The sequence below is a fragment of the Oryza brachyantha genome, chromosome 12 (assembly GCF_000231095.2).
Source record: "Oryza brachyantha chromosome 12, ObraRS2, whole genome shotgun sequence".
Lineage (NCBI taxonomy): Eukaryota > Viridiplantae > Streptophyta > Magnoliopsida > Poales > Poaceae > Oryza > Oryza brachyantha.
In genome coordinates, this window is record NC_023174.2 from 8,867,838 (window position 1) to 8,939,926 (window position 72,089).

The 72,089-nt window shown below is 42.2% G+C and overlaps 2 protein-coding genes across 3 annotated transcripts in view; both read right to left on the minus strand.

Annotated features, from left to right (window-relative positions):
* Window positions 1-16,156: 16,156 nt before the first annotated feature.
* Window positions 16,157-30,638, minus strand: LOC102706339 (ABC transporter G family member 1-like). 2 transcript variants are annotated; one of them, XM_006663914.3, is made up of 8 exons: window positions 30,105-30,638; window positions 20,852-20,931; window positions 19,585-20,049; window positions 18,928-19,014; window positions 18,687-18,815; window positions 17,678-17,869; window positions 17,470-17,556; window positions 16,157-16,848 (listed from the first exon to the last, which is right to left on the minus strand). In XM_006663914.3, the coding sequence occupies exons 1-8, from the start codon at window positions 30,580-30,582 to the stop codon at window positions 16,216-16,218; spliced, it is 2,151 nt and encodes a 716-aa protein (XP_006663977.2). In that variant the 5' UTR covers window positions 30,583-30,638; the 3' UTR covers window positions 16,157-16,215. The 2 variants fall into 2 exon arrangements, with proteins under 2 accessions (XP_006663977.2, XP_040385389.1); XM_040529455.1 differs by having other exon boundaries at window positions 16,157-16,854; window positions 30,105-30,236.
* A 41,009-nt stretch (window positions 30,639-71,647) lies between these two features.
* The window catches only part of LOC102702342 (asparagine--tRNA ligase, cytoplasmic 2-like), a 2,719-nt gene continuing 2,277 nt past the window's right edge, over window positions 71,648-72,089 (minus strand). Inside the window, exon 8 of the mRNA XM_040529678.1 lies at window positions 71,648-71,996. Within this exon, the coding sequence (XP_040385612.1) occupies window positions 71,813-71,996 (184 nt within the window). The 3' untranslated portion in view covers window positions 71,648-71,812. The remainder of the gene's footprint in view (window positions 71,997-72,089) is intronic.

The following is a 72,089-nucleotide window of genomic DNA, read 5'->3' on the forward strand; positions in this document are numbered from 1 at the left end:
CCGGCTACAGCTGCTGTTCCTGCACGTAATTAAACCAAATTATCAGAAAACAACACGCTTAAAGTCTTAAATCACAGAACTACAAAACTAACATCAATTTTATAATAATACTACGAATTTAACGTGAAGTATCGCAAAACTACATATTTAAAAGTTAAGTTAAAACAAAACTAGATATTTTATTCCCCACCACCATTGTTTTTTTAGTTCTAAGTATTGTAGTCTTGTGATTAAATTGGAGTTAAACCATACAGTGCCTAGCTGAGCTCCATGATGGGGAGCACGAGCCCGTACAGCGCCGCGGCGCCGAGCGTCATGGCGAACCCGGCGCAGTACTGCGCGCGCGACACCCCCGCCGGCGGTCCCCCCGGCGTTCATCCCCAGCATGGCGGCGCCGATGCTGAGCAGCACGACGGCGTTCACCGAGAACGTCGTGAACCTCTGGCACACGAGCAGAAGCGCGAACGTGGCCGTGAAGGCCAGCTGCGTGGAGATGAGGATGGAGGAGGTGGACACCGGGAGGTAGGCCAGGCCGTAGGCGTAGAGGAGGTCGTCGAGGCCGGTCATGAGCCCGATGGCGGCGGACGCAGCCAGGAGGCGGGGCGTCATGAGAAACAGTGGCGTCGTGGCTGCGCCGCCGTCCTCCTCCTCGTGCCAGCGGCGGGGGCAGCAGGAGAAGTAGAGAGCCTCCTCTCCTCAGCCCGACGACGCCGCCGCCTCCTCCTCCCCCCAGCTCGCACGCGGTGGAGGCCGGCGACAGTGGATGGGCCGGCGGCGGCGGAGGCTGGAGGTCGAAGGTCGGCGCGCGCGGAGAATGGCGGCGGAGGACGATGGTCAGAGGGCGATGGCGCAGGCGGGCAGCGGCGGAGGACGGCATGCGACGAAAAAATTGGCAGCCTGACAGCGCCAAAGTTTTTAGGGTTCCCGCCTGGACTTAGAAATTTTGGCGTTGCGGGCGGGGCCTTATATAGGGAAACTATGTTTGCACGCGGGCGGTCCGCCTGACAAGATCTATATCTAGAACTAGGAGGTGGATGTGATAGCAAAATAAAAAAGATGAGAATTTATGTTACCATATTAAACCACTGCAACAAGAGGCATCAAGTATTACACATACATCTAACATCAACATATCAAAAGAAAGTAAATTAAAAAACATGGAGCTTTTCCTTCGTATCTTTGCATGCATAAATCCATTACAAATTTTGGTCTATAAGCTTGAAATTTACATACCTAGTGTGAAAATGAGTAGATCTAGGCACCGTAGAAACATTCCCCGAAGATTTAAAGTTCAAAACCCCCCTATATTTAATTCACATTAGGAGAGAAACTTCGGGGAGAATAAACATGACTCAGGGAGGAAGAAGACTATGTAGGGGCATCTTTGCAGGCGGACCATATAAGCGGCGCCTGCGAAGATCGATCTTCGCAGACAAACGACGCCTGCCGCCTGCAAAGATCAATCTTCGCAGGCGACCCTTATATGGTCATGTCCCCTCCACCCCGGATACATTTTTTGCCGGCGGGGTTTTAGCTCTGAAGGTCATGTCCGCCTTGGAAAATCGAACCCCTACGATGCGGAAAATGAGTTTTCTAGTAGTGGTCATGAGGAACACAAAAAACATTTGTTGGTTTGCTGTCCTTGGTTGCTGTGCTGGGCGATCACAAAGAAAGGATCTGTGTCCCTAGGATAAATTTTGTTGGCAACAACTCCATCTCACCAAAAAGGACGCATGACTGGTATTAAAACCGAATCTTCTTTCTAGCTTGGTTTGACTACGAAAACTTATACTAGCCAGACATTTAGGGGATCCAATAAAATATATGAATAAACTATAACACATAAGACGACAGAGAAAAGAAGAGATACCTTGATGAGGACATCAGTCCTCTAGATGTACAAACTATATATCTAGATTAGCCAATAAAAAAGGCTTAATAACATACACACGTGCATGTCAACTTAATTAACCATCAAGTTGTTCGTTCTAAAGCTTGCCTACAAATATATCTCAGAACAGTATACTATTTGATTTTTTATTTGCCTTTGATTGTTCTTAGGAACAAATGAGAATGACATGATGTTGAGCATAGGAAGTCATGTGAAGAAGTCGAGCCAACAAGTACAAGTCATGTTTTTCTGCGAATTCAGGGCACAAACAACATCAACTTCAAATGAGATTAGTTGTTTATTCAGGAGGTCGATTAGGATAGATGAATACTTATTAGATGGCTTACGGAGTCTACTTTATGATAATTTTGATTCCATGTCCGCTGTTTTGGTTTGTGGAACCTGGACTTGTGAGAATCATCTTATATTTGCAAGATGTTCCTAATGCTTCATGTACTCTTTCGATTGTGTTCTCAGTTCGCTTGCAGGAGATAGCCTTCTTGATGAGGTCAACCATATTTTGGCATGATTGATAACCAACGGAGCTATTGTGTAGTCATTGCGAGAGGTTTGATCATTCTCGTTTGAGCATTTGGATCATCAACATGATGTTCTCCATAGTCAATTTATCAATGCCTTCTAGAAGATTGGGACCATAATCCGTCATCATATCTAGGTTAAAAGGATCAGAGGGATAGAATGTAGTATTCAGACATTGGCATGTTTAATACTTAGCAAATCTACACTTCTATAAAAGTTATTATTTACTTTGGGCATATAAAGGCACAAGGCCCTACCATCAAAAAACTTGTCACCTCTGATATGTAAGGACAATGCACTAAGCCCATGTAGATGACTACAAACAATGCATGGGATTATCACTACCAGTAAACTATATGTTTGTTTCTCTATCACACTTAATTGGTAATATAAGACTTACTTACCAGAACTACTAGTTATATCAAAACCTTTCTCACGATTAAATAGAATTACTTGCGATCATAGCTAGGTGAAATGTTCTAGGAATGATGTCGACAATCAAACTTACATAGCTCTAAGGTAAGCATGTTGATAGGTCGAACGATTGATTGGAGCAAGATTGTTGAGGACATCAACACAAGGGATGCAACCACCCCCACACAAGTCAAGATTAACAGTTCGATTACTCACACTCGTGCACATCTGCTAAACCCATAAGTTAATTGATGGGTTCATGTTCACCTTATTTAGACCATAGAAACGTATGCAATAAGAGGATCAACAAGGAAGGGGATTTGCGTGGGCCTAGATTCAAACTTCAGAATAACACCAATTTATGATGGTCACCCCGACTTCATATGGACTCTGAGATGTTTCTTGGACTTTATGGAAAGAATGAGAAATCTACTTTTAAATAGATATGTCATCGCCTTGATGTATTTCTACAGTCAGGCGCACCACCATCGTTCTAGTTAGAGTCATTTTCTAAACATGGTGTAGCATCACCATATTTCAGCCCAATTGGCCATGTATGAAAAGTTGAGTGCACTAAGGATGCGTCGTAGGCTTGGAGCACGACCCAATCCCTGTGGTCATCCAACCACCTATTTATACCTTCTCATCCCACCAAGAACACTTGGATTTTGGTGATTAGGATTAGACTTTGCTACTTGTCCCACAACACGTGTTGGAAAAAAAATGTCCGTATGTTTGTCTTTGAAATCCCATCATATTGAAAACTTCATATTCACTTAGCAATTAAATGCTTGTTACACTTGTTCTTGGTTGTTATTCAATTGCTTGTAGGACGAGTGCACACATGGTTGTGTAATTGTGCACCATATCATGCCATTCCTTGGAGTCGTTCTATCAATTGCTAAGGTGAAGAAATACAATACGGTTGCAGTGGATCTATCAATTTCATCTTCACTCTCAAATTGAAGTTACTCCCTTCTCTCATCAAAAGATTGAGATACCTGGGTTTTCCTAAGTTTTCCCTAAGCCAATAAATAATTTTTCTACCATGAAATACAAAAATTGTTTTAGTTTAGTCGAAAATAAATTAAATAGAGAAATTGTTTAATTAATTTGATGCAAAAGGTCATGTCAAATACGCCTAACTGGACATACAGTTGAAATTTAACAATAAACGGATTAAAAATTTACCATATAAAAGACGTTCAATGTATAACACAAATTCGGCAACCCATTCATCCTTTTTTTTCCTGTTTTAGCCATAGGTTGTCATTTGTAAGCCAAAACGCCGAGGTGGCCAAGCCGCCTCCCACTCCATGGCCATGCACTCCGCCGTAGGCCAGCCGATCAGCCCTCCACCTCTCCAATCTCCATACGAATACTAGATTCGCATGGACTCTACCCCTAATTTATTTCATTGATCTCTATCTTTTCCGTTTTTATAGGGGAAGGATTTCAATATTAATTCTATCCCCGTATAAATGGAAGTTGCCAACCCCTTCAAAAGACACCCAAACCGCCGGCCCTCCTGCCCTTGCCACACGCCCCAACGAACCTCCTGTTTCGTGCACGATTCTCCTGCCTCTGTCGCATGAAACTCCGTTCCACATGGGGTTTGCTGCATGCTGTCGTACCGCCCAGCCACCGACCACCCGCTGCTGCTTGCTCCATCGCTGCCGCTCAAAGCCGTGATTCGTGCACTGCTCGGTGTTGCTTTGCTCCTATTCACGCGTAGACACTATTTCACGTAGATCGCAGCCCCGTAAAATCAATCTGATCTATAGATCATGTTGCCGCTTAGGTTTCGTACAAATCATTTAACAAATCATCAATCTACCGTGCGAATTCTCCATTTCTTACACGTAAGTTGATTTTTCGTTAAAGTCGTTGAGTGAGTCATTAATTTTCTGTTTTTAGCGTGTTGTTAAATTATGTATTACGGGTTGTTAAATCATACCGTTAATGAGTCGTTAGTCATGTTTTTGCCGTGCGTTTCCTGACCAATGTTTCAGTACAGTTTTGTCATGTATATCCCTATTTAGTGTAAGTTTTTGTCCTATGGTGCGAACTCGTGTATCATCCGGTGTTTTCCAGTTCAGTCGTTAACGAGTTTGTCGTGCAAATTAGCAATTCGTACGTGCGTCATTGGCAAGTTTCATTTTTTCTGACCGTTTTCCTCTTTCATTCAATTTACCATTAATAAGTCGTTACTCATTTTTCAGGTTTAGCAATAAAACAATAGAACTTCTGAAAATCATAATTAAATAACCAGAAATCGGTTTAAGCCCATTCAATTTGCAGGGGATCAAAAAAATTGTCAACAATCTATTAAAAATAGTTTCTTTTACTGTTTCGGTGGCCCTTTTTACTGTTTTAACTGCTTTTAATTCTTTGTTCTAGATTTTGGCGAAACCCAAGGTCCAGTCTACTACAAGGTGGTAGTCCAAGCCGTTCCAGATCGAGTCAGAAGGCAATTCACTTTCTTAACAATTTGTTGTTAAATCCTTGAGCATGTTGATCCCAGTTTTTAAAATTTTTTTCGCATTGCTAATCTATAGGTAGAACTAGAGATGTGCAATGTTAACGGTGCAAGGGCTTTGTACATATGCAGCGTGATGTCTGAATAAGTGTGTTTTGGTTGGTAAAGATGACGGTGAGTATTCTATTGCTAGTAAAATCGATGAAGAAACACTTGATTTGCTTGTAGTTAACAAATCAGGTATTGAGGAACACCTAGAAGAGCATGTTGGTGCAGGTGATGTAGAGCACTGAGAGTCTCATGGTGCAGCGCACTACTAGAAAATCATTATCGCAAGCGGCCCAAAAAGTTCTTCGTAGGCGGGGAGGCTGTCCGCCTGTAGGCAAAGGACCGCGAAGATATCCGATCTTCACAGGAAGGGAGGCCACTCGCCTGCGAAGATACTTTTCATAGGCGGACATTGGCTAGTCTTTTCCGCTTGCGAAAATAGGAAACCGCCGCATGCAAAAATAGGAAATCCGCCTGCGAAGATAGGTAATGTAATAATAATTTCTATCGTTAATAGAAATTCTTGCAGGTAGATTTTTATGTACATATATTGGAAGATTATCAAGCATTTGTAACGGATAAATTTACATATAGGGCATAGCTGAAAAGTGTTGCCAACATATATATATTACAATACTTTTGTACATTGTTACTTTAAATACGCCATCTAGTAACATTATGGCATAGCATTGTTCTACTCCCAAAGATTCTTGAATTCATCACTTGTCACTAGGGAACCCTCTAGGTCAAGGAAATGTCCTTTCACATGACAGCACTCTCGGTGGATAATGTGGCATAGATCCCGCTGGACATTTGTGATGTCTCTATTGTCAATGCTTATTCGATGTTCTAATCTTGGCAACTGCATGCATTGAAGATAAACATTACATTAGTACCATAAATATGTCTAGTAGTACGTAGTATAGAGACTTACATCCTCTGCATTAGTCATGAACCTCCCACTAACCCTAAGAAATTCATATGTGTAATACCCGACAGACCCTCTAGGTTGCTTGTGACACTTCAAGACATATCATAGGAAAAAATAGTAAAAATTTTCAATTAGTGAAACAATTGAAATACATTAAGTGAGTGGAGTATTACCGAACAATAGATACGTACTAGCATCTTCTCCTTTGTTCAGGTCTATTCTCCACCCTTAAACTTGTAGTATTGGAACGCACTATATGGATGTCGTACTGTTTCATATTATGGAGGATCTTTATTTATAATACATTAATATAAAACTGCAAGAGTCATAATCACTTACTATTGTAAGATTGTTAAAAATTCTTTGTATTGCTAGTGTTTGTAAACGAGAGGATCCAAGACTACCATAGTTCCGTCTTTAGGGTAGATGAGTAGACAGATATAATGATCGCTACATATTAACAACAGTATAGTTAGTTAGTACCAGATAAATAAGACAGTGTAGAAGAAAAATGTACCGAACTTACTTAAAATTATAAGCAGCCATGACGACTCTCTTATCTTGAAAGTCCAAGAAGGCTCGTCCAATGTACTGTGCAACAGTAATCAATTTCTGCTTGTGCAAGCCCTTCTTGTATTCAGCTATCTGTTTTGGAGTCTTGCTCTTCAACTGGTCTGACCCTGGTGCTAGCCTCACGGTATGTTGTGCTTGACAAATCCGAGTTGGATCCAAGAAGCCGATAGGTTCTTTTTTCTTCTTAGCATCCATGTATTGCATCCTACAAAAGAAATTGGTTAGTAACAAGCACATGGATTTATATTGTACATATTTGTAAGGTAATTAATTACAACTCATACTCACATGCACCAAACAACAACATAGTTGACGTCTATCTTGTCCCGATGATATATGGCATGGGGATCTGCGAAATTGAGCCATTCATAACCTTCGTCGCCGAAACAATCTACCGGTGATCGAGCTCTTATACTGCCCAAGCCTTTCTTGCTAGCTTCCATGTAGAAGGTATGTAATCTTCTCATCTCCCATGATCCTTCGTTTAGTGCCTAATCCGGCAAGACTGCTTTCTCGTGTTCGTACTTTTCTAGGCAATCATCAGTTGGCTAGTATGTTGGACCGGCTAGTTCTGCAGCGTTCTGAGGGTCATCATATCTAACTTTGGCACGTTCCTTACCCCCTCTGAAGGCGGTTACCATGAACTTCTCCTTGTTCTCATCTTTGGACTTGGAGTCATGGCTCCTAAGCACTCTAGGCACCTCTGAGTCTTTCGCACGAGAAGGGTCTTCAGAAATTTTTGGCTCTTTACCGTCACATTCCAATCTTGGTACTTCTTCTATACATGGCCCAACTGATGCCATAATTTGCACCTCTGGTTCTGCTACTTCAATCTCCATTTGGACTTCTGGCCCTTCAATCTCCGGTGGCACTTCCGACACTGGATTTTCCTTATGCATCTCGGCTTCGTCCGCCTTATCATTCACCTTCCTCGGGAGAGGTGTCGGAGGTTTTCACGTGGCGTTGGTGCCCAATCCAAAGGATATGTCATTCTTGTGCCAGAGAATTACAACATTGACCGTATCCCCAAGTACGGATACACCATTTGCAGCAAGGAAGTCTATGTCATACGACTCAAACACTTCATGCACCACTTGTGGCTGCACTTTGTCATACGCATCAGGTATGGACTCTTCACCATATGTCCCCCCAGGGATATAGCAATTGCTGTAGCGGCCTCAAGAGTTTTCCTAGAGCGTCCAATAGGAACGTGCAATCTGCAGGGTATATTATCCTCGAGGTCATCGAAGGGGTAATCTGGCTGGGGTTTTTTGGCTGCGGGAGGGAGGCAAAATCATGTGCTTGATGCAAAAATGCATCATTTGCCTTTCAAAATCCGCAGCCCCTTCGTCTCTAAGTTTATCCCTGTTCGCTTCATGCTTCTTGTGAGGGTCATGTTTCAACCCTTCCTTCCAACTCATCTTCGATGACACACCTCGAACCCTTCCCCCATGCTCGGGATTACCCAACGCCGTACTTAGCACATCTTTCTCCCTCGTAGGCTTGAAAGATACTTCTTTCTGTGAACTGCATAACTTATTTATTTTATCGGCAACACCCTGCAGCTCTGGATCTTCGAACGATACTTTACCTTCATCCATGATCCTTCGAACGATACTTCTTTCTCTAAGTTCTAGCTCTTACCCAGTTCCTTGCTCTCTCTGTCCATTCCTCTATTGGTACCGGCCGCCCCGCCTTCCTCATTTCATCCTCCTCTTTTATCCACTTCTCCACCTTTGGTGCGTATCCTGTGGAGCCTAAGCGATGAGGAAATTTATTCTTCTTGGCCAACGCTGAAAACTTTAGGCTCCTTTCCATTTCTTCCGGGGATTTCTTCAACTTCAGAAACGTGTTCTACTGATTTGTGGTTATGTTGCCATACGTCAAAAATGGTTATGTTGCCATACGTCTTCACAAATTTATTTTTCAAGGTGGTTTTCCAACCACGCCAAGACTTGGCCATTGTATGCAATACACAATTCCTCACTGCTGCCTCTGATCCATCCAGGAACTGGAAAATTTTCTTCAACTCTTTCCATAGGACTTCCTTCTCCCCGTTCGATACATGCTCCAAGTCCTTGACTGTGACGGGAATCTTTTCCCTTGCTATTACACCACATTGTGAACTGAATTTTGCACGTGCCGTCCTGGGGGCGAGCGGCTCTCCTTTCGGCAAAACATTTGTAACAACATGGAACCCTTCATCCTTTTTATTCACACTTCTCTCACCCCTCCTTTTCTTCGCCTTTGATGACTGCTCACTTTTCTTTGAGCTGGTTGTGTCAGCTAGGACCTTGTCATCTTTGCACGAATCCTTTTTCTTCGGCTACCGTTTTAATCAGCATGGCGCCATTTCCTACGAGAATGTATATATCAAAGTTTTGAATTAGCTCTATCTAATATTTATCACGGTGATCAATTCATATATGAAGTTCACTTACCCCTTCTTTAGGGGGAACGTAATTCTTGTCGCCTTCTTTACCGTCGCCCTTTCTGCTTCTCTTCGGGCTTGGACAAGGATCGCTTGGCGACGAGTACTCATTGTCAGCTACGACACTGTCGGAACTATCTTCCGGTGGGGCCGTTGGTTCCGGAGCAACCATAATAAAAAGGGACGGCTCTTCCACCCCTAAACTCTTCTCTTCGGTCCCTTTAGTATTATCGGCCATCTTTTCAAACTTCTAACATAAAACAAATTGTATATTAAATTATAATAAATCGCCCGTATATTAAACTATAATAAACAAGTATAAACTAAGATGCTAAATTAGTACAAACTTGTTTGCTAAAAAAATAATAAGGTGACCATATACTCCACATGTTATAAAAAACATTGACAAATTCAGATATCCTGCAAAAATTGAACATAGCTTCCTAATTTCATTCTCGTATCACCCACATTCCCAAATTCACATTCACAATTAACATATAAATTAGTACAAACAAATTAGATAAATTAGGAATCCCTTTGTTTCATAATGTACAATGTTTGACTTTTTTGCCTCTGATGTTTGACAATTTATCTTATTCAACAAAATACTATAGAAATATATTAAATTTTGAATAAGACAAATGATCGAACGTTGCAACCAGCAAAGTCAAACATCATATATTATGAAACGGAGATAGTACAAACTAAAATTAGTATAAACTAATTTGCTAAATTAGTACAATCTAATTTGCTCAAAAATAAATAAGGTGACCATATCCTGCAAAAATTCACATATCCTCCCAATTGGATAATTTTGATGAAATTCACATACCCTGCAAAAATTGAACATACCCTCCCAACTTCATTCACATATCACCGACATTCTCAAATTCACATTCACAAATTACCCACCACTCATTCCCATTCACACCCACATGCACACACCTATAAAAAGCAAACACCCACATGCACACACGTTCGTGGACGACGACTGACCGATTACGTCTTCGTTCATGAAAGTGCACGCGCGTTGTAGAGGCCGATAGAGGCGGTGGTTGAGGGGCCGGTGGCTGTGGAGGGTGGGCGATGTGGTAGAGGGCCGGTGGAGGCCGGGCAGAGGCGGCTGGGGGTGGGAGGGTAGCGATCGATGGGCCGGCGGTGGAGGCCGGCGGCTGGGTTTGCAAGGGTGGTGGTGGAGACCGCCGAATGGAGGTGCGACGTCGGCGGTGTAGGCCGGCGGCGCGGTGGATGGGCCGGCGGCGGCGGACGGACGACGAAGCGCGGCAGCGGAGGTTGGAGGACGACGGCGTAGGCGTGCGGCGGCGGAGGACGGCTTGCGGCGACGAAAAAATTTGGCGGCCTCACGGTGCCAAAAATGTAGGGTTTGCACTTGGACTTGAAAATTTTGGGGCAGCGAGCGGGCGCTTATATAGGGAAAAGGTTTTTGTAGGGGGGCGGTCCGCCTGCAAAATTCATCTTCGCAGGTGGACCGCCCGCCTACGAAAACTATTTTCATGATGTTCGCAGTCGGGCGGACCCTAACTATTTCCATACAATGGTAGGTTCACATAAAAATTTGCTACTAAATTTTGAAACCTCTTTTTAAAAACCTTTAACATATAAAAAGCTATACATTATACCCTACAAATGGTGATTGCGCATAAAAAAAGTAAAAACTAATATGCAAATGTTATCTAAAATTTTTTTAGTTTATTTTTGTAATTTGTAAATGTATATAGTAGTTGTAATAAAAAATTAATTTTACGTACAAATATAGAAACCTTAATATTATTACTTTTATTTTTTATTAAATTTCCATACAATGGTAGGTTCACATAAAAATTTGGTACTAAATTTTGAAACCTCTTTTTAAAAAACTTTTAACATATAAAAAATTGTAAAACCTAATATGCAAAATGTTGAGTAAATTTTTTTTGTCAATTTGCAATATGATAAAAAATACTAAGACCAACACAAATAGGGGCATCTTTGCAGGCGGCCCATACAAGAGGTGCCTGTGAAAATGGATTTTATTAGCCACACGACGCCTGCCGCCTGCGAAGATCGTTCTTCGCAGGCGACATTATATGGCCCGCATGTAAAGATCCATCTTCTCAGGCGAACCGCCCCCTCTAGGCTAGGTACCATTTTTGCCGGCGGTGTTTCAGCTCCGAAGGACATGCCCGCCTGTGCAAATCAAACCCCTACGACGCCGAAAATGAGTTTTCTAGTAGTGGCGTGGACTTGGTGTGAAAATGGGCAGAACCGAGCAAAATCAACAACACACATTGTTTGACACAAGGTGTGTTATCAAAGAGGGTTGTTGCCACAAAATCATTGATGGAGATAGCTACAACAACTTGGTTAGCAACATCATGGTGGAGAAGCTTTCAGTTAGCACCAAACTATGACCACATCTGTATCACATCGAGTGGCTTGATAGTAGTGGAAAGGAGAAGACAAAAAAACGGGTGGAAATTAAGTTTGCTATTGGATTGTATCATGGTGTTGTTGAATGTGATGTTCTGCCCATGCAAAGATATATACTACCTCCGATTTATAATGTAAGATACTTGACTTTTTGTTTGCAATATTTGACCATTCATCTTATTCAGAAATTTAGTATAAAATAAAAAATGACAAGTCGTGCTTAAATTTCTTTTGATAATAAAGTATGTCACAAGAAAGATAATGATATTTCTATAATTTTTTAAATAAGACAAATTGTCAAATATTGCGAGCAAAAAAGTCAAACATCTTACATTATGACACGAAGGGGGTACAATTCTTCTTTGTAGACCTTGGTAATTTTATAGGTGTTTTATACACTATGGTAGATCAACTCAATATTCTTTTTGATACCGTGGTAAGATAATTGTGCTACATCCAATGTCTCACGATGATTTTGTGCATGATGGTGTTTTTAGAGCTAGGAAAATTAAACCCTAGGACCATGCTAAAGATAAGAAGAAAAAAAGGGTGTCGATGTTCTACATCGGTAGTAAAATATGGGGGTGCAAGTGAGACTCAAACATCGATGGAATGTTAGGCGCAATAATTACCTAGGTTATGAATCTCAAGGATGAGATATTACCGTAGTCTTGCTTGATTATGGATCGATTGTCTAGAATCCTAGAAAAGGTATACAATGAGTAAGATGCATGATTCAGTAAATCGTGCTCCTCAAGGAACGCCCCTAACTCTAGTATAGCAGGGGATTCAATTAAATCAGATCGATACCTAACCCAATATGATTCGTTATCTAGCATATCTAAGCTAACAATGTCTAACTAGTTATGGAAATCCAAACATAAAATACTAAACCTTGTCATATCCTTGTTGGTACCCCATATCCTTGTTGATGCTAAAAATAACAACAACGTGTCACACACGAAGGCCTGGGAGTTACTCTAGGACCACTCAAGTGCAGGACCTATATTCTTAGATTGCTGGACGTGCCAGTTAGTTTGATCCTGTAACTGATAAGATATAACATAGAAAATCAGTTAAACCCAAAACCGGTATCGGCGGAATAGCCAATACCATTCCATGACCCTAGCAGATGAGCCTAACGATCGGCTTTACAAGAATTTTGTGATGGTGAATAGAAATATGACCAGTCAGCTGAATCATGAGTGGGATAATTAACAAATAGCTCAATCAACCAATTAATCTTAAAAGATCGGACCTAACCGAGACAATCTTAAGATTAATCAGACGATCGGGCCGGTCTTATGCTTATCGCACATAAAATCAGCAGCCAATAGGAGACTAACATAGCGATTACTAGCATAAAACAATAATAACCAAACGCATACATCCTCGTGCGCGACCTAGAAGATCGGACCTATAACCAGGACAATTCAGGTCTAAATGTGATCATGCATAAAATTAGTAAAGCATTGCAATGTACGAGTAATCAAATATCAGTCCAACGTAATCCGCTAATCTATTTACTAATCTTAGCCGATCGGACAAGTTCCTTTAGCCAGATTGAACTAAACATACATAGATCGGACCTAACCGAGACAATATGCAGTCAAGCACGATATAACTATAGAAAACATGAAGATCAACAAGCTTAATAAATAAACCGATGAATTACTTGAGATAGTGCTGGCTAGAACTCTAGCGATAAGCCCTCACGAGTACTTGATCCAATTTGACAATACAAACACGGTCAACTAGATTGATCAGACTAAATCGAGACAGAATCAAGTTAAACAGATTCATATTGATAAGTCGAATAAAGCAGCTCGCAAGGACTTGACCTTGAACCTATCACTACTTCGAACTACGAATAGACCAAAGCAATAACAAGATCTTAGATAAACTGTCGACCAGCTAGGCAGGAGATCAAACTTAATCGAGACAGTGTTGTTCTAGCTGATGAACGGGTTTGACAAACATAAACTTACATTGCGAAGCTAACAAACCTTGTGCCGAGAGCTTGCGCTGTCGAGAAGGTAGGCGATGCACCGAATTTGAGTTCATGATCTGATTGATGATTTTACAAAGCTGCGGGATCACCTATTTATATCCCGGAATCTAACTAACCAAACCGAATATGGATCTGTGTTAATAACTAACATATTACACTCGGACTCTATTTTAGATATAAAATCCTAGACAAACTCTAACATAAACATAAAACTAATTTACACGGACTCTGATTAGTACCGAATCTATCTCTAAACTCCTGGGCCCAATCGGACTCTAACTCCTGTCTGATTCAGACTCTATCGGTTGAACCCTTATTGCCTCCAGTTTATTATTCCAACCGATTCCCCTTTTCCTGTCCGATTTAGTCTCTAATCGTGCATTAATCCATAATGGCCATTTGCCAAAATCCGGTGTTAACAATCCTATACTAAACATACAACACAGTTGTATACCGCTAATCCGTATATCCCACAACAACCTCGGAGTCCAACATAGTGCGTACATCTCCCTTGCAATCGTGAACTCGTGTTCCTCGCAAGAATTGTTAAGGGGTCGTTTTGTCATTTGGGTAATGTCTCGTTTTTCCTTCATTGTTCCAGTTTCATTCCCGTCACCCTTTAATAAGTCGTTTCATCATTTGGGTACCTACTGTTTGACTAAGTTGAATTCCTCTAATGCTTGGTTTCTTTTCTTGGCTAGAAGAAATTAATCTAATACTAATGTAACACTCAGCTGATCTACATTCGCATAGTATCTCACGTACACTTTTGTCCTCTCTTCGTGTAAAAGGGGTCTACCTGGGGATACCATTGTCGGAGCAAAAGACTTATAGCAGTATCAATAGATACTCTATCTCATTCCCCATTATGAAAATGAAGTTTGTGGTGAAAAATAGTTGCTCCAGTAGATACTCCATCTCATTCTTAATACTAGAAAGAGAAGTTTCATATTTAGAGTTTCTCTCTTCCCACTCCATATCTCAACATCCAATCTTAAGAGGAGAGAGCAACAATAACATGAGAATAGGTGGTTGCAAAATATTAACAAAATACGCACTGGGGATGTAATATGGGTGTTATGTTGGAGCAATAACTACTAATATGAAGAGAGAATTTACTTTACATGGTCATACAAATGGCAATATAGATAATCAAATATCGATGATCTATTGGGAGTACTTTTATAAACAGGTCCTCACCCACCTAAACCTCAAAAGTTGTATTAAACCACTACTCACAACCACTTGTGGGCAGAGACAGAGCTAGAGTGAAATAGATGGGGTACCACTCATTTTGTTTCTAGTGCTTTGAACTAGATTTAAACTGTTACGGGTGCTTGAATTTGGATTGAGAGGATATATACATAGTAAAAATTGATAAAATCTAGCTAATTTTTTTTCCGGAGGGCAACATATGCTGCTCCGCCCCTCTTGTGGGCCACATCGGTCTAAACTGCACTACTACTGGGCTTCAAACGGAATGGGGGCTATAAGTAATCTATGGATAATTTATGGTAGATTATCGATGAGGTACCCTAGAGATATTCTGACAATGGCATCTCCCAGGGGAGGTGCGAAAGGGAGCTGTGGTGACCAAGGATCGAACGACATTGGTCCATGGCTTTGATACCATGTTGAAAATATTTGATGAAAATCTTATTCCGTTGTATATTTATAACCCTCATGGGGTGTAAATATAGCGTGTGCATACATATCATATACATACTTAGAGTACAAGGTAAATATTATATCTTATATATCTAGAATTCTATGTTTATGTATAGAGTTTCTACTCTACATTGTTATGTCTAACTGTATATGTCTAACTCTAACATGGAGGAGATAGCAAGATCTAATTGAGGCGGCATGGCAATGCTGTGCCTGTAATCATTTAGAAGAACTGTATTTTGTTTCTTGTTTGCTAAAGTTGTACATTCCAAACAGCTTCCGATTTTCATTTCTAGACTCCCTTATATGTATTGGTCCAAACATTTTTGCTCTCACTGAAGAATATTTTTGCTCCAGGCCGCTCATGAATATATCCCTCTATAAAATATTCCTTATTTATTTACATTCACTCTTATCTTAGATGGCATAAGTTTGTTTTGCTGTTCAATCATTTTTCGCAAAGATATTAAAAACATGTTGGTGCAATTTTCCAAGGAAAATCTCAGGACATTGCAATAAGGCAGCATTGCTCCATTCCATTAAACACTTTTAAGAGATTTTAAGCATCAACAAATGACATCTTACCACGAATGACAAAAGGGCAAGTTAGCCCTTCAACCAGTGAGCAATGGACGGTTCATGATATGTTGGTTTACCTTACAATTTTGTTCCGTTGGCAATATACCTCAAATGACACAAGATACATACGACTTGTTACCTTACAATTATGCTATATATCGTACAAGTTGTACTTCAAATTTTATTGGTGTCTACTGATCCTTTCCTCCTGGGTCAACTACTACTTTGGCCATCTACATCTCATTCCTCTCAGTTTTGGCCTGAGATCCTCTGCAACCTTGACAATGAGAAAGAATATCATCCGGTATGCCACCATCATCCCGAACAGGATAGCGAGGTTTACCCACTTGGAGTAGCCCATCTCCACCTGCAGCTTCTCCCTGAGAACCTGAACGCCACTGAGGGTGACGTTGGCCTCGACGAGCTGATCGCTGGGGAATGAGAGCCCCATGAACTCGTTCTTGTAGAACCCTTGCACCGCGTACTTGTGGAAGGAGATGTAGTAGCACGGGTACTTCCACACCGGCTTGGGGAGCTCGTTGGGGAGGCGGAAGAAGCCGCCGTTGAGCATCATCACGCCCTGGACGCCGGCGCCGACGATGATGCCCATGAGGAAGTCCGGGACGACGACGGCGATGATCATCATCATGCTCTCCACCAGCAGCGTGCACATGCAGAGCGTGGCGGTGAAGTAGGCGAAGTGCTCCGCTCCTCGGGTCAGCCCCGTGAGGTAGTAGAGCATCGCGCCTGGGGCCACGGCGATGAAGGCGAGGTACGGGGTGGCTGAGAGCGTGTTTGAGATCACGAACTCCGCGACGCCATAGTGGCCGCTCAGCCTCTCCCTTCTGAATACCTGATTCTTCGAACAAAATGTGGTCAGAAATTATTGACTTATTGGTTAGATGAAATACAACATTTTTTTAGTAAATTTCACAAAAATAAATTTTTATCAAACTATTGCAAAATTGTAAGTTTTAGAATGTATATCATAAACCTACAAATTTACCAATATATTTTCATGAAATACATATTTAGCATAATATATATCATAAAACTACCGACTTAATATCAATTTTATTACAAAACTACAATTTTAACTAAGCATAGTAGCGCTATGGATGTAAACTCAGAGATATGTATATGTTTGATAACTTCTGTACTAAACCTATGGTTTTGTGAGAAATACTTTAAATCTATAGTTTTGTGATAAATTTAGTTCTAATACACACTCTTAACACCATATTTTTGCGATAATTTGGTCAAAATAGCTACAGTTGTGTGTGAAATTTACTAAACAAAATTTTTAGTCAAAGTGTAACCGTACACCAAGATAAAAATAAATAATTGAGATGTTGAAGGTGTAAAATTTTGTTAGTTGTTTCTTTTCATGATATTTTTTCACAACAGAATTAGTTTCTAGGTGAAAGAATGTCGTAAATCTCACTTAATTTACATGGATGGAAGCGAAAACAACCTTTATGTCCTCTATGAAAGAAGGGAATCCTCCAATCGCCATGAAAGTTAGAAGCGCAGTCGTATACATTATTACTTCACATCTTGTCTGAAACCGTCAAGGAAGAAGTATGTCAGTGCCATCTAGTCTGCACATATATAGACCTGTTTATGTTGCCCAAGGTGAATCATATTTCTAAAACTGAATACTTGTTAGTTACTCCACTAACCTGGATAGAACTATAACTGTATCCAACTTGGTAGAAGATGGTGCCAATGCAAACGCCAATGCCCAAATAAATGGCCAAACGCATCCAGTAGTATCCTATGTCCCTGTGCATATTTATGAAGGATCTTTTGGTTAGCACAAGGAGCTTAGTACCGAAGCTGGCTTGCTCTTTCCTTCTAAATGGAGCTCCATCCTGTAACACACAACAACACAATATATAGCAAATGTCCATGAGACCAGGAAGCACCACTGCAAACATACCAAGAGCTAGCAGAATTAAGTTAACAAGTCCTATGTGACACGCTTCTATATTGTACTTCTAGTAGCTTTTGATCAATCCCCAATACCCGTGTCACTGGCACTGTGACACAAGTCAGTGTTAGACCTTGCTGCCATTGTATTTAAAAATATATATAATTATCGTTATTATTTGGTTGTTTCATAGAAAAAGCCCGGCATATTTTCAAACAAAAATAATTTGCGAATAAAAGTTTTATATATTTATTCTTAGCGCTCTAAAATACAAACTGGAAAATAAACTTCCGTGAGAAAATCCTATAATCAATTCTAAATTTAAGACTGAAAATTTAAAGTTTCACTTATAAATATAAAAATAAGCGAAATGATAGCGCACATTCGGTGGATTTACTATTTTGGAACAATGTGTTGACTTTACTTCGGATTAAAATATTCTTAAGCATTAACAGTACGTAAGTTAGTATAAAACTGTTGTCAACATGAAAATAAAGCAAGACATGTGTTTAGTGATATGAGTTAAGAGTGACTTCTTTGATAGAACAAATTTTCATATAATATGTTGACCAAAACGTAAGGCTAGCGAAGGAAGGGGGCATTCATGATTCATCATATATAAATATTAACTGTTTCTATTTATGAGTTATCCATTACAGTTTTATTGTCTGCGCGATTACAGATCGATTCTCGTTGACTGAAAGTCCAAAACTGAGACCATGTTATATCCTAAAGAAAACTAAACTTATATAACTTACCATCCCTTTCATCTCAGCTATCTCATTAGCAGTTTTCTCTGAATAACTGGAGGACAGGTATGCATTTGTTAGAATTTCAGTTGCTTCAGCAGCTGTTTTTCTGTTAGCCTTGGAGCTCTCCATATTTTCCTACATACATTGAATGCCACGTAAATAGATATAAGTACAACATTCCTGGCAAAAAAAATATTATCAATAACATTTCAGTTAAAATGACAACCAAACATGTATATACATATACCTCATCAAAGTCTTTGTTGACTATTCTGAGGAAGTGGTCGGATGGGTTCCTCATGTGTGGGCATGGAAAACCACTTTGCGTGAAAAACTGAAATGGATGTATATACGTGTGTTATTTCAAACTCTTGTCGATTGTTTTCATTGTTTAAAAAAAACATCAATTGTAAAAGAGAGAGAGAAGAGTGTTAATTTTAGGAAAAACATTACGGTCTGAGAAAATACCTAGAGGTAAAATCAATTTGCAACCTTCTAGATAGCTATCAAATAATCGGATATTTTTTTATCTTTCGTATCATAACATAGACGAAAGATAAAAAATTACCCGATTATTTGATAGCTACTGAATGATATAAATAATAAAATTAACTATTATAAAGTTAAAAAACTATTTTATAAAAGCAGATGATAAATTTTTTAGATAATGAATTATATTAAACCCGACCTATACATCTTGTCAGGGTGTATGCGGCCAAAACCATAGTTGGGAGTACATAAGACTCATCTGGTTACATGCGAATAAATAAGAAAGATTTACAAACTTTTTTACAAAACACGAATCATTTAGTAGGAAAGAAGGAAAAATCTATTAAAAACAACACGACCTGGTATTTGAAGGTTCCAATTGTTTATATACGGAAAAACCTCTAATTTTAGTTACCTCATTAGCATTGGAAGGCGTCCCAAAGAAGACGGTCCTCCCGTAGGCGAGCAAGCAGAGGCCGTGGAAGAGCTCGAAGACGTCGCCGCTGGGCTGGTGCACGGCGGCGACGACGGCCATGCCCTCCCTGGCGGCGACCCTGGCGATGTGGCTCATGACGTGGTAGGAGGCGGCGCTGTCGAGGCCGCTGGTGGGCTCGTCGAGGAACAGCAGCCGGGGCCGCGTCAGCATCTCCACGCAGATGCTCACCCGCTTCCGCTGCCCGCCGCTGATCCCCCTGGCCACCCGCCCGCCGACGAGCGTGTCCGCGGCGTCGCCGAGCCCCATCTCCCGGATCACGCGCTCCGCGTGGCCGCGCTTCTCCGGCGCCGGCATCGTGTCCGGCAGCTGCAGGTGCGCCGAGTAGTGGACGGCCTCCCGCACCGTCAGCGTCGACATCAGCACGTTGTCCTGGGTTACGTACGCCTTCCACACAAGGAGAGTTGCGGTTTAATTCCTAAGGGCAGGAGCATATTTGTTTGTGGATAGGGCAGAAGCATTATTAACATTTCCATTGCTCCTGCATGTACTTGTCTATACTACACGAGTTTTTTTTACGGTCCTTAAAAAAATACTTTAAGGTACCATATGTTTTAATCTAAAAAAATATGGTACCTCGATATACTTTGTATCTTAAGATAATAAAACTTTATACTAAAATTCTTAGTATCTTAAGATACTTTTAGAGGATGATAAAAAAACCTATTCTACCTAGGCTGCTTGTTCCGACATGGTAATAAATAGTGCTTGCGTTCTTTCTTATATAAATGAAGATAAAAAAGATGAAAAATTATCTGATTTTTCTATAATTAATTAATGGTATAAATGATAAAATTATCTACTATAGAATTCAAAATATACTTTAGAAATGTGAGGTAGTAAACTTTTGTATATAAAACTTTTTACGTTTAGCAATTTAGAAAGCATGCACATAAAGTCGGAAAAAAACTGTGCAAAACAACATAGCCAGACAAACCTCTCCTCTATAGCTTAAAGATGGAATTTGTATTAAGAGTTTTAGTTACTATTTCATGAGTTATATATAATAATTAAGCTCAGCACATTTTTCAGCGAGAAAAGCCTTAGAAAGTGTCATACAGACGTACAGTTACAACAAGTACATAGATAGCAGCAAAACAAAAGCATAGTTTGTTTGTTGCTTTTCACAAGAGAAATGCAAAATAGTAAAATACGTTCGGGAATGAGATAACTGAGAATATTCTCTTACTGAGGTTCCAAACGCAAGCTTTTCCTGTCGGCCATTGATTAAAACCACGCCAGATCGATTCATTTCCGGTCCTAACCTTCCTGCAGTACAATATTATATATACATCAACAATTAAGATATACAACGGATTATTAGAAATTAACTCACGGTTGTAGGAAAAGTATTAACTTTGTCACCTATGTGGAAACAATAATACTAACCACACTGAAATATATTTTAGGGTTTTATGTGTCTGGTTTTAGAAGATAAGAGGTTAAACTAACCTGATTTGTAATTCAAGTTTAAAATAGACTTAAAGCCAAGTTTAAGTATTAAAATAGATTTTACCCACCTTTTTTTTTGCTTAAGAAAACTCGGTTGAATAAAGAATTTGTCATGTTGGTCTGTCATGTACGTAGTTTCAGCCAATGAAATACACAAATGGTTGTTTGGGTTTTCATATCTACTTATTTATTTATGATCGTTGAAATGGGGATTTTGCTCAGTTGCTTTTTAAGGCAGACCGCAGCTCGCCAAGCCAACATATTACGATATACACTTACTTTTTTTTATGAAGATATATAATTTCTCCAACCGTATTTTAATAGATGACATAATTGATTTTTATCACAGATTTGACCATTCATCTTAGTTGAAAATTATGCAAATATGTAAAAAGTCATAATTAAAAAAGATTTTGCCATAACTCCAATCGCATCAAAATAAATAATAATCATATAATTTTTTAATAAAATAATTCTTAAAAGTTTAAAAGAAGTCAAGAACAACATCTATTAAAATTTAATATAGAGTTAACAACTATGTTGAGTAGATTTTTTTTTTCTTTAATAAGGCATGTTTTGGGAGCCAATCCGGCCAGGGATTGTGCGCTTCATACAGTTGGAAGGCGTTCGAAGTGTATGCAGAAAAAAATATTTAGAATGGGCTATAATGGAATCGGGGCCTAGAAAATAAATTGTTTTTAGTTAGACAAAATTCTTTGGTGCCCTCAAAAATCTAAGCCGGTCTCTTGGATGCTCCTTAGTTTTGTTAATCTCTCTTTATATACCCTTGAATTTTAATTTTAATTCCTTCAATACCCTTTTCATCCATTACACTTAAAATGGTGTAAAAAGGTCCCGCCTTTTCATGTTAATTCCTTAAATGTCATGATTTATGCTTGAACAAGTGTGACTATCTTATTCGTAAGTTTACTAGATAATGAATTACTGTAGATCAAATGTTTAATATATATTAACAAACACTGTGCGACATTTCTTCAAAATGGTACATTTTGGATAGCATTTGTTTTATATAATATTACAATAGGTGACAAATATATGTTGTACTACCATCATAAAAGTATGGTATATATACTTTTTCAATAAAATTAGACATTATTTTTCTACCATTAACTTTGCCATACACAGTTCTTTGCAAAAGGAATCATGAATATAAAAGTCTTACACAGGAAACTTATATGCTTCCAACAATATACTCCATAAATTTCTATTGCTGTTTCATGCCTAAGGGTAAAATAGTAATTAAATGATCAACTAAGGGTGAACCGACAGAATGGGAATGCAAGGGATAAAAAAAATATCAGGATCACATAAGCAATTTTCTCTTTTAGTTAACGATGGCATTTTTGGTAAATAGCTTTTGAAACTAATTTACAATATAATAATACTAAAACAGTGATTTTATGACAAATTTGTACATAGAAATTTTATTAAAAAATAAAATAGTTTATAAACATTGACACAATTTTTTTATAAATTAATATATTTGCATGAAACAATTGTATATTTGTTATTGGTATATGCTCCGATTGTCAACATGCCAATAAAACTCTTAAATTGAGAGGATATCATTGGATTGCACCATCATCTTTTCGCTTCTGATTATTATTATAAATTTAAATTCTTAACCTTAATTTTTTAGTTAATTTGTGTTTTTTCATCATATTTTATTTAATTTTTAACCTTAATTTCGAAGTTGATTTTATGTTTTTTATCGTAATTTATTTTTTAGCATTAAATTTTAGATCGCTAAGAATATGTCTATAAAAGATTTATTCACAAATTACTTTTCATTTGGAATATGTCGTTTGGCCTGAAAACCCCAAATTTTCACCTTGTAATTTTACCAGTACCGTTAAATTTTATTAATGGCGTTACTGATTTTAATTTCTAAAATTAATAAAAAGATAAAAATACTTAGTACATATGGAAAATTGACTTACTTATGTTTAAGGGGTGTTTTCTCTACTGTGGTCCAAGCATGTTGACTTGACCGTGTTGGTCAAACTTAATGACAGAATGACATTTGCATCTTTGGGATGGAAGTATTAGGACTTTAGCAATTAAAAGAAACAGAGACAATTCTATAAATATTTATAGCAAAGTCTGGTGGCATGTGTGCTTCTCTTTTGTTTCCTTCCTTTTCTTTTAATCAATTTGTAGTATCGTTCAACTGTTTCTGTCCGGCACTAACGTGTCTGGGCTCTGGACCATGAATCTGTCTGAGGTACACACGTGAACCGATTGCATCAAATTAACGTCTATATATATATATAATGTATATATATATATATATATATATATATATATAATGTGCATCCCACTTAGAATATCCCCTTCCAAAGGCCCAAAGCCCCTCTTTTAGCCTGGTCAAAACTCTTTCCTATCGGTCAAACCTATCATTTGATCTTGTTCCACACTCCACCTTTATCAACTCCCGTCTATCTAAAAAGTGTAGTAACACGAAGGTAAAAATATAGTAATATGTCTTATAAAATGTAGTAACACCGTTAAAATATAGTCATGACGGATCTAGTTTTTCAAAACACATTTTTTTAACCATTATGGTGAAAACGGTTTTAAAAAATAATATAAAACACTTGAGATATTACTCTCTAAAGATTGGGAATACAACATATTCAGCTCTCTCACATGCATTAGTTATACTGTAGCAATATTATGCAGTCATGATGTTACTATACTTTTATCGCGATGTTCCTATATTTTTATCAGGACATTACTGCAACTGTGTAACACACACGTTTCTACACGTATATCATGATGTTACTGCAACTATATCATGATGTTACTGCAATTGTACAGTAATAATATACATATTTTAAAGCAACGTAGCGTTATTACTATATAGAGGCACATCGCTACACACTTATAGATATTTCTTAAGATTTCAAACTTTAAACAACTTTATCTCTCATATCATATATTATTTTTTAAAAGCGTTTGTACCATATTGTTAGAAAAAAATATTTTAAACAAGTAGATCCCTCATGGGTATGTTTTCACGTTGTTACTGTAAATTAGTTGTCGTGTTACTGCATATTTGCCTTTGTGTTACTGCAGAATTTGTGTGAGACGAGATATGAGCTTAAATCGATATGAGGGGAAGCCCATAAAGGGGTTAACCCACGGAGGAACTCTGTGACCAACCTTTAAATAAGATAAAAGTGGTTTTTGGGTCTTGGAAAGAGGGGTGGAAGGTGGGATGGGGCTTAGAAGGGCATGGAAGTGAGGGGTGTAGAACAACTTATACTAAAAGGGTGCATATATTAGTCTTGCTATATATATACATGTGCATATATACACATGTACGTGTATATATATATATATATGTGTGTATATATGTATGTGTGTGTGTGATCACGTGCACCGGAGATAAGGTTATGCAAATCCAATGGTATATATGGAACAACTATATTATTAACACCTGTACAACGTTAGCGTAACAATAAATTAATTCTTTAACCGGCCACGCCCAACCTACGAAAAATCAACATATATTAGAATGCCGTTAATTCCTTTGATAGAGACGTCCTATTTATCCTTGACTATTTTTTTAAAAAAAAATCTTCAAACTGTAAATTCCATTTGTTCCAAAACACCTGTTCAGACACACCTCACTATCTATCAGGTAGTGTGTCACATTTGATAGGGTATTTGTGTGTAACATTCCCTCTCTTTGGAGTATTTTCCTGGCTAAATTACGTCAAATTTAATGCACTAAAGGCAGTACCTAGCTACATCACGTCATTGGTTAATAGGGGCCACCCATAATTAATTATTTTTAAGTAATAAATACACGCGATGGGCAATGGACAACTATCAAAATTGTTATGCCAATCAGTAAGGACGAATCTCCTGTGGCGTAGTGCATATATGTGCGCCATCATATCCAATTAAAACATGTCAACGTCTACAAATTAACGTCCGGTACGTTGACATCCAAGGACACGATCGATTAATTACTGATAAATAGTGTGGCAACAGGGCAGCCAGCACAATATTCGACTGATTAATTGCGTCCTACCCCTCTCACAGTAACAGGGCATGTACGACGTCTGTTTTTAAGCTATCTGTATGTTGCGAAATTTGCAAAAAGACCCCGCCTTATCTAACAGATGGCCACAGTGTCTCTTCGCGAAAAGACAGCAGGGGTACGTGCTTCAATGCTAAACCGACACCACTAGCACTGTTGTACGCCGCATCTTGTCTATTCGCTACTACTATTGATTACCTTGATTTATGTATCAAATGATAAATTAAACGTTTTGCAGACAAACAAATAAACAAGTTATTGTACAAGCCGTCTATTTAGTTATCTATGTGTGTCAAATATACAACAACCGTCTACATGGTTGTACTTGCCCTCATATTATAGACACTCATAACGATATCGGCCGCGAACGATGCGGCTGCTGTGGGCCATCAAATCTGAGCACCCGTACCCAGTTTTTAGGTAACATGATTAATATTTTCTATATAAATATTATTACATATAATTTAATTGTTTACGATCATAATTTATATATATAAAGTAAATATTTTTTTTCTTATTGTTATATAATTCTGAGTATCTATATTCAATTTTGTAAAGAGGTCCTGGAAGGTCAGGACCGGCTCTACGCTCACATGTGAGCCATAAGACAGTGGGTTCACATGTTATGTTAGTAGCTAGATGATCCACACCCTCGCGGCGACTAATAATTAATTCTAGCTTGTCCATGTTTAAAGCATTGATTTGCTTAATATATTATTAGGGTGATTGTTTGTCATTTTCATAAAAGGTCAGACGACATATTTATAAATGAAAAATAATTTGTGAATAAAAAACTTACAGACATATTCTTATCGACATAAAATTAAGTCAACGCTGAAAAAATAAACAGTAAAAATTTCAAAATCAACTCAAATCTAAAATTGAAAATTTAAATTTTAGCTTATAAGCATAAGCGAAAACATGGTGTCCTATATTTCATTGGTTTGGGTCAAATGATCAGCCTGTTGTTTTAGTACGATTGTACAATCAATTTGGCTGGTAACGTCGCCGTCAAACTTTATTTCGTTAGAGCATTGGATTTATGCTGCATGATGTGATTTGTTAAATATGCAGGAATATTCCTATTAATTAATTAGTCCAACGTGGCTAATTAAAATTTTGTTAGATGGCACGGATGAAATTAAGTTGAAGACACTGGCAATAACTATCATAAATTAATAAAAGTAAGCTTACGGATAGCACATGGCTGAATGATTAGACGGTATCTTGGACGAGTATATTGCGTCTGACAAAGTTTCAGTGTTGTACACGTATATTAAAAAAATAGGTGTAATTAAAAAGGTAAGGTTGTGATTGGACGAGTGAGCGTGAAGTCTATGGATAATTAAATTGAATAACATGAAAGATTATTATGTAGTTGGAAAAGTTATTGTATTTTAATAAAATTTCAATATTATATGTCATTATATTTTGAAATAGTTGGTGTGCTATATGAACACTAGCATGTGCAAATTAATGTAATTCTGGCTAAGAAATTCTTGTCAACGTTATACCGTACTTTAGCGGGATATATATGGGCTTCCATAGACATCGCTAGTGTTTACATACGCCAACAGCTACCTCGGCATTTATTTTAGAAACATCTTGAACGTGTATAATATTGTTTATATATATACTCACACATACACATACATGCATATGTGTGTACGTATATGTATATATGTACTTATATACGGAAATGCATAATGCAACATACTTTATTTATATAATATGATACACACATATTAAGAACGGATGAATGTCTAAAATTGTATGTGTACACTTTCTATATATCTATATATGTGTTCTTGTCTCCGAACTGTAGCTAAACACTAGGTTCATGAGTCAAACACACTTATGGACAGAGCCACTGGGCACGGACATTGAACTTGACATTGAACCTGAGTCTGATAAATGTGTGACAGTGGAGATGGAGATCGATCGTCCGAACATGACCGTGACCCATGGGGTGGCCACATCTAGCTCCTGCCGTACCAGGAATGATAACTATTTCCTCCATTTCAGGTCATAAAATTTTCTAGCCTTCTTTAGATTTATCATATGCTAATGAATCTAGACACATATCCAAAATATATACGTAGATATATGGATAAATTTAGACAAACCTAAAAAATCTAATAACCTGAAAGGAAGAAAGTATGAGCAAAGATTAGCTGATATAGTATGCTTTATTACTACATTGACCATACGGTGCAAAAGACCATATAGAACGTGTAGCTGGGGACCACCATAAGAATATGTGAGCAGCAGTGATAGGGAGCAATTAATCATAAACCAGAGCGAATTAATTAGAAAGAGAGATTTTTCATAAATGAGCTTATAAGAGGTCTCAAACTAATTAAGAGTAATGTGTGATGGCCGGATTTTCCCAATTTTCCTTTTTTAGAAAGGAAGGAGCATTAAACTTGGAGACTATCGCACATGGACTTGTGATCATGTTCAAGCAGTGTATTAAAATGAATTGTTCCAAACAAATTAATTATTTCAGCCTCATCGCCTGTACACTGTACAGTGGAATACTTAATTTGTCTTGAAACGCGTACTTAATTAATGAGCTGTGAAACAAAATGTTCAGCCTCTTGGCTGTACTCCTACAGGCATATACAGTAGACGCATGCACGGATTTAATTATTTTTCAAGGATAGTCCCATCTAGCACGCAAACCTCTCACTCGACCAGCTAGCCTGAGTTTTCTAACGGGGATGAGCGACACATGAAGACTATTTGTTTTTTTTTCTGACAGGTATTTATAGTAAACGATAGAGTTCACTGCTATAAAGGAAACGATTATTTTCAGGATATGTGGTGATTAATTTTGACTTAGAAACTTTTTTAAAAATATATATTGCGTAGCAGTTCAGGATTAATCCCCGCTGCCTGTGTCGTTAAATTTCTTTCATTCATTTATTAGAAAAACAACGTACTCCATTTGGTACGAGGATTAAATCAATAACACCTACATAAATTATAGTCATGTTTTTGCGAACAAAACTTACAAGGTTTTGTATGTTGTCTATATTATCAACATATATACTAAGTGTTTAAATTTATATGCTAACTGACTATTAGAAAACATTTTTGATAACACCCCTCTATTTTTACGGACATTTAAAAAAACTGTTAGTGAAAAATGCACTGGGAACCATGTTTTTTATTTGGCAGTTGAGTTCTTGATTGTGGCCTTTTGCAACCTTATATTCATCAGTCCATGCTCTTGGTTTGATTGTTTCTGGTATGTGATGAACTCATCAAGTGAAATGGCAAAATACTCTCTCTGGATAAAATGGATTTGAAGTATATCTCAAATTTCAATTTTGGCTCTGCCAAAATAGGTTTGCATAGGATGTTCTCATTAGCTTACCTCAGGTGGCGGTTGGGAACCCACCGAGGAAATGGTTGGTTTTTCGACATGCAATTGGCAGTTAGGAACCGCCAGCTAAAATGGTTGGTTTTTTTTGACGTGCAATTGGTTAGAGATAGGTGTCTTGTCTGTGTATGCAAATGAGATCTAGCTACCTGTAATTGTGTTCTTAGCAGTGACAAAATAAATCTAATAGTGGTATAATTTAAGTTTTTACAATATGTCTAGTGCATCATGATATATAGCTCTGCGTGGACTCATCCCTAGCCCTTCATAGCTGGGATACATAATATATTTGTTCATGTGCGAAAAATAATCTACCTACGAGGGATGAAAATAACTTGTCTTATGGTTGAGAAACTTTATCTCAGGGTGGCTTTTATTATCGTATAATTAATTAAGTATTAAATAAAGAACATTTAAAAATAGATCGATTAATATAATTTTTGAAAACAATTTTGTTATTTATTTTTTATTTACAAAAATACAATAATTAAACATTCAGAAAACATGTCACATAAAACAAGATAGTAGAAATTGGGTAAGGGAGAAAATAACACTATTATTTTTTTTACACATATCTTGTTGAATCAATACATAAATCCACATATTATTATTTTCAGGTATTCGACTGGCCGGTGGGACAATTTTCTTGCAAATGAATGATTTCCATTGAAGGAAATTAAAGAGGTTTGTGGCATGGATACGAAATGATGCCACGCTATAGTCCAATAAATTGCAGCCAGTAAAGCGGACCTGGCATAATTAAAATGGATCTCCACTGCGTTTATTTTTACAAAAAAAAGAGATCGATATAGAAATATATATATATATATATATATATATATTGTGTGCATAGATTTCTTTATGAATCGACTAATTTTTATGGTTTTTTTTAGAAAAAAAGCAATATTTCCGATTAGAAAGAGATAAAATATAAAATTAAGAAAAATGTAAATAAAATGTCGGTGTATGTGAATGGATTTGTAAAGAGAATTTATAAATACATGGAAGGGCTCAAAACTATGGAGAATAAGGGAAAAAAACATGCTAACTCAAATTAAGGCACAAGAAGAAGATAGCATCAGATGAGCCCTTATGATTTCTGTTCGCCTCCAAATTTCTGATCTAGAACAGCGTATTCTATATGAATTTAAAATAAATTTACAGAGAGATCAACCCTTCGTCTGAAAAGTCTATACAATATATTGTCCTTCTTTTCTTAAGGAGGCCAAAGGTAAGAGATTGTGTCATTAATTTTCTTTTGTTACTTCAATATTTTCACGCCAAAATGAAGATGTGTCAAAACTTAACCTATTTGCAACAACAGTATTAAAAAAAGTTCAGTTTATAAATTTGGAGGTATGTTATTGGTATCTCATAAAATTTGCAATTTTCCAAAGATATTGACTAGTACGAGTACTATAAGAAAAAAAAAACATCAACTACTGGTACTTTTAGTTCACGGTTTCACAGGATGCACGTGTAACAGTGAGAGGGCGATCGAGAAGGCCGGCGGAGAACGAACGAACGAACCTGCGAGAGTGTCAAGAAGCGTCGTCTTCCCGCACCCCGACGGCCCCATGATCGCCAGCACCTCCCCGGCCCGCGCGTGCCCGGTGATCCCATCGAGGATCCTCACCGGCGGCGAGCCGCGCGTCCGGCCGGCGACCGTCACGCGCACGTCCTCCCACGTCAGGAACACCCCGGGATCGGCAACGACGTCCGTCGACGACGACGTCGCCGCCACCGACGGCAGCACCTCTACACCGTCAAACGCCGCCGGACCTGCCCCGCCGCCGCCAGCCGCCGGCCTGTCGTCGACGCGTCTCCTCCTCGTCCACGGGAAGAGCGCAGCGAAGAACGACGACGACGACCAGGCGGCAGCACCGCCGTTTACGCCGCCGCCTCGGCCCGCCGTGGCGTCTGGCGTGGCTCCGCCCCAGCGCCGCCAGAGCGGCAGCGATGGGCTCGGCGTCGGCGCCCACCGCGGCAGCGGCGACGTGGCCGCCATGATCGGCACCGATACCTTGTCGCGCTAGGTAACTCGCTCGCCGTTTGCTTCGCCAACTCGAGGAGGAAGGAGAGTAGTTTTACGTTGCTGTGACTGGGCCGGGCGGGAATTAATAGCGAGCTAGCTAGTAGCCATGTTGCTGTGCTGAGCCAGGTGGCAGACACGTGACACGTCGAAGGCACATGTAATTAAATCAACTGTACGTGGTTGCTACAGCCCCTCGAGGTGGTGAGTTCTCGACACCTGTTACATGGAATAAATAATCAGCGACATGCAACGGCTGTGTACGTTGTTATTGGCCGACAGATATATAAAAGATTATCTAATTTTTAAATAGATATTTAATCGTATACTTGATGAAATTAACTATAATAGTATTGGGGAATGATGAAAAAGAACATGGTATTCAGTGACGGATCTAACCAACGAAACTAGAGGATATAAACAAGTTAGATAGAACTTCAGTCCCGTTTCTACTAACTTTTGGCATACAATTGTAGGAGGGGCTTTCTGAGTGCTCCAATGGATTTAATAGGGGTAGTGAGGGTTCGAGCCTCTGCTACCCGCACCTTAAATCTGCTCTTGATCGTATTTGGTAGTCTTTTTAAGTAAATTCAGTGAAGAAAAAGAGTCATTCTAAAACACAGGCTAAGTACGAAGTGAGGAAGGACAGTAGCTCACAAACAATAGTTGCATTATGTATGGCCATCTTCCAGTGATGATAAGTTTTAGAATATGACCAAAAGTGTTTAACGTTTAGGATTTTGAGATGAAGAAGGGGTAAAGGAGGTCTGGAAGTACTGAAGATGGTCTTAGAGGAATAACTAGCTTGCCAGGAATTGTAGGAGGCAAATATGGACATGTAGCAAAGCGGTGACACATCTCTACTACCACATAAATGGTCTCTTGTGCTGGATATGGACCCTATATTTGTGTCAAGTATGGGCATAAATCATAAATACAAAATCCTTAACATTGATGAGGCACAAATAAGGAGAGATCGATGAGCTAATAGAAAAAAAAAAGCCGACTCAAAGAATTGATATATCGGGCCGATTCATTGAATCGATAGTCCTAGCTACTTGGGAGGATCGAGCCGATACAAATTAGAATTTCTAATAGGTACACATCAAGAACATGCATGCACACCAAGAACAAATAAGAACGTTCATTGCTGCTTTTACAGCTAGTGCTTGTGACAAATTGTCTTGGATATCGAAGAGAGAAAATCCTGTCAGAGACAAACCAAGGTTTAGTTAAACACATATATATACAGAATACATGTCGAAGACCACATGAACTCTCGAATTAGGCTCATAGACCTACGTATAGCCAGCCACCGTTAGATGGTTGTGTGGTCTCAGAAACCAGACAGTGGCGACGGTCGTCCACACGGAGCTAGCTAGCGAGCATGAGCTATTGATGAGGTCACGGATGGCGTTGGTATAGTATGTTGAAAATATGGTCACATTTCGACATATTTTAATCGAAAATAATAAGACAATAGGCATGATAAACATAGAGAATAATCTAATGATTATGAACAGAACATTTGACAGCATGCTTAATATATGATAAGCACAAGCATCCATATGATCATGATATAGCAATGAAACCGTTGCTATCAGGCATTCGAAAACATTAAACAGAATAGAGGAGAGTGCAATATACCCTAAAAATGGTCCTCCGCTGGTGTTTGAGGCAGTACTGCCCCCGTTGGTGTTGTTGTTCACGTTGACGTTGCCGTCACCGTGCCCGCCACCGCCGCCGTGAGCACCACCTCTCCCGCTTCCATTCCCGTCAGTTGACATGGCGCAGTGAGCAGTCGTGCAAATGCACTCCCTAAAAACCTTAGCACCCGCCTACTCGAGTAGGTACTCTGGCGAGAGGGGTTCCGGAGGCCTACTCATTCCGAACTCTCGTGCGCGCAAGAGAAATAGAACCGGGGAGACAAACGGGTGACGCAAGAACTCGAGGAGAACTAGAGAGGAGAAAAGGCTATGGAGAAGGACACTCTCACCTCGGGAAGAAGAAGGAGGAATATAGAAACCTCCGGAAATGCGTCCCCCTGATCCCGCGATTCCGTTACGGAATTACCGCGCAGTCAAATCGTGTAAATACCGCGCAATTATCGCTGCGGACATTATGCGCAATCAGCTACGGACGTTACATAATTACGGGGATTCGAAATTCTTTCTTTCAATTCCCAACTGTAGTAAAAAGGAAGGGACGCAATTACGCAGCGGCCGGACGAGCCGACACCGCATCCCGGACCGGCCGGCGCACGTGCGCGTGTGGCGGCCTTCCTACTGTCTCAACCAATCAACGGAGAGTCTCACTAACCTCTCTATTTAAGTTGAGCTTCTCTACTTTAAGTCTCCAAGGTGGTATTATTGTCTCTACCATTCATTGTGGGCTAGTGGAATTTTAATGAACTTTAATTGGGTCTAGCCCATTTTAATTAACATAGCATACCTGCAGCTAGCTGCGATAGGGCACCCCGGTACCTCCTGTTGGCGAGCAGACTATTCAACCCAACAACGGGTAACGACAACTTGAGAGATAAAAATGAGCTATTTGTGTCAGGTATTGCAAAGAGCAGACGCAGATGATTTTGTGCATCTTTCTAGATACAAGATGATAATTGGTATAAATGAGATAGCTATTTATGTTGGCTATTGCCAATACGGTCACATCCAGAAATTTCTCACACGAATTTCTGAACTTAATTGTGTATTAAAATTCCCTGTCTAGGACCAACCAGGGTACACAAAAAGATAATATTGATTACATAACTATCGTTCTTACAAACAACTGAAAATTGTTAATAACACTTGATCTAACGAAAAATGCAGCGGAAAGATAACGCAGACTAGCTCCAACGCGGCACAGCTCCAGTCCACAGACAACACTTCAACAGTGGACGGCTTACTCCTGAGAGTCACCTCCATCGGATTCGACTTCTAACTCCGAAGGGGGAAATTACGCAAGGCTGAGTACAAACAACCGTACTCAACAAGTAGCATGGAATAGGAGTAATAAATGATGCAAAGGATCCCAAGGGATAGGGTAAGATTAGTTGCAATAAAGCAGCATTTAAATAAATAACAGATATTTAAACAGAAAAGTAGTAAATAAGTAAATAAACAAATAAAATCTGTAAAGTACCAACATCACTGTCCAACGTTACACCATATTGTAATAGACCAAACCACTACTCAACGTTACACCACGTTGTAGTAGTCTCAAGTGAAAGTCAATTTACCCAAGTCATTAAAGGTTTGACTAATCACAGTAAATTTGGCAGCTCGGCCTCAACCATGTGCACAACTATTCGAATAGGTTTACTCTGATCAGAGGTGTACTACTGTACCCATAAGGCATAGTCTCACTACACTTAAATGTGCGCCGACATGCCACCATAGTATACCGGATAGGAAACTATGATAGGACCCGTCGCAAAACCCACCCAATTCAATCGCACCACACTTCAGGTTTCGCTCCCCTTTACACCAAGGCAGAGAAGCCACTCTTGTGTTTTCTCAGTTCACCTGTCTATTCAACAAATAAATGGAAGTTCTATCTATCAATATCTATGGTCTTGGACCGTCAATAATGATTTTTCCTTAGAATTTGGATACTTAATCGACCCGCTTACTTCTATTATGTTAATACTAATTACTACTGCAGGAATCCTGGTTCTTATTTATAGTGACAATTATATGTCTCATGATGAGGGGTATTTGAGATTTTTTGTTTATATAAGTTTTTTCAATACTTCCATGTTGGGATTGGTTACTAGTTCCAATTTGATACAAATTTTTATTTTTTTTGGGAGCTTGTGCGAATGTGCTCCTATTTATTGATAGGCTTTTGGTTTACACGGCCAATTGCTGCGAGGCGAATCCGGAAGCAGCATAGGCAATCGTTACACCAGGACTCTCATCCATACTCCATCATGCTCACCCAAGCCTAGGTACGTCGAATAGTTTGCAATTACACTTCAAATCCCACCGTTGCCCATTCTGGCTTGTGGTTAGCATGGAAATAATTTTCAGGGTTTCCTACGAACCGTTCCTTAATTGTCATGGGTGCGTCTCTCAAAACCATACTCCCACGACCCACCATTATCAATATTTTAGTTGGCATTAAACTGGTATTAAATCATCATCATCAACTATTCAGAACTAGTAAAGATTAATGTGTGATCCCATGCGCTACTTGATCTAAGCACGGCTAAGCATTAACCTAGGTCTAATATCTATTCAATTTGCTCCTGGTACAACGTGAATAAAGATGGATAAACAATAACATAATAATAGGTAACCCGAAAAAGAAATACATTAAATACTTTAATTAAAACAATGCACGCTTCAATAAACAAAGCTAGGATTTTGCAACAATAGGCTCAATATGATCAAATATGAATACCACTTGCCTTGTTCTGGTCCCTGGGGTACTTCGGCAATGATTTGAAAGTAAATGGGCGTGTCGACGGGCTTTGAATCTAAGCGACAAAGCATGAAAATAAATAAAATAGGGACAAACTCTACTGAAATAGCACAAGAAAGTATTTTTAATGGATTCTTCGTAATTTATAATTTAATGAAATTTGAATGGACCTAAATGGAGACCGAATGAATTAGTTATGAATTTTAGAATTTTTCTAGCTTTTTAAGCTAAACAGGAAGTCATAATTAACATTTATTACGGAATAAAGTAGGCTACTAACATCAACGAGGAGAGAGAGAAGCTGGTAGGTGGGGTCCACCTGTCGACGAGAGGGGGAAAGGGACAGGGGCTGACAAGGGGGCCCGAGAGGGAGGAGGGAGGAGAGAGAGGCTGATCGGCTGGCAAGGCGGCCCCATGGCTGGCAAGGGAGATAGGGGACGTGGCCAGCGGCTCCCGGTGACGGCCGACAACGACGGCGGTGAGCAGCACGGCAGTGACAGTGCATGACGAGGATGAGCAACAGAGAGAGCGATGACGGTGGTGGCGACGCGGCGACCGGGCGTGGTGCACGACAGCGACTGCGGCGGCACGCACGCGGAGGAAGGGGCGGCGTGAAGACGACGTGGCCAGCGCGGCGACGCGAGACAACGAGCGATGGTGCACAACGTCTTGGATGACGACGATGGCGCGCGGGAAGGTGGGAGCGGCACCATGACGGCGTGGCGGCGACGACGTCGGGTGGCGGCCCGGCAGCAATGGCCGGCGACCCACGATGTTCGGTGACGGTGCGGGTAGCCCCGCTACGGTGGCGAAAGCAATGGAGAGGAGGAGAGGGAGGTGGGGGAACTCACCGGTGGCGGCGAAGGTGGCGGAGAGTCGGCATGGGTGAGGCGGCGGTGGTGGTGTGGCTTTGCGGCGGTGAAGGTGGCGGAGAATCGGCGAGGGCGAGCTGATGGTGGGGACGTGGCGCCGCGGCGGCGAGGCGCGAGATCGACGGGGCGACGGAGGCGACGGTGCAGGTGTGGGAGGGGAAAACGGGCGGCGGCGAGCGGGGGACGGGGTTTTATGGGGGTGCGGCGCCGGCTAGGGCGGTGTCACGCCCAGAAATTTACACCAAATTTCTGAACAATAGCATGTATTAAATCTCGGTCCAGGCATCAGCCCGAGTACACACTATGACAAATCAATACACAGTTCCACGACTTAAAAACAAATAAAAACAATTATCTATCGAAATGCAGCGGAAAAGAAAAACAAACTAAACCATCTAATCTTCAGCTTCAGCTAGCGAAGACGGCTCCACACCACAGGCACTCTTGACGGCGGACTGAACCTTACTTCAACCTTCGGAACAACCTTCTTCTGACACAGGCTCTAGCACTTGCTCTGGTGGGGGAAAAAGTAAGCAAGGCTGAGTACAAACCACCGTACTCAACAAGTAACACCCAAGAGAGGAAGAATAATGAATGCAACAGGGTATCAATGATAGGCTAAGATTAACTTGCACAAAAGCTACAGTAATTTAGCAAAACAGTAGATAAAATAAACTGAAATAAAAGTAAAGTAAACATTTAAAATAAACATCCACTGTCCAACGTTACACCACGTTGCAACAGGCCCAGACCACTGTCGAACGTTACACCACGTAGCGACAGGGTCAACCCTCTGCCCAACGTTAAACCACGTTGCGACAGACCCAAACCACTGCCAACGTTACACCACGTTGCGCAGGGTCAAACCAGTTCCAAGATTAAGAAAATTATTAAAGGGGTTCAACTAATCCCAGTGAGTCTGTCAGTTCGCCCAATAACCGCGGGCACGGCTATTCGAATAGTTTTACTCTGCAGAGGTGTACAACTTTACCCACAAGACATGGCTTCCAAGCATGTCACCATGCCCCAACGTATCACCACGATACCTCAGTACGGAAACCATGATAAGACCTTTCACCTAACCCTCCCTAGACAATCGTACCACACTTCAGGTTTCACCCCCTCCTTTACACCAAGTCGGGCAGTCCCCTCTTGTGCCTTGGTAGATCCGGAAGCAGGAGAAGCTTTCGTTACACCATGATTGCCCGTCCATACTCCATCACGCCTACCCTTGCCTGGGTACGTCGAATAGGGACAAGCTAGATTACGAGTCTCACCGTTGCCCATTTTGGCTTGTGGTTAGTACGTGTAAGACCTTCAGGGTTTCCTGAGAACCGGTCCTTAATTGCCATGGGCACGACTCTCAAAACCATGCACCCACAGCCCACCATAAGCAATATTTTAGTTGTATTAATCCACGTCGGGAAATGAATAATGATAACAACCATTGAAGGTGTACCAAAGTGCAACAATAATTAAATAATAATTGGTGAGCTAGTTGAACTAAGCATGGCTAAGCATTGACTAACCCTAATTCTAGTCAAATTAACCCTGGGATGACAATAATAAATGGGAATCAACGGATATAAAGGTAATGCCCAATAGATAAATAAAGTAAATAGATTTGCATAAAACAATGCATGTTTGAATGTAAAAGCGGGGGATTTTATAAACATAGGTTCAATATGATCAAAGAAGGGTGCCACTTGCCTTGCTTAGACCCACGAGAAACTTCGGCGACGACTTCGAGAACGAACGGCGCTGCGACGGGGTCAAAACCTACGACAAACAAGGCAAAACAAGAAAAACAGGCTGTAAAACTACTGAAACAGAGAAAGAAACTATTTTTAATGGATTCTTGGTATTTTTCTGGATTTAATGAAACTTGAATGGACCTAAACGGAGACTAGATGAATTACTTATGAATTTTAGAAATTTTCTGGGTTTTTTAGCTAAACAGAAAAGTCCTAAATCAATTATTGCGCAATTAATGGGGCTGCTGACGTCAGCGAGGAGAGAGGAAGCTGACGGCTGACAGGTGGGGACCACCTGTCGGTGAGAGAGAGGGGGAGGAAGAGACTGACACGCGGGCCCGGGGAGGAGAGAGAGGAGGCGGGCGCGGGGAACGGCTGACGGGTGGGACCCACTCGTCAGCGAGAGGGGAACAGAGAGGATGGGACAGAGCGCGCGGTCGGGCGGACGGCGGCGACCGGCGGGAGCGACGGGCGACGCGGCGGCGGCGGCGCACAGCGACGGCGGGACGACGGCGACGGCGACGACCGGCGAGCGACGACGGCGGAGGCGGCGAGAGCACGGGCGCAACCGGCAAAACAGCGGCGACGGCTGGCACGGCGACGGCCGACAACGCGGCACGTGCGGCGCAAGCGACGGCGGCCAAACGTCGGCGATGCGGAGGCGACGACGACCACGGCGGCCGGCGGGAGCGGCGAGCTTCGGTCTCGTCCGGCGACGGCTCACGACTCGGCGGCGGTCGGTCGGAAAGGGGAGAAAGAGGGGAGGAGGGTGTGGGTGCTCACCGGCGGCGGCGAGGGCACGGGCGGGTCGGCGAGACCGAGGCGGAGGTGGCGACGCGGGCGGGAGCAGTAGATCGGCGGTGGCGGCGGAGATCGATTGGCGGCGGAGCAGAGCGGAGGAGGGAGAGGGCGGCTGAGCGGCGGCGGAGTCGAGCGGAGCGGCCAAGTGGCAGTGACAGAGGAGAGGAGAGACGGCCTCGACGGTGGCGCGGGGGCAGCGACGGCCGGCGACGGCTACCGAAGGGGAAGAAAAAGGAGGGAGGGGGGGAAAGAGGATAGCTCACCAGCGGCGACGGCAACACCTCGGCGAGGAGGAGGAACGGACGGTGGCGAACGGAGCGGGGCGGCGACGTCGCGAGCGCGGACGGCGACGCGCGGACGACGAAGTCGGCACGACGGCGAAGAGGACGAGGAGGCGGCGAGGAAGCTCGGCGACCACCGGTGGCGACGAAGGCCGGCGGAAGGTCGGCGAAGCCGAGGCGGAGGTGGTGACGCGGGTGGGCGGCGACGTCCGACGGCCGATGGGGAGATCGGCGGCTGACGGCGACGGAGGAAAGCTTCGGCGGAGAGGGGGAAAGTGGCGGCAGGGCGACGGCGCGAGGATTTTATAGGTGGTGGTGCCGGCTAGGGTGGAGCGGCCGGTGGAGACCGAGTCGACGACGCGGCGGACTCGGCGGCGGCGGTTGCGGCGGTGGTTGCAGCGGCGGCGCGGCGTCCGGAGGAGTCGGGCGGAGGCGGACTCGGCCGGCGCGGCGCGACGCGGGCGCTGGCGAAGCTTGGTCGCTGACAGGTGGGCCCCACCTGTCAGTGGCGCGAGAGAGAGGAGGGAGGCGGCGCGGACTCGCGGCGCGGGCGAGCGGGCGACGCGGGAGATGGGCCGAGCGGCGGCCCAGGCGGGGCGCGCGCTGGCGGGCGGAGGGAGGCCGGCTCGGCTTGGCCGGCCGAGGAGGAGGCTGCGGGCTGGCTCGGCTGGGCCGGCCCGGGAAGGAAAAGAAAAAGAAAAAGAAAAGGAAAAAGAAAGACGGAGGAAAATTGGACTTTGGCCCAATTTGAGAAGGAAGGGAAAAAAAAAAGAAAAAGGAGGAAAAAAGGAAAGCCCCACTTTTGCCGAGTTTTAAATTAATTTGTTTGGCCAAATTTTATACTTCTGCAATTTGAATTTAAATCTAGTTATTTGATTTGGAACCCTGATTTAGTTAAATTAATTCCTTTTAGAGGGATTTTTCCTGAGTTAATTAAGCCAATTGTTATTTACGGTTTTCTTTTACGATTTTAGGCTTGGGATGAAACTCCGGGCGTGACAGGCGGGCGGTAGTTGGGGAGCACGTCGTGCACGAGTGCATGGCGGGCGGCAGGATGGACCATGGTTACGGCTGCGAAGTCAGAATTGGAGTCGACAGCAGCGCGAACTCTGCTGGCTGGGGGAGGGAGGATGGACTTGGGCACGAGCGCGGGAGGAGGAGAGCTGGGCCGAGCGGCAGCCCATACAGGAGGGGGAGGCGCGCGCGGCGGCAGAGGGGAGGAGCGAAAGTGCATCAGGCCCCTAACCGAAGTTTTGGATAATTAATGACAATACTAGTCAAGCATGTGTGCGCTAATGAGTTGTGATTGCAGAGAAGTTTAAGGGATCAATTCGATTGAAGAAATATGCGACTGACTTGACCCGGAGCGACGGTTCTACGAAGAGAAAGGAGCTCGAAGAAGATTTTAAGTTTTTGTTTTGAGTCATAGGAACTCCGTACTATTAAGAGGGGTTACCAAAAGCTCAGCATGCATCCTAAAGTAAGTTAGAGTTGAGTCGAAGTCGACTGGTTTCTAGAGCTAACCTAGCACCTCTTAAAGCTCCCCACTAACCCAAAACACTTCCTAGGGAGATTAATGGATGGATCTTATCCTATAGAGAGTGTTTAGGCTAGTGAGTGATTGAGTGATTGTTCCTAGGCGTTGATGGATGCATGTAGAGTCAAGGTGGCCTATTACTCTTGGAGATTGATGTCACGCCCAGAAATTTACACCAAATTTCTTAACAATAGCATGCATTAAATCTCGGTCCAGTAATCAGCCCGAGTACACACTATGATAAATTAATACACAGTTCCACGACTTAAAAACAAATAAAAACAATTATCTATCGAAATGCAGCGGAAAAGGAAAACAAACTAAACCATCTAATCTTCAGCTTCAGCTGGCGAAGACGGCTCCACACCACAGGCATTCTCGACAGCGGACTGAACCTCACTTCAACCTTGGGAACAACCTTCTTCTGACTTCTGACTCAAGCTCTGGCACTGGCTCTGGTGGGGAAAAATTAAGCAAGGCTGAGTACAAACCACCGTACTCAACAAGTAACACCCAAGAGCAGGGGGAATAATGAATGCAATAAGGTGTCAAGGATAGGCTAAGGTTAAATTGCACAAAGCTGCAATAATTTAGCAAAACAGTAGATAAAATAGACTGAAATAAAAGTAAAGTAACATTTAAAAAAATAAACATCCACTGTCCAATGTTACACCACGTTGCAACAGGGTCAACCCTCTGTCCAACGTTAGACCACGTTGCGATAGACCCAAACCACTGCCAACGTTACACCACGTTGCGTAGGGTCAAACCAGTTCCAAGATTAATCCAATTGTAAAAGGTTCAACTAATCCCAGTGAATCTGTCAGTTCGCCCAATAACCACGGGCACGGCTATTCGAATAGTTTTACTTTGCAGAGGTGTACAACTTTACCCACATGTTACCATGCCCCAACGTATCACCACGATACCTCAGTACGAAAACCATGATAAGACCTTTCACCTAACCCTCCCTAGACAATTGTACCGCGCTTCAGGTTTCACCCCCTCCTTTACACCAAGTCGGGCAGTCCCCTCTTGTGGCTTGGTGAATCCGGAAGCAGCAGAGGGTTTCGTTACACCACGATTGCCCGTCCATACTCCATCACGCTCACCCTTGCCTTGGTACATCGAATAGGGACAAGCTAGATTACGAGTCTCACCGTTGCCCATTCTGGCTTGTGGTTAGTATGTGTAAGACTTCCAGTGTTTCTCGAGAATCGGTCCTTAATTGCCATGGGCACGACTCTCAAAACCATGCACCCACAGCCCACCATAAGCAATATTTTAGTTGTTATTAATCCACATCGGGAAATTAACCATGATCACAACCATTAAGGATTATCAAGTCTAGCAGAAATTAAATAAGAATTGGTGAGCTAGTGGAACTAAGCATGGTTAAGCATTTCCTAACCCTAACCCTATTTCTAGTCAAATTAACCCTGGGATGACAATAATAATGAGTGGGAATCAACGGATATAAAGATAATTGCCCAATAGATAAATACAATAAATAGATTTGCATAAAACAATGCATGTTTGAATGTAAAGCGAGGAATTTTATAAACATAGGTTCAATATGATCAAAGAAGGGTGCCACTTGCCTTGCTTAGACCCACGAGGAACTTCGGCGACAACTTCGGGAATGAACGGCGCTGCGACGGGGTCAAAACCTACGACAAACAAGGCAAACAAGAAAAACAGACTATAAAACAACTGAAACAGAGAAAGAAACTATTTTTAATGGGTTCTTGACATTTTTCTTGATTTAATGAAACTTGAATGGACCTAAACGGAGACTAGATGAATTACTTATGAATTTTAGAAGTTTTCTCGGTTTTTTAACTAAACAGAAAAGTCCTAAATCAATTATTGCGCAATTAAATGGGAAAGCTGACGTCAGCCGAGGGGAGGTGGCGCGCCAACAGGTGGGGTCCACCTGTCGGTGAGAGAGAGGGGTGGCGGGTGGATGACAGGTGGGTCCTGGGAGGAGAGAGAGAGAAAGGGGGCGACCGGCGGCGCGACGCACCGTGGCGCGCGACAGGGCGACGATGACAGGCAGCGACGGGTACCAGCGGCGACGGCACGGCGACCGCGTGGTGGTGGAGACGGCGCCCGGTCAGTGCGGAGGCGGCGACCTACGGTGGGCGCGCACGGCGACGGCGCGCGGGCCGGCGACGACGACCGAAGGGGAAGGACGAGGAGGGAGAGGGGATTGGGGTTGCTCACCGGCGAAGGCGAAAGCGGCGGAGGGTCGGCGACGGCGAGGCGGCGGGGGTGACACGGATGGACGGTGACGAGCGGCGTCCGACGGCGAGATCGGATGCGGCGGCGAAGGGATCGGACGCGGCGAAGGGAGCGGAGGGGCGGTGAAGGGAGCGGAGGGGCAGCGAAGGGCGCTGAGGTGCCCACCGGCGGCGGTGAAGGTTGGCAGAGGGTCGGCGAGTTCGAGGCGGAGGCGGTGACACGGACGCGCGGCGACTTGCGGCGTCCGACGGCGGGTTCGGTCGACGGTGGCGAAGGAGCGACGGTGCACGAGTGAGGGGAAAAACGGCGACGACGCTTGGGTGAGGAGGATTTATAGTGGGAGGGTGGCGCGGCTAGGGCGGGGACGGCTGTTGAGGGAGTTCGGTTTGGGTGAAGGACGAGGCGGCGGTTGCGGCGGCCAGCGGTCTTGGCAGCGGCGCGGACTCGGCCAGCGCGGGGAGGCGGCGCGGACTTCGCGCGGTGCGGGCGCGTTGGGCCGGTCGGCTGGGCCGAGCGGCTGGCAGCCCAGGCGGAGGGGGAAGGGGAGGCGGGCGCGGGCGGGAAGGCCGGCTCGGCTGGCCGGTCTGGATGGAGAGGTGGGCCGGCTCGGCTGGGCTGGCCCGGGAAGGGAGAGGGGAAAAGAGAAAGGAAAAAGAAAAAGAGGGAGGAGGAAAATTGGACTTCGGCCCAATTTGAGAAGGAAAGGCAAAAGAAAGAAAAAGGAGGGGAAAAAAGGAAAGCCCCACTTTTGTCGAATTTTAAATTAATTTGTTTGGCCAAATTTTATAGTCTGCAATTGAAGTTTAAATCCTGTAATCGATTTGCGAACCTCGATTAAATTAAATTAATTGCTTTAGAGGGATTTTTCCTGAGTTAATTAAGCCAATTATTATTTACGAACTTCTTTTACGAATTAAGGCTTAGGATAAAACTCAGGGTGTGACAATTGATCTCCTAGACGGATAGGCGTTGCCTGAGAGCTTCCGATTCGTGTGGATCGCCTGGGAGCAAGTTGTGAAGGTTGGTGCCTAACCTCCGCAAGGAAATAGGTAAGATTGATAGTGGATTCTTGTGTTTTCTCGTAAAAGGCCGTAGGGTCGAGCGGATTGCAACCTAGCGCTGGGCAAGCCACCTTGATCTTGACCTTGGTGGTCGATCAAAGGGGTTTCTAGTGCTTAGGTGTGAATCCGGAGACCTGTGTTGGTCTTGTGGGAGGAAGCCAAGAGAGGGAAAGGATCGAGAGAGATCCCGCTCGCAGGAGCGCCTCAACGGAGAGTAGGATCAAAAGATCCAAACTTCGGGATAAATCTCTCGTGTCATTGTTCTTGTGATTTCTGTGTTCTATTTGTTCCTGTGATCTTTCTGCTGCTCTATTTCGCACACGATCACATCACGTTCCTAGGAACATCACCGAAAAAGGAGACTGTCAAGTCTGCATTTTTCACGGACTGTACGGTCCGGTGTTCTAATTAGGACGGTCCGGCCTGAGCTCTCGGCCCATCCCGAGAGTGCCGACCGGATGGTCCGGTCGCTACTAACCATTGCGATTTGGAAGAATTTTTCAAGACACCTATTCACCCTCTCTAGGCTGTCTTTGTGGGATTTCAATTGATATCAGAGCCTATTCTTCTAAAAAGGCTTAAAAGCTTGTTGTGATCCAAGATGGGAGTCAAGACTAGCGACGTTTCCAACAACAACCATAAAGATGTAGATGGTCGAGAAGGCTCTACCAAAAAGAGAGCTTCTATTGAGTTTGATTACTCTAAACTCAATACTTCTTCATCTAACACTTCTATCTCTTCCGACCGTGCACCTTCTTTTGATGGTACTCACTATGAGGCAGGGAAACATAAAATGAGACTTCATCTAATCTCTTTGCATCCAAGTGTTTGGAAAGTTGTGTGCACATGTGTGAAGGATATGCCGGAAGATGAAGAAGATCTCACTCTGGCACAAGAGCTTCTCATCCACTGCAATGCTCAAGCGGCGAGCGTGATTCTCAACTCTTTGAGTCCAGAGGAATTAAACAAGGTTGATCAACTTGATGAGGCCAATGAGATTTGGGACACACTCCGCATTTCTCATGAAGGATCAAGAGGGGTTCGAGAATCCAAGATTGAACTTCTTGAAGGGAAGCTAGGGAGGTTCGTAATGGAAGATGACGAAACACCTCAAGAGATGTATGACCGGATGATGGTCATAGTGAATAAGATCCGTGGCCTTAGGAGTGAAGACATGACGGATCATGTGGTGGTGAAGCGCTTGCTCTGGGCCATTTCACCAAGGAACCCTACCTTGGTGACTTTGATCCGTGAGTCAAGCGATTTCAAGAGAATGACTCCAAGTGACGTGCTCTCAAGGATCATCTCGCATGAACTCTTGGAGGAAGAAGCCAAGTAAGTTAAGAAATACGCCACCAATGCCGCCCAAGCCAAGAACAAGAAGATTGCATTCAAGGCAAAGAAGAGTTGCTCCAAGCTTCAAGAAGAGAGCTCAAGTGACTCAGAGAGTGAGGATGAAGAACTCGCTCTCTTGGTTCAAAAATTCAAGAAATTCCTTCGCAAGAAGAGCTATGAGAGAAAGGATGAGGATCGGTACAAGAGGCGATCCAAGAAAGCATGCTATGAGTGCAAGGAGTTTGGGCACTTTATAGCGGATTGCCCCAAGCTCGCTAAGAACAGGGAGTGCAAGAGCAAGACCAAGTATTTAAAGAGAAGGCCCGGGAGAGCTCAGATTGGTGAAGAGTGGTTCTCAAGCGACAATGAGAGCGACAAAAAAGAGGAGCCCAAGTCAAGCGACACCAAGAGCAAAGGCATCGCTACCGTGTCCATATCGTCATCAATCACAGAGCGGCTCTTCTCCAACTTGAGCGACGGCGACAACGATCATACGCCATTGTGCCTCATGGCGCAAGGGCGCAAGGTATATCTCACTCCTAAGCATCATGTTGACTCTAGCGATGATGATGATGTAGACCATGAAAATAATGATGCTTTGCTTAGAAATTTTAGCAAGCCCTCTCTCATTCATATCGCTAAACTCATGAAAGTGCTAGAAGAAAAGGAAGGCTCTCTCGAGAGGCAAGAGGATCTCCTTATTCAAGATGGAATAAAAAATGACTCTCTTGAAAAATTCCTTGCCGGAAAAGATGAGAAGTTGTTTGATTTGTCTAAGGAACTCATGCTAGCAAATCAAACCGTAACCAACCTTAAGAATGTCAATGAAATTCTTGAGGAAACTATTGTGTCCATGAATGTGAAGCAAAATGGTCTTGAGAATGAAATTGACAATCTTAAGCACAACCACTCCTACTCTAAGGACAACACAATAGTCAATACCATTCTTGATTGTGAGAAATGCAAAACTATTGACTTAAGTGTTGTTGAGACTAACAATGCAGCTCTGAAGGAGTTGAAAAAGGAAAATGAGAGGTTGGAGACCTTGGTAAAGTTTGGATTCATTCGAACTTACCAATCCAAGGATGCCCTCTTCAAGACAATCACCTCTTATAACAATAAGGATAAGAAGGGTCTTCGCTATTCCCCCGATCACTCAAATGCAATCCCAAAAAGAGTAATGGTTAATGGTAAACCATGTGTTGCATTTGTAAAGGAAGGGGAGTCAACTGCTGAAGAGTACGCAAAAATTATCCGTGAGGACAGACAGTCTGAATAGGGCCGGATAGTTCTGCCTGAGCCCTCTATTCAATAGAGAAGTCAGGTCGGACGGTCCGATCTGGCCCCTCTGGCCCCTCTGTTCAACAGAGAGGGCAGACCGGACAGTCCGGTCTGGGTCGGCCAGTCCGGTCAGACTTCTCGGTCTAGCAGAAAGGTCCGGCCGGACGGTCCGGTTCCAAGGACCGGATAGTCCGACCTGAGCTGTTTGCCTGGCAGAGAGTACCAGCTAGACGGTCTGGTCATAGGGGCCGGACAGTCCGAACCCAGCAAGGCAGAAAGGCTAACTCTGAGCTCTCCTCAATTCATGAGGATCTAGCTCGAATCAGGCTTATCTATGGCTCTGATGTGATCATGAAGAACAACCATGGACATGTGGTTGCTATCTTCATTGGATCAAATCAAGATAAGCGAAGGCCAAGCATATGGATCCCAAAGGAGTTGATCACTATTGTTAAGGGACCAAAACTTAAACAAGTTTGGGTACATAAATTGCATGCTTCACCTGTTTCTTGTAGGCATACACCTCCAATGGCTCGAGTTGGGTGATCGATAGCGGATGCACTAATCATATGACTGGAGAAAGGAGTATGTTTACCTCACTCGACGAGACTAGTGGAAATTGCGACGACATTATCTTTAGAGATGACAACAAAGGAAAGGTAATGGGCCTAGGTAAAATTGCAATCTCTCTCAAATGTCCTTCTTGTTGAGTCCCTTAGTTACAATCTACTCTCGGTTTCTCAATTGTGTAAGCTTGGATTTAATTGCCTCTTCGCCGATATAGATGTTACCGTCTTTAGGAGATGACAAATCGGAGGTGTTTAAGGGAAGACTAAAGGGGGATCTCTATCTTGTCGACATTGACAATGATAGAGTTAACTCTGAATCTTGCTTAATCGCCAAGTCGACTCTCTAATGGCTTTGGCATCGTCGCCTTGGCCACCCCGGGATGAGAAATTTGTCAAATCTTCTAAAGGGGAGCACATTCTTGGCTTATCTAATGTCATTTTTGAGAAAGACCAAGTTTGTAGTGCTTGTCAAGTGGGGAAGCAAGTTGGAACCTTCCACCCCACAAAGAACATCATGACGACTACAAGACCGTTGGAGTTATTGCACATGGACCTCTTCGGACCAATAGCTTATCTAAGCTTGGGAGGTAACAAATACAGTCTAGTAATTGGTTATGACTTTTCTCGCTTCACTCGGGGTTTCTTTCTCTATGACAAGAGCGAAACTCAAGAAATCTTCAAGAAATTTGTCAAGAGAGCGCAAAATGAATTTGAAGTGAAGATAAAAGGAGTTCGGAGTGATAACGGAGGAGAATTCAAGAATACCCAAGTTGAAGAGTTTCTTGATGAAGAGGGAATCAAGCACAAGTTCTCCGCTCCATATGATCCTTCTCAAAATGAGATTGTGAAGAGGAAGAACCAGACACTTATTGAGATGGCTCAGACAATGCTTGATGAGTACAAGACTCCGGATGTCTTTTGGGCTGAAGCCATCAACACCGCGTGCCACTCCCTCAACCTTCTATACCTCCACAAGCTTCTCAAGAAAACTGCATATGAACTTCTAATCGGTAAAAGGTGAAACATATCCTACTTTCGTGTCTTTGCTTGCAAATGTTTCATTCTTAGCAAAAGGCCTAGATCTTCTAAGTTTGCATCCAAAGTAGGAGGTTGAGGGGGAGCAAGAGCAAGAACAAGGCGTTCAACAAGAATCCTTAACCCAAGATGATCCCGTACAAGTTGATGATGATGGTGGCAATAAAGACTTTGGGAATGGGATTGATGCCATGGGCGCATGTGAGTAAGAATCGGCTCCGGCCCCCATGGTACACTGTCCTCGAAATCATCAAACCGTACAAAGGGATCACCCGGTGGACAACACCTTGATGATATGAGAAAAGGGGTAACGACTCGATCCCAAATTGCAAGTTTTTGTGAAAATTACTCGTTTGTCTCATCTTTGAATCCAGTGAAAGTGGAAGACGCGCTTGGAGACCCGGATTGGGTAATGGCCATGCAAGAAGAGCTCAACAACTTCAAGAGAAATGAAGTGTGGTCTCTCATGGAATGGCGCAAGCAAAATATCATCGGGACCAAGTGGGTCTTCCGGAACAATCAAGATGAGCATGGGGTCGTCACAAGAAATAAGGCACGGTTAGTGGCCCAAGGTTTCACTCAAGTCGAAGGACTTGACTTTGGTGAAACCTTTGCACCGGTTGCCCGCCTTATTCGTATTCTATTAGCTTATGCCGCTAACCATGATTTTAAGTTATACCAAATGGACGTCAAGAGCGCCTTTCTCAATGGACTAATCTCCGAATTGGTATACGTGGAGCAACCGCGGGGCTTCGAGGATCCAAAGCACCCCTACCACGTGTAAAAGCTACACAAGCCTTTGTATGGGCTTAAGCAAGCACCAAGGGCATGGTATGAGTGTCTTCATGATTTCCTAATCAAGAACGGTTTCGAAATCGGGAAGGCCGACGCTACTCTCTTTACTAAGAAATTTAAAGATGATTTGTTTGTGTGACAAATTTATGTCAACGACATAATATTTGGCTCAACTAATGTCTCATTTAGTGAAGAGTTTAGTAGGATCATGACCAAAACGTTCGAGATGTCCATGATGGGAGAATTGAAGTTCTTCCTCGGCTTGCAAGTAAGGCAACTCAAGGATAGCACGTTCATTTCGCAAACAAAGTATCTGAAACATGTTCTTAAGAAGTTTGACATGGATGGCGCCAAACCCATCAAGACGCCAATGACGATAAACGGACCCCTCGACCTCGATGTTAATGGTAAGGAAGTAGATGTCAAGGTATATCGCTCAATCATAGGCTCCCTCATTTACCTTTGCGCATCTAGACCCGACATAATGCTTAGTGTATGCATGTGTGCTAGTTTTCAAGCCGATCCAAAAGAGTGTCATCTGGTGGCCATTAAGAGAATCTTTAGGTATTTGGTGCACACTCCAAACCTAGGGCTTTGGCATCCAAAAGGGTGCAATTTTGAGTTGGTAGGCTACTCCGACTCGGATTACGCCGGGTGTAAGGTTGATAGAAAAAGCACGACAGGAACTTGTCAATTCCTTGGGCGGTCTCTAGTCTCATGGTCATCCAAGAAACAAAACTCCATAGCCTTATCCACCGCCGAAGCCGAATACATAGCCATCGGTGCGTGTTGTGCTCAACTCCTATAGATGAAGCAAACCCTTCAAGATTTTGGATACACCATGACTAGGATCCCCCTCCTTTGTGACAATGAGAGTACTATCAAAATAGCCAACAGCCTAGTCCAACACTCAACCAAACATATCGATATTCGACACCATTTCTTGAGGGACCATGAAACCAAAGGAGACATTTCCCTAACCTATGTGAGAACCAAACACCAACTAGCCGACATCTTCACCAAGCCCTTAGATGAGAAAAGGTTTTGTGAGTTGAGAAATGAACTAAATATCTTGGATTCTCACAACATTGCATGAAAATCGGCTTAACTTTTCAATAGTTAACTTTTCAATATTTCAAGAGGTCAATTCTTAAATAAGATTGGTCTTAAATACCAGGAGTAAGGCTCAAACATTCCCAAACAAAATTTTAAAATTCTTGTTTTTCTAACTTGGTTGCGAAAATTGTTGAGCGCTTTGCAAAAACTTGATTTCTAGTTTGCGAAAATGCTTGTTGACTTGAGAATCATAGTTTTGTACTGATTGCTTGATCTGATTCTCAGGTTGAATAGCCAAAATTTCTTAGAGTTAGTTTTGCTTCAGCCTCTTTTACTTCCACCCGAGTCTAGTCTTGACCAGACAGTCCTCTCCCAGCCGGACTATCCGGCCAGCTCCCTCGGCCTGTTCCACCCAGTCCCAGCCGGACGGTCTGCCCCCCCAGACGGTCTGGCCGACAACTATCTTAACTGCTCCCAGGCTGAGTAGAGAGAGGAAATCTCTCTTATTTCCTCCCTCCCTCAAACCCTAACTCCCACTCACCCCATAGAGGCTATTTTGGGTTTGCACCGTCAAAAAGGCTTCGGGTTCCATGTTTTTCACTGCATTGGTGGTGAGGAACTCTCCCCCTAATGCGGATTCGACGTTCCTCAACTCCAGGTATTAGTTTCAATCTCTTTCTAGGGTTTTCATTTTGTTTTAGCCCGATCTCTAAATTTGTTGGGTTCTAGCATCTTTCGACCATAGAAAACCACTTAGTTAGATGTCTAGTTTACCGATCTACTGGCTAAAATGACATGCACAACCATCTGTTCATACCCGGACAGTCCGCTGTTCTAAGCCGGATGGTTCGGCCGGACCTCTCGGTCGGGCAGAAAACTTGGACTGGACGGTCTGGCCCCCTGGCCGGACGGTCCGGGTCAACTTCTTTGGCTAGACAGTGAGCTCCAACCGGATTGTCCTATGTGTGACCGGACTGTCCGACCCATAGCCAGTCAGTATCCTACTTTGGCTCCACCCTACACCATAACTTCATTTCTTTATGTTTTTTTATTCTTGCACTTTATATCCTTAGTCATGACTTTAGAAAAACGTCAGAAGGCGCGTCAGGAGCTCTCTACAGAGACAGACAGTGAGGAATCTCCTCCGATTGAGTTGCCACAAGGGAAGATGTCCAAAGGAAAGAAAGTGGCCACCAAGTGGGAGGCAAGCAGGCTGCTACTCGCAAGCGCAACACTGGGATCATAATTGAATCTCCATCACCTCCCCGCACTCGTAGACAGGCTGGGCGGGAGACAACTTCCCCTGTTTCTCCCTCACTTGCCCGTAGTAAAAGCAAGAAAGGCAAGAAAACAAAGAAATCGAAGAAGTCAAAGAAGCAGAAAGAGAAGGATGCAACTGGTGGTAGCTCCTCAAGACGTCCTAGTCATGAGTCGAGCGGCCGCCCCATTGAACTAAGGAAGAAAAGGGTTGTGGTGCATTTTGACCAGTTCGAGACTCCTAGAAAGAGCATTGACTATCTGCGGTGCATGGGAAAGACTAGAGTTGATCGTTTGAAGGCACCAGAACAGTAGTACCTTTGCGAAGCAGATTACCGCTTCAAGACTCAGGTTCAAGTGGATTGGTACAATTCAGTGTTTCTTGGCAGGACCAATTCCTTGAAAGAGATGAAATGGATAGACTGGGACTATCTGCAGGCCTCTAGCAACCCGGTGGCGAAGCAAGTGATCAAGATGTGCGTCGACAAGGATGTCAGCGGTATCATGTGCTTGGAAAAGGATTGGAATGAGGAGCTGATTGGACAGTTCTTTGCAATTTTGTTCCTTGAGGAAATCGACGATGGCACTGAGCAGCAAATGAGATTGCCGACAGAGAGATATATGAGTACTCACTGACCATGTCCCAGTTCGTTGCTATCCTTGGATTGGATGCTCTTGATCTAAACAAGCCAAGCATCCATGCAGAGTCCCCCATGTCTTCAGAAGTGGTTCGCACTTTGTATGCGGATCGGATGCCGGTTGGGGCACTTGGCTCGACCAAGGGGCTCCTTCCACATTACGATCTGCTCCTCAAGCTTCTGAAGACCACTATCTCACCCAAGAGCGGTGACAAGACCGCTTTGACCTCACGGCATAAAACACCTTTGCTTCGCATGCGCTAGAATGCGCAACCCTTCAGCATCATGAAGTATATTTGGTATGAGCTGCAGCAGATTATCCTTCATCTGATGATTGAGACTGTCACTGGGCTGCGTTTTGTGGCTGATTGTGCTCAACGCAGCTACAAGTCAATCATTCCCAAAGTCAGCAAAGCCAAAGGAAAGACCAGTGCTTCGACTCGCCCTTCGTCTTCGTAGGTTCCTGAACGCCAGTCTACAGGATCGCTTTCTCCCTTCAAGAATCTGCAAGAAGACCGCAGTCAAGGTCAAATCAAATGAAAGAAAGATAAATCATCTTCTGTGTGAGTCTGGGCATGAGATTCCCTCTGAGTCTGAGGATGAGGTCTACGAGGATCCATTTGCTGCTTACGAGGCTATCCGTACCATCGTCGGTGACGCCGACGCATCCTCTTCTTGCCCAGCTCCGGTTGACAGTGATGTCGACACCGAGGAGAGCGATGAGGAGTCTGAGGTACATGCTGCCGAGTCGTTAGAGGAGGCTGAGTCTGATGAGGCAGAAGCAACAGAGGATGTGGAGGTAGAGGGTCAGGTTGAGGAGGAGCCAGAGCAGCGGACAGCAGAGGAGGCAGAGCCTTAAGTGTGTGGTGGCCACAGTTCTCAGCTAGAAATGGTGTTTGGCGCAACCCAGGTAGAGGAGACCGCTCAGCCAGAGATTGTCTTTGGTGCTTCTCAGAAAGAGCATGCAGAGGCCATGGCTACTGAGAGTGACGGTGTCCAGACAGAGGATGAGATTGCGAGCGTCAACTCCGGCGCCACTGAGATCATACCGTTAGATGAGGATTGACCATCTCATTCCCCTGCTTGCTCCCTTTTCTGGTAGATTGAAAGTGCATCTAGCCCCTAAACGAAGTTTTGGATGATTAATGACAATGCTAGTCAAGCATGTGTGCGCTAATGAGTTGTGATTGCAGAGAAGTTTAAGGGATCAATTCGATTGAAGAAATACGCGACTGACTTGACCCGGAGCAACGGTTCTACGAAGACAAAGGAGCTCGAAGAAGATTTTAATTGTTCGTTTCGAGTCGTAGAAACTCCGTACTATTAAGAGGGGTCACCAGAAGCTCAACATTCATCCTAAAGTAAGTTAGAGTTGAGTCGAAGTCGAGCGAAGGCACGTTGCTGTTTTTCACAAGCAGCAGGGACCGGACGGTCCAGGCTCCTGGCCGGACAGTCCGGTGGAGGGACAGTCCGAACCTTGGTCCGGCCCCTGCTTGGAGTGAGTGAGCTAAGTGTCAGCCAGACGGTCCGGCCCCCTAGGCAGACAATCTAGTTAGGTGTCTTTTCCAACTGCTAAGTGACGTCTGCCAGCATATATAAGGCCCCCTTGCGATTTAGCCGTTGGTGAGGCTTTCTGTTTGAGTTCGTTGGTTTCTAGAGCTAACCTAGCATCTCTTAAGCCTCCCCACTAACCCAAAACACTTTCTAGAGAGATTAATCGGTGGATCATATCCTAGAGAGAGTGTTTAGGCTAATGAGTGGTTGAGTGATTGTTCCTAGGCGTTGATGGATGCATGTGGAGTCAAGGTGGCCTATTACTCTTGAAGATTGATCTCCTAGACGGATAGGCGTCGCCCGAGAGCTTTCGATTCGTGTGGATCGCACGGGAGCAAGATGTGAAGGTTGGTGCCTAACCTCCGCAAGGAAATAGGTAAGATTGATAGTGAATTCTTGTGCTTTCTCATAGAAGGCTACTGGGTAGAGCAGATTGCAACCTAGGGCTGGGCAAGCCGCCTTGATCTTGACCTTGGTGGTCGATCGAAGGGGTTGCTAGTCCTTAGGTGTGAATCTGGAGACCCGTGTTGGCATTGTGGGAAGAAGCCAAGAGAGAGAAAGGATCGAGAGAGATCCCGCTCGCGGGAGCACCTCAACGGAGAGTAGGATCGAAAGATCCGAACTTTGGGATAAATCTCTCGTGTTATTGTTCTTGTGATTTCCATGTTCTGTTTGTTCCTACGATCTTTCTGCTATTGTATTTTGCACACGATCACATCACGTTCCTAGGAACATCACCGAAAAAGGAGACTGTCAAGTCTGTATTTTTCACAGACCGGACGATCCGTTGTTCTAACCCGGACGGTCCGGCCTGAGCTCTCGGCCCAACCCGAGAGTGCCGACGGAACGGTCCGGCCTTAGGCCCGGACGGTCCGGCCTCTACTAACCGCTGCGATTTGGAAGAATTTTTCAGGATATCTATTCACCCTCCTCTAGGTTGTCTCTCTGGGACTTCAAGGAGGAGCTGGGCCGTGCTCGGCTAGGCCAGCCCGGGAGGAGGAAGAGGAGTGGAAAAATAAAGAAAAGAGAAAGGAGGGAGATAATTGGGCCGCGGCCCAATTCAGAAAAAAAAAAAGAAAAAGAAAGAAAAATGGAGGGAAAAGAGGAAAAAGAAAAGCCTCACTTTTTGCCGGGTTTTAGATTAATTTTTGGGCAAAATTTTATACTCTGTAATTTGAATTTAAATCCAGTTAATGATTTGCGAACTTCGATTTAATTAAATTAATTCCTTTATTGGGGTTTTTCCTGAGTTAATTAAGCCAATTGTTAATTAAAATTTCTTTTACGTATTTTAAGCTTAGGACAGAAACTCCAGGTGTAACAAATACCCACAGAAATAACTCCGTACACTTGTTTTGGGACACGAGACAAGAACTAACACAAAGGAGGTAGCTATTTGTGTTGAGTCTTGGCATGACCCGGCACAAATGACTTCCCACTTTTTTCGTGCTGGACATTACCATGAACTAGCATAGATAACCCCTCATCTGTGTTGGTTCTTTCTTCGGAGCATGAGTGCTGAGTATTGAACAACCGACACTAATGCCCTTGTGTTTTTTTTTGGTTCTGTGGTAGTGACTACTAGAACCACAGCCGAAGAGGTTTAGAATGGTGTGTGGTAGAGGCATGGATATTGGGATGGTAGGGAGGTGGGGCGGCAGTAGTGTCTTCGACAATTTAAACCTTTAGAGACCATCAGACCATGAATATGACAAGTTGGGGGGCAAGAAGATAGGGAGGGGCTAGGAGTAGGTTGATCAAGTGAGCATGTTCAGCCTCGTTGGCAACTTCATATGCCAGCAAGGTTACGAGATTATTGCCATGATTAATATTTAGTAATGTGAAAAATTGTATTTGCAAATGATAATATATCAAAATTTGTTTAGAATTACCTATTGATATTGATGTTAGTGTGTGTGGCTAATGTGTGTCATGTCGTGACATATACACCCCACAAATGGTTGTGTTTTCTATATGTGTATATAACAATAACCTTGTTTACTGGCACTTTTCTAAAGGTAAATTAAAAAACATTTCCAAAGTTAAGAGTTCAATAGCCCATGGGACACTGTTTAGAGGCATTTTACCAATTGCTAGATATAGTTTCTAACTTATTTTAGTAAAATAATTTTGTAGAGGTTTATTTCTGGCACTTTATAGATTGTCTTATTTGTATTAGAAATTTATTAAGGCATTTTAACTTCCATAAAGACATTTGGTTAGAGGTTAATATCCGGTAAACAACTAAATACAAGTAACACAATGTATAAACTAACAAGTAATCATATGATGTTGAGATTGTTTAGCTTATGACCTATGAGAGTCTTGTGTCAATAGGTCTAGAGTTAAAGGTTTAGTTCTTGCAAAGGGATTATACTTTTCTTTTTCTATTTTTCATCTAGTAGTTGTACAATGTAATGTCTCTAGAAAATGCTTTACTCTCTTAAGATAACAAATATTTGTAAAAATACTGCAAGGTATAGAGAAACTTTGTGAACCACCTCTTTATTTGTAAAGGTAAGTCATCACAAGGTACTTATGATGTATTTTTTAAAGTTTCACTATATTGGTGTGAAGACATTAAAAAAAATGCCTCCACAGTATCAGAAAAATGTCTCTACAGGTCATTTTTGTTGATAAGTGTCATATTGGTCAATGGCAAGCAACGACACCAGGCGTATGGAGGACTCGAGATCTAGCACGGTTGGAATGTTATCTGATAAGTATGGACAAGTGTCATGATCCTTGGAGCCAACATTGGTCAATGGTTAGACCGGGGCTATGCTTAGGGGGGAGCCGAGGTCTAGAACGGCCAAGGATGTTCGGTGATGAAGTTGGACATAAAATGATGTATGGTGGATGGACATTGTGTGATAATGTCTATGTAATGGGCTTCCTAAGATGTTAAAGAATTTTGGAAGCAATTTAGTGAAGGAAGAAAAGGAAGGAAAAGAAAGTGCGCAATGGTGCTACAGTACTTGGACCACTGCACCAAATATAGTACTTGGACTAACTTAGTAAGGTGAAAAGTACAGTTAAACTAAAACCGAATGGGAATTGTATGAATGAATTTTGGGACATTTGTATAAGGTTTGGAAAATAAAGAGAATAGTTCTGTCGACGCTGAAAATAACAACAACGTGTCATACATGTAGGCCTAGGAGTTATTCTAAGACCACTCTAATGTTGGACCTAATTCTTAGATTTGCTAGGCGTGCTAGTCTGTTTGATCATGTAACTGACAAGATATGACGTAGAAAAATAGTTAAACCCAAAATCACTATCGGCCGGATAGCTGATACCGTTTCAGGACCCTAGCCGATGAACTAGACGATCGGGTTTACAGGAATTTCATGATAGTGGATAATAATATGCCCGATCGGCTGAATCAAAAGTAGGATAATTACCAAATAGCTCAATCAACCGGTTAATCTCAAGAGATCGGACCTAACCAAGACAATGTCGAGATTAACCAGCCGATCGGACCGATTTAGTGTTTATTGCACGCATAATCAGCAGCCGATAGGGAGCTAGACGTAGAATTCAAGGTAAATCGGGCGAATAAAACAATACTATCCCGTCGTACACATATTCACGCTAAACCTAAAAGATCGGACCTAAGTAAAACAGTTCAGGCCTAAACGCGATTATGCATAAAACAGTTAATTTAAAAATAGATGAGTCATTGATGCTCTATAGGCGATTATTGTTGACACACACATTAATCTATTAAATTAGGAATTATTTTATTTACACAAAAAAAATTGGCTGATTGTTTTTTCCTAACATTCTTCCCCTTCATCTAATTTGTTCTTATATTTTGTCCCTTCCTGCTAAGGCGAGGACAATGCTGGCATGGGCGATATGTCTCTGCATAATGTAGAGACTAAAGGAAGCTAAGGTTGAAGAACATTTTATCACGTGACTTGTTGAGTATGGTTGGCGGTACTCAATCATATAATTTCTACATTTTACTCAAGAGTTGGCTACGAGCCAGAGGGTGTCCCTTCGAGAGGTGCATTTTCTTCTCTCAATGATGCTTGTTTGTTGCTACCATGAGAATTGGTTTTGTTTAATCCTGCTATACATATTTATAAGAGTTTGTTATTTTAATTATTTTATAAGACAATGACTACTATTCATCATATGTCATAGTATGTACTCGGTAGATCATGGACTATGATTTAATACATACTATTGTTCAAAAATTGGTTGGATTTTCTGGAATGACATCCCCTATGATATATTTGGTCCTATATTTCCAATCCTTCGTGCTAAAGCTATGACCATGGTGGCATGGGCGAATATCTGCGTGATGTAGAGATCCGAGGAAGATAAGGCTCATCAACTGTTTGTCATTTCATCTTTATAGATTTACCAAATTTGAACATTTTTACACCTATACCCATCATGTAATTAACATTTTTACACCTGGTGGCCCTACGGGTGGTAATGAGGCCAAACTTTTGACCTGGGTTCAAAATGGATTGAAAATAAAATTACGCAAAGTATTGAGCAAAATAAAAACTAAATAGGATTGTAAAAGAAACTAACAGTCTTTGCCCCATTAGCACTCCTACGGTCCTACCCTGGTAGATAACGAGCTTCACCATGATTGCCTTCGTTAATTATGGCGAAGCCAATTTTCTCGGGAAAACATCGATGAAACAAGCAGTAAGCATCAGCTGCCCCAGCACCCATCGATGACACCTTAGACCAATCGTCGTCACGAAACTGCTCTGTTCCTCGCACGCGGTTGCCAGATCCGGCGGCAATGTCTCATCAATAGCGAAAGAATTAACATAGCCATGGGAAAAAAAAAAGTACTCCGTATGAAAACAGAGTGGATCAAATTATTAGCGAGTAGAAACATAAGACAAAAATGGTTTAAGTGGTGTTCTACAATCTAGAAAAAATTCGAGCACTGGTCGTCAACCCGTGCTTTACGATATATATGACTGCTGCGCTGTTGATATTTTATAATATTGAAAGAGATTTTTTTTTTCATTCAATGTTCCTTTTTATTTTGAGGAGTAAATGTTGAGTTCTATTAGTAGTTAGTATAGCTAGTATGGAATCTTAGGTGTAGAGCTCATTTGTGTTTTAGTAAGTTTGGAATATAATCAAAAAAAGTTTGGGTGTAGTTTCAGTTTAGAGTTTCAATTATAGATTTGGCACGTTTTAATAAATTTCAAATTCTTAATTAATAGTACCGAGATGTAATCAGTTCGAGGTTCCAGTTATAGATTTTTTAGATTTAATAATTCCTAAATTCATAACATATATATATAATATATATATATATATATATATATATGAATATATGAATTTTTATAAGGCCATAACTCATAGAAGAGATGGGATCTAAAGTGTGCCTCACAGCATGGCCATTCGCTGACTTTCTATGCATTGTACAGTTAAGGATAAACCAGCAATATACATATGTATTGCAACATATCGATATAATTGACGATAGAATGCCCATATACGTAGAGAAAAGAAAGGACTTTTTAAAAGAACCCATTTAATTTGTTTTTCGGTTTTGTATGAAAGCGGAGGTTGCTACGTAATGTGTAGTGCGGAAGTGGGACGGATGGCTTCTTTTAAATAGTAGAGATATGATGATTATTTTTGAAGTTACAGTGGATTTCACTAAAATAGGGTTCACGCCAGTTACAAATTTAACAATGAAATTAATATAATGGAAAGTAGAGAGTCCAAGATGTAATCCACCCATATTAATTAATTCCGAATTTATGAATTGTTTTCTAGTAGTAGTTAAATTCATAATTTAAAGCAACAGTCTTCTATAATTTTTGCTTGCAGGACGTACGTGGGACCTCACGTTACCTTTTTTTTGGTCATTAAAAAATAGTTTTACTATGTTTTGTTTAATCAAATGAGCATATTTGATTTAAATACAGACTCTTAGCACAATCTAAGGTTGTAATAAATGATCCACCAGGGTCGATTTTTTTTTTTGCTTGACGTGCGAGCTTCTATAAAATGTCTAATTAAGGCATGTTCGACGGTAGAGTTTATTGTAGGTTCTATCTTAAGTCATGTCAGCAATAAAAGTCTATTTTAAAATGATACGTATAAAAGTAGAGTCAGGTGTGGTCTCTTTATTAATGCAATAAATTTTTTTTATTAAACTAGTTTTCTTTTTATACATCCCCATGCAAGAAAGTTTCCTTTAATAAATGCTAACAGTCGACTTTAAGCCGTTGTCATGCATGACAACAGTTTTTCTCTCTCCTTCCCTCTCTTTCCTCCATGTCACCAAATTTGCTTACAGTCGATTGAGAGAGTCAGCTAATAGGTACTTTGTACATGCCTAGAGTACAATTATGAACTCAACTATCATCTTTCCATTCAATGTGTTCTGGCCAGATTTGTGTGGAGTGTTATTAAATGTCTATTTGATATTAGAATTCTGGAAGATAATGCTGATTTATTTGGAAGTTGGCTGAAAAGGTTTAGTAAATAAAATAGAACCCGTTGGACATGCTGCAGTGCTGTGGATTATGTGGACAAAGCTTGTTTTAAGAATAAACTCCAAAATGATCCGGTGGAGAGAGCCGTAGTGTAGTCCTAAGGACATCTCTAGTGTATATTTTTTTGGGTAAGTTTTAAGAATAGATTTATGTCATAATGTGCAAGTTTAGTTAAGTGTTCTCCAATGATTAGACTCATATAGCTTAGACTAAGGTAGGACCCACTAAGATAAAATGATGTGATCCTTCTAACCTTTCCCTACCATGTAACAGTTTTTAATCTAAGCACTAGTTATCAAAATAAGCAATGTGTGCTTAGAATATTTAGCTTAGCACCATCTCTCCAATGTATAGCATCCATTTCATACATTTCTCTCTTCTTTATGCACCTTCTTAGCACACATTGGAGCTGCTCTAACTGAACGTAGGTGTGTCCGTGGGGCCATCGGTAGAACCTCTAACCTTTCATCTCCTTCCTTCGGCTATCATAGGCTTGTAAATATGCTATCTTGCAAAACAATGATGGAGGGGTCCCCAACATAAACCATATTTTCATTTATATTTATGCTTATAAGCTAAAATTTAGATTTTTAACATTAAATTTAAAGTTGATTTTGGTTTTTTTAAACTATAGTTTATCAAAAATTTTAACTTTTTTTCAATTTTAACTTTTAGATCGCTAAGAATACATATATACAGTTTTTATTCATAAATTATTTTTTATTTGCAAATATGTCATTGGCAATCAGTTAGAGCAAAGATCCTGCAGGTGGCTGAAGATGGCTTGAGTACTCGAAGACTGCACTGCTGATTTTTGGTTGTCTTGGAAGATGAAAGATTGCACCACTCGAATAACTCCCAAGTGATGCGTTGGATAGATTCTTTTGGTTGTATAAGATGAAATATAAAAGATTATCTAATTTTTAATAGATATTTAGTATAAAGAATAAAATTTAACTACTAAAAAATTGAAAATATACTTTTGTACAAAAGCTGAGTTAATAAACTTATGTATAAAAATACTTAAAAACACATAATTTAGTAGTTCACAATGCCTGCACTTAAAAGCCGGCGAATAATTTGACTCAAAAGAATGTATAACCTTTAACAGTTCTTTTGATTTTGGTAGATACTGTGATTGCAAGAATTGGTGCTTTGATTCTTCTTTTGTTGTCTGTCTTTAAATGTATTATCTGTATACAGTACTGTATTTGGTTTCTGCTAATGAAAATGGGGAGGACCCTGTCCATCTTCCTAAAAAAAATCAACTATCATATTACAATTAGCTCATTGGCATCGACTAAGGGTAAGATTTTCAAAGCCACCTCTACAGAGTACAAATAGCATATTTCCCGTGTTTAATAATATTCATCAGGTAGCAAAAAGGAAGGTAAAATTGTTTTACCATATTTGTCTGTTCTGTGAATCAAAAGAGATATATAAAATCATAAAACTATTTGTAATAAACTGATTATCTATGTGATTGTCCCTAAATAAGGTTCTATTCAAGGGTAAATAGGCCAATGACAATTAAGGTTTGAGCTCTACGCTTGTGAGCATGTCTATATCTCTTTTAAATCCATTTGTTATATTTTGGAAAGAATTGAACATGTAACAGGGTTCATTTAATTGAACATACGGTTAGTAAATTCATGTCTCCACACTAGGTTTGTATATATACAGTAGAAAATATAGTTCGATTTGACATAGAACTCCTATTAGAGCCACAATAACTGGTGGAAAGACTGTGAGGATATGACTATATATATCAAGGTTAAAACCCTGATATCCATAGTTACATATGTGTGTATGCTACAATAGAAAATCCTATTTTAGCTTGCATATAACTAGTAGATCACTTAATAGATAATGTTATAATCTGAACCCACTTCTCCTTGTATTTCTTTGTACTAACTGAGTTTTCTTTTTTGCAACACATTTGGGTGCTGTGGTTGCCTCATTATGGTTCAAATAGTGTACCACGAATATACACCCACAATGGTATACTTTCAATGGGTAATTCTATCATCCTTAATTAATAAAGTATCTCTAGGGAAATTTGCGTTTAAAATTTTGATATCTTGAGATAGAAAGTAGCTGAACATATCAAATTTTATATAGAAAATATGATATCTTCTAATATTTTTAAAAAGATAGTAAATTGCTTGCTTTCCATATGTATTTAGTCAGACAAGAGATTCATTGATGGCACCATTTTTTTTACCACCTTAGTCGTGTTTGCCCAACATGCATATATATCAAATCGCAAGAAAATAATAATTTTGAGGCTTTACAAGAATATCTTGTTTTCCATCTCTTAATAAATGGACTGATTGATGGATAGGTGCCCCGACGAGATCATATGGGCCGAAATTTGTTTGCAGTTGTATGTCTCTTTGGATTCGCTTGTACACACCGGATTAATATCGTGAAAGCGAGTGTACGTAGTTATACTCATCTTTGACCACGTAAATGGGGTCAGCACAAAGTAGTTGGTAGGTGTATTAGGGCTTGTTTGGGAAGTTTAGATTATGAAAAGCAGCTGCTAGGTAGCCAGCTTCTGAGAATTTAGAAAAAAACTCCTAAACTCAGCTTCTCTGCTTGTGGATTCTTAGTTCATTTTCCAGAATCTGTAACTACAGATTTTTAGAAGGTGTGGACCATTTGAGGCAGCTTATAGAGAAACAGTTTTTGGAAAAAACTGCAGCTAGGAAAAGCTCCCCAAACAGGCCCTTAATATCTTCTCGTTCCTATCTTTTTCTTATGCTTATGCTTATAAGATAAAATTTAAAATTTCAACATGAAATTTGGGGTTGATTATAGCTTTTTTTTCCACTGAAGTTATTTTTCAGCATTAACTTTTAATTCCATAAGAATGAGTATATAAAAATTTTATTTATAAATTATTTTTTATCTGTAAATATGTTGTTTGGCAATCACACCTTTCTTGTCGGTTTAATTAGCATGGTCGACAGACATTTCATCGTCCAAATTAATGAAGGCATCCACATAAAAGCACAGAGAGAATGGAAAGCGACAGGATTGAAATCAACCCTTCCCGGTATCATATATATACATTCCTGCAGTGAACACGAAATGTGAGAGGTACATTCCTACAGCGAACGCAGAGATGTGTGAAAGCTTGAAAGAGGCGTTGCAACTAATTAATCGCCCATCGATGCAGTTGTGCTGCATTTATTCTCAGGAGAACATTTCAAATATTGTAGCTGCTCATAATATCGGTTCACGACGCACAGAAAAATTTGGATGGTTAATTAATCGAGTTTGAAAGATCAAACTCCCAAAAAAAAACTGGAGTATGAAGCAAATTTTCGTAAGTGTGTGCCTCATGTGTAAACAGATTTTTCACGGCAGAGCATATATATATTAGGCGACGGTTTGGTGAAATAGCTAGCTTATATTATACGTGCTTGTCTTTTTTTTTTCTTTTGCTAGATTAACAACACTTGTGTATGGTACGTCGTTGTTTGCATTAACGTTGCGAAAGGAGGTATAGTAGGGTTGTTCAGGTTACGCATTCCATGTGTTGACTACCATACAAAGTTGCGGGACAAGTGTTGAACTTCTTTTTTCTTTTTTTTCTTTGGTTATTCGGCCCTTTCATTTGTTTGGTTTTAAAACTAAACCCTTTAACTACTTCTGTGTAATTCCAAAATTTTTGTCCATGACACCAGAGTTTTGCCACACTAGAGTAACTTCAGTTCCTTATCTCAACTTGTTATCTCTGTTTTTTGTCAAAGTAAAAAAACTGTCTTAAACAGTATGTCATCTAGGTTTTAAATTTTAGCAATTTTTTATATCCACTCATTTGTGCGTATATATGAGTATCGGCGTTTCACTAGACATATAGAGAAAAGTAGGACGCTCGGTTCTCTCCCGCGTGCACTTGGCGTCGTCCCGGAACGTCGTCTCTCTCTCCTCACCCTGCCGCGCGCTGCGCCGTACGTCGCCCGTCGCCACGCCTTCGTGCTGCACTCCTCCGCTGCCGTGCGTCCTCGCCACGCGCCATCGCCCCTGCTCTGGAGGCCATGGACGACATTAATCCTCCTTCCTCTCGTCGCCGCTGTCTCCTTTCTTCGCTTTCAAAACGACGACGAAAACTCAACGGGAGCAATTGCTGCTGATGCTTTCTTGCATTGAAGACGACCAACCATTGAAGCAGAGAGGGAGCAAGAATAAAACAACCAAGCAGCAGAGAAGCAAAACTATGCAGCAGCAAGACGGAGAAAGAATTGGCAAAGAAATTAATACGAGGAGATAGAGAGAATTGGCAGGACGGTAGAGAGAGAGCGCGAGGAGGATGCGTCAGCGGGGCGGCTCACTTCGTCAGGGTAGGATGCGGCGGCGTGCGACCGGTCGCCGTCGGGGCGGTGCCTGAGTTTCTATCGCGCGAACGACGAGAAACTTCTAACTTGTAGGTGAAAATTACAGATGGTGGGGTCTAAATTTTATTTTGCCAAGTGAATTATCCCAAACTACTGTTGATTGAGTAGATTTTTCTTTTGCCATATTATTTGAGGACTTGCCAAACAATAAGATTTGAGAAACAAATTTTGCAAAACTCTTGGAGATGCTCTATCTAACTTAGACTAGTGTAGTCAAAAGGTCAGATATATAAAGATAAGTTGGTGGTGGTTCAGTTTCAAAATTCAAAATAAAAAATGTTTGAATAATAAAAATTCCAAATATTTAGTCTCTTCAGAAGTGGGATGTAAGTACAGTCCCAGTCAATCCTAGTCAATATATCAAACATATACAGGGCTATGCTATACTCATGAAGGACTAAGGAAAGAACATTTGGATATTATGTGTTTAGGTTTAAAGTCAGATAAAATGTATGATGGATGTACAACATATGTGAAAATAACATAGATGCAATGGTGGACTTTAGAGCTGTTTTAGGGTGCTCCCTCTTACCACTCTAGAGGTAAGAGTGAAATTCAATCAAAGCCTTTGATTGCTTAAGGGTAGTTTTGGCCATGCAAATATTAATGGCAAGGAAACGTGTCACTTGATTAGGATCCTATAATCACGTTGCATTCATTTGAATATAATTTTTTTTTGTCTAAAACCATATCAAACTGTTACATCACTATTCAAATGTTTTTTAGGGATTTATATCCCTATTATACATATTAGCTAAAAGAATCAAAATTCAAAATTTCACATACTTTTGAATATAAACTTTGAACTTAAAATATTCATAGCAGGTTGAACAATAATATTTGGTTCTCGAAATATGGAGTAGTCACTTGATTAAATTTAAGAATAAGCTTGAGATTAGCCAAAGCGAAAATAATCAATAGTGTCATCTGGAGTTTAAAATTTAAAATATCTAGTTATTCTTTAATTTAAAATATCTAGTTATTCTTTTGGCGGGACACAATTATTTCCATAGTTTTAAACTTGAATATACAATCTACATGAATCACCTTTTTATTCAAATCATCCCAGAAGAGAAAATTTGGAACATCTGTACACATAGAATGAATTAATTTTATTTTAATCTTACGATTATTACTTTCTTTGTGATTTTAATGCAATTAAATGGTGATTACTCTTTCACTTAATTACATTTTTTCTTTTTGTGTTTGCATTCAATGCATTTTACCTGTATTACCTTTGTAAGCTACTATTTCTCTCTCATCTCTTATGAGGTAAGAGGTATCTTGACCATTAGATCTAAGAGAATTAACGGGTCATATTCATTTAGGAGCACCGTAAAATTTCCCTGGACTTTAACATCCATCTTGGCACCGTCAATAGTGAGGACACCTAGAGGGGATGTGCCACAGGAATTCAGCACGAACCAACTCCCCATAGAACCGCTAAGCCGGTACTAGTCCCAACACACATCGCTAGTAGCCGTGATTGGACTGAGATGCATCATAGCAACTACTTAGGGCTTCTTTGAATCACAGGATTTTTAAAGGAAACAGTTCGATTCCTCCATTTTCTCTTTGAAAATCCTTCAAACTTAAGAGACCCTTAGTATTACCTTTAGTAGGTCACACCTTCGGAGCGAGTCCTAAGGATAACCAACGAGCAAAAAAGCAGCAACGGAAATTAGCACAACTAAACCAATCCACAAGCAAGACTTGGACCCTAAGCTTTAGCTTTACTTGATTCAACGACCAGGCTTCTCTTTCGACTACTAAATACATATAGCGTCAAGGGTGAGGACAAAAGCATACTCAGAAAGTCACGAAACATTATAAATGACATGCGAGGATTTGAAAGGAGATGCTCTAGATTTATCTTATTAACAATTATAAATTGTAAGTAATCTTGTTGTTGTCGGAAAAAGACACACACCTCATCCATTCCTTAAGTTGCTTTGCAACAACTTACCACTTATCGGAAACAGACTTACACCTTAATCCATTAAGTAAGTTGCTTTTCTACCAATATACTCCCTCCTATTTTTTATATATGACGTTGGTTAGTTCAATTTTGAACTAACCAATGTCATATATTTAATCATGGAGGGAGTACATGATAGTAGAAAACTACACCATTCTTTCAAAAAATATTTATCATTTAAGACAAGATTTGTTCGAACTTCTAAAACTCCAACAATCGATTATTTCTTTAATGCTTAGTTTAAATAGAAGACAAACTATTTACTTATATTCTTCTCAAAAAGTACTATCATAATATCATAGATTTATTAGGTTTTACAAATTTATTTCAATATAAAATTACTCATTACATTTGAGTTTTTTTACCATTCTTAAAAAAAAGTAACTTAAAGATACCACATATTTTAGTGTAAAAAGTGTGATACCTTGAGTTAGATTGTACCTTGAGGTACCAAAAATTATACTAAAATTCTTGGTACCTTGAGATATTTTTCAAGGATGATAAAAAAAACCTATTGCGTTGATATATGTTTGACCAAATCATCCTAAATGACAAATATTTTTACCGGAGGGATACCAGCAGAGAGCACCATCACCGTAGCCATGCTTAATTTGTGTGATAAACCCATGGCTACATCTATAGTTACTGATATTGTAGCTTAAATATGTATTTTAGCAGCAGATACGGTGCCAAATCAATACTGCTTTTTGCCGAGGGATTTTGGAGCTGGAAAAACAGAATGAAAAAGGTTCCAGCTTGTATCTTGTTTGGTCAGGATTGAGGCTAGAACCCGTTACCTATAGGTATTAGGTAGGCCTAATCTTGTTGTTGGGACAAACAGTTGATAGGTTTTCATCCATTAGATTTTACATCAAATTTCTGAACAATTGCATGTATTAATCTCGGTCCAAAAATCAGGCCGAGTACACACTATGACAAATTAATACACAGTTACACAACTTAAAAGCAAATAAAAACAATTATCTATCGAAATGCAGCGAAAAAGAAACAAACTAAAACTCAACTAATCTTCAGCTGGCGATGATGGCTCTACACCACAGACATTCTCGACGGCGGACTGAACCTCACTTCAACCTTGACAACATCTGATTCAGGCTCTGGCTCTTGCACCGGCACTTCTCTGGTGGAGGAAAAATTAAGCAAGGATGAGTACAAACCACCGTACTCAACAAGTAACACCCAAGAGAGGAGAATAATGAATGCAATAAGGTATCATGGATAGGCTAAGGTTGACTTGCATAAAGCGGCAGTAATTTAGCAAAACAGTAAATAAAATAGACTGAATAGACTGAAACAAAAGTAAAGTAAAACATTTAAAATAATCATCCACTGTCCAACGTTACACCATGTTGTAATAGGCCCAAACCACTGTCCAGTGTTACACCACACTACAACAGGGTCAACCCTCTATCCAACGTTAAACCATATTGCGGCAGACCCAAACCACTACCAACGTTACACCACATTAAGCAGGATCAAACCAGTTCCAAATTAATCAGGTTATCAAAGGTTAACTAATCCCAGTGAATCTGTCAGTTCGCCCAATAACCGCGGGCACGGCAATTCGAATAGTTTTACTCTGCAGAGGTGTACAACTTTACCCACAAGACATGGCTCCCAAGCATGTTACCATGCCCCAACGTATCACCACGATACCTCAGTACGGAAACTATGATAAGACCTTTCACCTAACCCTCCCTAGACAATCGCACCGCACTTCAGGTTTCATCCCCTCCTTTACACCAAGTCAGGCAGTCCCCTGTTGTGTCTTGGTGAATCCGGAAGCAGCAGAGGCTTTCGTTACACCACGATTGCCCGTCCATACTCCATCACGCTCACCCTTGCCTTGGTGAATCCGGAAGCAGCAGAAACTATTTTTAATGGATTCTTGACAATTTTATGAATTTAATGAAATTTGAATGGACCTAAACAGAGACTAGATGAATTACTTATGAATTTTAGAAGTTTTCTGGGTTTTTTAGCTAAACAGGAAAGTCCTAAATCAATTATTGCGCAATTAATGGGGCTGCTGACGTCAGCGAGGAGAGAGGAAGCTGACGGCCGACAGGTGGGGACCACCTGTCGGTGAGAGAGAGAGGGAGGGAGAGACTGACACGCGGGTCCCACGGGAGGACAGAGGGAGGAGGGACGCGGTGGCGGCTGACGGGTGGGTCCCGCTCGTCAGCGAGAGAGGAACAGAGAGGAGGGGAGCAGAGCGCGTGGCTTGGGCGGACGGCGGCAGCCGGTGGGAGCGGCGGGCGACACGGCGGCGGCGGCGCACGGCGACGGCGGCGCGACGGCGACGACGCGACGACGACTACCGGCGTTCGGCGACGGCGCGACGGCGACGGCGGCCGAGGCGGCGACACGCGGCGCAACCCGGCAGAGCAGCGGCGACGGCTGGCACGGCGACGGCTGGCGAGCGGCGAGCGCGGGCATGTGCGAGCGCAGGTGACGGTGGCTGGACGACGGCGTCGCGAAGGCGACGACGACCGCAGCGGCCGGCGGCGAGGACGAGCTCCACACCCATCCGGCGACGGCGTGCGGCTCGGCGGCGGTCGGCCGGGAAGGGGGGAGAGAGGGGAGGAGGATGGGGACGCTCACCGGCGGCGGCGAGAGCGCGGGCGGGTCGGCGAGATCGAGGCGAAGGTGGCGACGCGGGTAGGAGCGGGAGATCGGCAACGGCGGCGGAGATCGACGAACGACGGCGAGGCGACGAGGCGCTGCGGCGGAGAGGTCAGAGGAGCTGCGACGGGCGCGAGGCGTCCACCGGCGATGACGAGAGCCAGGGAAAGGTCGGCGACACCGAGGCGGAGGCGAGGACGCGACTGGACGGCGACGACCGGTGACTGGCGACGAGATTGAGCGGTGGCGGCGAACGGCGACAGCGCGGCGGTGACTCGAGCGAAGACGGAAAGTGGGCGACGGCGCGCGGCGGCTCGGGATTTATAGGGTGGCGGCGCCGGCTAGGGCGGGCGGAGGTTGGAGACCGAGTCGAGACGACGCGGTCTCGGCGGCGGCGGTTGCGGCGGCGGCGCGGAGTCGGACTCGGCCGGCGCGGCGCGTGAGCTGGGCCGGAGCAGCGGCCCAGGCGGGGGCGCGCGCGGGCAGAGGAGGCTGGCTCGGCTGGGCCGGCCGAGGAGGAAGCGGTGGGCCGGTTCGGCTGGGCCGGCCCGGGAAGGAAAAGAAAAAGAAAAAGAAAAAGAAAAGGAGGGAGGAAAATTGGACTTCGGCCCAATTTGAGAAGGAAGGGAGAAAGAAAGGAAAAAGGAGGGAAAAAGGAAAACCCCACTTTTGCCGAGTTTTAAATTAATTTGTTTGGTCGAATTTTATACTTCTGCAATTTGAATTTAAATCCAGTTAGTCGATTTGCGAGCCTCGGTTTAATTGAATTAATTTCTTTTAGAGGGATTCTTCCTGAGTTAATTAAGCCAATTGTTATTTACGGATTTCCTTTTACGGTTTAGGCTTAGGATGAAACTCCGGGCGTGACATGCACGGGCGCGAGCGAGGCGCGCGTGCGACGGCGAAGCGCAGGTGCGAGGGCGCGGCACGGCTAGCGGCGCGCGACGCGGTGGCATCGGCCACGGCCACGGCACCGGCGAGCGTGTAGCGGTTGCAAGTCGCGGCCAGCGATGTCGTGGCGCGGGCACGAGTACGGCGGTGCGGCGAGGAACGCGTCGAGGCACGGCGGCAGAGGCCAATGGCGGCCAGTGGCGTGACACGACGGCGTGAAGTGCGGCTGGCGAGCAGGATGCGCTCATGGCAAGGCAGTGCGGCAGCACGACGCGGAGGAGAGCGGCGGCCGAAGGTAGAAGGCAATCCCGACAGATGAGGTCCACCTGTCGGCGACCGAGAGAGAGGGAGGGATGTGAGACAGACTTCGGGCGTAGATTGGGCACAACCTGGCTTGGCCCGGAGCAGGAGGGAAGAGAGAGGAGGGAGATGGGAGTGGGCCGGAGGGAAGTGGACCGGGTGGCTAGGCCGGTGGCCTGCTGGCCGGGACGAGAGGGAAAAGGAGTAGTGGGCCGAGGGAGGCGATGGGGACTTCGAGCGCGGGTTGGGCCGTAGCTCGTGAAATTGCGAACAGAGCATGTACTCGCGAAACAGAACTAAAACATGCGCGAATATAGATTCGCACGACGAATTAGATCCGAAACGCGAAACTGTGCACTGTTAGCGAAACAACGACGGGAATTAAATGACCCGTTAAATTGAGGTTTAACGACTCGCTAAACAGAAACTATACAACTTTAACGTAAAACCAATCCACGTACAAAATTGAATTTCATATTGTAGATCAATCTCACGCTAGCTAATTAGATTAGAAAGTTTAAGCAATTAAAGGGTAGATCAAAAATAGATTGATTCGCATGAGTAAAACGTACGCGAACCTGAGATTTGGTGTTGAGATCAGCGACGGATTGCGGTTGTTCCTCGCTGTCCAGCTAGGAAACCTAAACAATTAAATGGTAGATTAATTTAGATTGATTCGCAAGAATAAAACATATGCGAACGTGAAATTCAGTGGAGGAAAACCGGCGGTGACGTACTGCTGCTGTGAACAAGGGCAGCCGGGGATCGATGAATTTTTGTGGGGGAATTGGTCGGTGGCTGCTTGCTGTTTGGCATGGGCAAAACACGGACGACAGTAGGGAGACGGCGCCCAGCGAAGCAGAGCGACGGCGTGGGCGCAACGCGACTGAAAAAGATGAATAAAGGTAGGGGCCTGAGGGTCTATTTATAGGAGAGAACTAGAGATCAATCTAGAAATCCATCTCCTATTAAAAAAAGTAGATAAAGTTTTAAAGGGATAAAAATTAAGTCCTAATAGATTAGGAATTGATTTTACCGTGAGAGAGGTGGAGATGAAGCTGCCCACGGTAGAGGACAAGGGAGGGGTGCGATCTGGAGGGGAGTTGAGGTGGAGATCGTACACAGGGGAGTTCGGCCAGGGGGGAGGTGGAGTACGGCTAGGGTTGAGGACGGGAGAGATCGCAGGGAGGAGGGGAGAGGAGTACGACAGGGGGAGAGGTGGAGGTGGAGTGTGATCAGGGGCAGGGGGAGGAGATCGTGCTAGGGAGAGGGGGAACTGCTGGGTGCGGCCAAGGAGAGGAGAGGTGAGATGGGCCGTGGCCTTTTGGGCCCAAAACACGAGCGAAATTTAGATTTTGACCCGAAAACGAAAACTTACGGCTAAACAAAGAACAATGGATGACCGGGTGAAGGGAAAGAAAAAAAGGAAGGAGGAAAAAAAAGAAATTTTCTCCAATTTTTCCGATTTTTATTAAGTTTATTTGAGCAAATTTTATTGACTGCAATTCAAATTTAAATCATGTTAATCATTTAACATGCTTTCGGGATATTTTAGAACATTCCGAAGAGCTTCCAATTAAATTGAATTAAATTGCACAGGGTTTTCTCTCGAACTTTAATTAACAAATTATTTTTAATGTATTATTTAATTGAGTTTTAGCTAGCGTAAAACTCGGGGTGTGACAGTACCCTAGATTAAATTCAATGCAATTGGCTATGTTTGCGTGCAAACTGCGCCACATTGACTAGAGAGATCTGAGAATATGTTTTGTGAAGGATAAACCAGAAACAGAACGCGCCACATTGAACGAGTAACAGGCTTTTGTTTATATTCCTCTGGGCTTTTACAATTAAACTTTCAGTACAGATTCTTTTCTTCTCCATGGAAAACCACATGACCGTACCGGGTATATATTTACGAGCAATTGGCAGAAGATAGCACAGTTTCTGATTCCATATGATTTCGATCTGATCTGATCTGATCTGCTCCCTAACATTTTGCATGACCTTTGGTTCTATGGAAGGGGATCGTGTCTCGGACGTCCTTGAGGCCGGTGACGAACAAGACGAGGCGCTCCAGGTCTATGCTGAAACCGGAGTGCTTTACAGTGCCATGCCTGCGTGTGTCCAGGTACCATTCCAGCTGCTCAATCTGCAGCCCTGACTCCTCAATCCTGCAGTTAACATGGAACTCAGATTCTTAGCTGTGCATGGTACTCACCATAATTTTTAGTTTGCAGAGCTAAGTCAGAGTTCTTAGCTGGCAA

What these genes read in the sequence shown, in the direction of transcription:
- LOC102706339 (XM_006663914.3), bottom strand. Translation starts at nt 30,582, where the DNA reads ATGGCGGCCACGTCGCCGCTGCCGCGGTGGGCGCCGACGCCGAGCCCA. An exon ending in CGCCTTCCAATGCTAATGAG is followed by an intron (nt 19,015 to 19,584) that starts GTAACTAAAATT and finishes CATCCATTTCAG; the next exon opens with TTTTTCACGCAAAGTGGTTT. An exon ending in CTTTCATAGAGGACATAAAG is followed by an intron (nt 16,849 to 17,469) that starts GTTGTTTTCGCT and finishes TCGAAGAATCAG; the next exon opens with GTATTCAGAAGGGAGAGGCT.